This window comes from Coffea arabica, chromosome 6e (assembly GCF_036785885.1).
Source record: "Coffea arabica cultivar ET-39 chromosome 6e, Coffea Arabica ET-39 HiFi, whole genome shotgun sequence".
NCBI lineage: Eukaryota > Viridiplantae > Streptophyta > Magnoliopsida > Gentianales > Rubiaceae > Coffea > Coffea arabica.
In genome coordinates this window covers 4,263,208-4,313,680 of record NC_092321.1, presented here as the reverse complement: position 1 = coordinate 4,313,680, position 50,473 = coordinate 4,263,208, and the positions used below count along the sequence as shown (strand labels likewise).

The 50,473-nt window shown below is 36.7% G+C and overlaps 3 protein-coding genes across 7 annotated transcripts; all 3 read left to right on the top strand.

Annotated features, from left to right (window-relative positions):
* The first annotated feature begins 12,815 nt into the window (after positions 1–12,815).
* LOC113695916 (serine/threonine-protein kinase KIPK2-like) lies at positions 12,816–20,307 on the top strand. 3 transcript variants are annotated; one of them, XM_072054579.1, is made up of 4 exons: positions 12,816–13,122; positions 14,293–16,483; positions 16,813–17,693; positions 19,902–20,307. In XM_072054579.1, exons 2-3 carry the CDS (start codon positions 14,505–14,507, stop codon positions 17,657–17,659), a joined length of 2,826 nt encoding a protein of 941 aa, XP_071910680.1. In that variant the 5' UTR covers positions 12,816–13,122; positions 14,293–14,504; the 3' UTR covers positions 17,660–17,693; positions 19,902–20,307. The 3 variants fall into 3 exon arrangements, with proteins under 3 accessions (XP_071910680.1, XP_027070925.1, XP_027070924.1); XM_027215124.2 differs by lacking the exon at positions 19,902–20,307 and adding an exon at positions 17,787–17,885; XM_027215123.2 differs by lacking the exon at positions 19,902–20,307 and having other exon boundaries at positions 16,813–17,773.
* A 3,206-nt stretch (positions 20,308–23,513) lies between these two features.
* Positions 23,514–35,116, top strand: LOC113697444 (double-strand break repair protein MRE11). Of its 3 annotated transcripts, none has more exons than XM_072054578.1 (22): positions 23,514–23,862; positions 24,091–24,226; positions 24,599–24,756; positions 25,177–25,281; positions 25,664–25,783; positions 25,880–25,948; positions 26,027–26,118; positions 26,239–26,341; positions 26,425–26,532; positions 26,635–26,697; positions 26,768–26,839; positions 27,540–27,617; positions 27,705–27,767; positions 27,857–27,917; positions 29,037–29,119; positions 29,590–29,703; positions 29,825–29,902; positions 30,912–30,983; positions 31,095–31,324; positions 32,686–32,803; positions 33,702–33,899; positions 34,794–35,116. In XM_072054578.1, exons 4-22 carry the CDS (start codon positions 25,270–25,272, stop codon positions 34,824–34,826), a joined length of 1,767 nt encoding a protein of 588 aa, XP_071910679.1. In that variant the 5' UTR covers positions 23,514–23,862; positions 24,091–24,226; positions 24,599–24,756; positions 25,177–25,269; the 3' UTR covers positions 34,827–35,116. The 3 variants fall into 3 exon arrangements, with proteins under 3 accessions (XP_071910679.1, XP_027072859.1, XP_027072860.1); XM_027217058.2 differs by having other exon boundaries at positions 23,527–23,862; positions 25,177–25,267; XM_027217059.2 differs by having other exon boundaries at positions 23,713–23,862; positions 25,227–25,281.
* A 1,061-nt stretch (positions 35,117–36,177) lies between these two features.
* On the top strand, positions 36,178–49,874 carry LOC113696243 (BTB/POZ domain-containing protein FBL11). Its single transcript, XM_072054577.1, has 19 exons — positions 36,178–36,512; positions 36,648–36,698; positions 36,836–36,956; positions 38,143–38,284; positions 38,411–38,460; positions 38,574–38,662; positions 38,751–38,844; positions 42,329–42,365; positions 42,448–42,614; positions 42,864–43,398; positions 43,787–44,065; positions 44,180–44,327; positions 44,456–44,798; positions 45,446–45,689; positions 45,883–45,938; positions 47,163–47,243; positions 48,887–48,931; positions 49,040–49,108; positions 49,492–49,874. The coding sequence occupies exons 1-19, from the start codon at positions 36,334–36,336 to the stop codon at positions 49,663–49,665; spliced, it is 2,904 nt and encodes a 967-aa protein (XP_071910678.1). The 5' UTR covers positions 36,178–36,333; the 3' UTR covers positions 49,666–49,874.
* Positions 49,875–50,473: the final 599 nt, after the last annotated feature.

Genomic DNA, 50,473 nt, shown 5'->3' with positions numbered 1-50,473 from the left:
TTCATTTTTTTCATGTTAGGATGCAAAACTTGTCAAATTTCCGGCGAGCTCATGTAAATAAAAGCGAAAGAAAACCGATCAACTATGTTGACGTTTGAGATCGATAATTCGACTTCAGACTACTTTCCCTAATTTTATTTTATTTTATTTTTTGTTGACGGAATGAGTGTTCGGGTCAATTCTTACGGGGCCTGACTAATCCCACTCTAATCCGGAAGGAGAGGTCCTATCCCCCGAACACGTTAATCACAGGACTCGAATCTTTGCGGAAGGCTGGACAACGGCCTTAAGGAAGCAACCGTGATCAAACGAGCTGTCCTGTGAGGGGCTCAGACAACTTTCCCTAATTGAGTGATCGTTAATTGCACTAGGTGTAATTTTAAATGTACCGTTTCCAAAGGGAATGACAGTAGTAATACTATTTTGACCCATAAGGAATGAAATACGCTAGCTGAAGGCATTTATTTTCCAACATTTTGCTACACCCGCAATGCACGGCCTAAAGAAATAGAAGAAGAAAAATGGTCAGCATATCCCAAAGGCCCAAGCTAGACGTTGGATCCAATGATGAGCAACCGAATTAAATGTTCAGTTTCTCATTTTGCAATCACAAGCGTGAACAATGGCCATGAAGGCCCAAACATTAGATCCATTATATGGGTGTTGTTACAAGGAAATTAACACTTGCACCCATTGCTTAATTTCTTGCATTCCAATTTTTTTTTTTTTTTGTCAAAAAAAAGGACCTGGCCCTACTTCAGGCCCCAACCCTTATTCGGGTTGTTGGGTTACCCCATTTTCGTTACTGGGACTCGAACCGGTGACCTACGGGATACTACCGCATGTGGTCACCGGCTGAGCTACCCAGGAAGGGCTCTTGTATTCCAATTCATTCACTAAAAATATATAACTTCCGACAGAGTGCTGGAGGCTAATTGGAGAGTGCAAATATTACTTTCCGGTTACAAGCTTTGAAGAATAGTACTATCAGAACAGTAGTATCACTTAGCCACTTAGGCTATTATCTGTGTTCTGATTGGTATCCCATTCTCCATCATCTGCATTTTTTATATCTTCTCCGTCCATCTGCAAAATGAAGATAAAGACACAATTTCAGGATGTATTTAGCTTGATGAAACTTTTGTGGACGTAATAGTTATTTAACTTTATAGAGGTTAATTTATGTAATTGGTTGGGCCTGCTATCAATAATATGTGGATTTGATTGTGTTCAAGGGGGGAAAAAAAAAGGAAAGGAGTACAGATATAAAGGATGATAGCAAAATTCCTTAATCAGCTTATTTAATGGTAGAAACCTAGTTAATATAAATTGCGTGACAAATTCAAACAAGTTTTGACAATTGCATGCATTTTAAACAATGTCGTAATTACTAGATCCTCTTTTTTTTTTTTCAAATAACTGCTATCAACTCATCATTTTTCGTTGTGGTCATTGCAATGACTGGATTAAAGAAGCATTCTGAACAAATATTATTTTATTTTTGTAGTAAATAAATCTGGAAGCAATTAAGAAATGACAAAGAAAAATTTAACCCGAAACCCCTATCTCGTGTAGTTAGATTTGTTGATGAATTCTTTCTTTATGTTGAAAACGATTAGCAAGGTTGATTTTTCACAAACCTTTTGCCGATACATTCCTAAAGTAGATGGTTAATGCTTGTAATTGTAGGGTTGGGAAATGAACCAACTGGTGTAGACTATTAAACTATAGAGTCACGTTGCTAGCGGAAGGGGCTCGGGTTCGAAACCCATGGAAATTGAAAAAAAAACAACGTTACGAGAATCTTCTTCTGCAAGGGTCCTACACAGATCAAACAGAATTAATCGCAAACCGTAAAATGATTGCGAATACCTGTGAATTATATAAAAAAAAAAAAAAATAGAGTCACGTTGCTTCATAAGACAAGAACAACAACATTACTTCACACAGTACTAGCATCAAATTACTAATAATGGACCATTTTACACATTCATTTGATTTGTATAGGTTAAAATAAAATAAAGAATATTTTATCCTTCCTCAATTGAACGCGTGGTAATATTAATATACATAATCTATATAACAACATTAACCATCATCATTTACACATTTAGTACATAAGCATACTTGTATGATTCTAGGCACCCAGCATCCAGCCTCAAGCGCGGCAACATGAGTCGGCTTGATCATTTTGAATGATAACAAAAAAAAAAAAAAAAAAAAGCATTGAAGTTGTCCGCTACCAAGTCACGATTGCTTACCCTTGTGGACCTTGTAGTACCATCCATGTCCCCTTTACTCGTAAACTTAATCATTCAGGTCCCTCAACTCTTTAAGAATTGCTTTAACTGTAAAACCTTAATGAAAACAGTTGTTCTCACTCGCTTTCCCACCCCCCTTTGCAACAATTGACCTTATACAAAATTGGTTTGGAAGAAAAAACATTAATGCAGATTTGCACCGTCCCTTAATTTCTAAGAAAACTTGGAAGCTAATGCGATGGTACCATCTCATCTGAGGTCTCGGACCCCTGACATTTTTGGTCATTCTACCATCAATCCCAAGGTTTTCCGATTTCCGTTGTGGATTCAAGAACCCTTTAAAAAAGAAAGAAAAAAAAAAGGTGAAGGCGTGAAAGCAATTGGCTTGGGATTAGTCAAAAAACATGAAAAGATGTTAGGAAGAGGGGACCAATTTGCCTATTCACTTCCAACCTGCGCTCCAAAATCATTTTCTGTGAGCATGGAAGTTAGTAGTATTTCTATTTCTTTATATCACGCACAGAACTTCCTATGATACACGCACATTCCATTAAAGCTTTGACCGACTTCTAAAATATCTCCATCCGTCACCATCATAACTACCATGAGCCACAATTTTTTTTTTCTTTCTTCCTTTCTTTTTTATTTTCCCTTCTTTTTCTCAATAATTAACACGTTGAGTTGGTCCTCGATGATCACCTTTGGTATGAATCCTAACATATGAGGCTCTCACACAGGACTAGGCACAGGGAATTACTTTTAACTAATTATTTTATGCTAATCCAGGGTTGTTCGTGAGTTGCAAGTAATTAATTAACTCATAGGTTCTTATAAGGTTCATAAATTTCCTACTCCAATTTAGAGACGGAAAAGAGCACAAGTACCGTTAGAAGAATCTAAAACTTTGAATATACTAGTATTATTGCGATCATGTTCTTCATCGGGAACGCGCAATTCAGAAGTTAGAACATACTCCCTCTGTCCCGAAAAGTTTGTCACTTTTCGGGAATTGGAATATTTTTCAATAGTAGACAAGAAGAAGAGATAGCTGTCTGTAATTCCTAAATTATCCCTGCCAAGTTGTCCAAATTTTGCCTATAGTGGTGCGGATGAAGTTATTCAAACTAGTCAACACTTTGGGCCCACTACATTATTAAAGCTACACTAACTTTTTGCTTATTTTGCACTGCACGCGCTACTAAACATTGGCTAGCATCAGCCACGCACTTCAAAGCGTGTCTTGTTCTTTTGACAATTTATGCTGGACCCACATATTTAAAGGTAGTGTCAGAAGGGTAAAATTAGAAGAAGGAGAAAAATTCATTTGCCATTTTAGGTATGTGACAAATATTTTGGGACAGACCAAAATGGAAAGCATGACAGTTTCAATGGGACGGAGGGAGTACTTATTTTCAATCTTTTTTCTATCTGTACATTTTATGTGTAGAATTTGCTTTTTGAAAGGTCCAAATGCCCCCCAACTGAAAAAAAAAAAAAAAAAAAAAAAAAAAGAAAGGTCCAAATGCCAGAAGAGGTAGGGATCCATTTCAATCCCAAGCTTGATATAGGCAGTATTATCACCGTGCAACGAAAAAAAGAAAAAAGAAAAATTGCTATTTGTATTAAGTTACTCCCTCCGTCCCACTTTGATAGTCCTGTTTCTTTTTTCACACAGTTTAAGAAAAAGTAGTTAACTTTGTTGGAAAAGTAAATTTAGATTGCTATTTTCCTAAAATACCTTCACATTAAATAGAATACAACTTTATGGGAACTTGAATTGATGGTAAAAAAAGAATCAACTTTCATTAAATGGGATAGGTTTATAGTAACAACAACTTGCATTGAATAAGGGCATTTTAGAAAAATTAAAATACAACTATATTTTTTAATTGAAAAGTGTACTATAATTTGGGACAGACGAAAAAGAAAAATAGGACTATAAAAGTGGGTGGGACGGAGAGAGTATTTTTTATCGTGAAATCAGATACGTTGCTTCAAAATGTTGTAGACGTAAATAATAACCAGAAGTAGTTCACTATTTGCCGAAAGGGACATATGGTCGAACAAGATTTCTGAAACATGTACTGTGCCACCAAACTTTGATGATAATGAACCCGTCGAAGACCTCAAATTTTACACCGGGCCCCTTATTCCTGACATGTGGAAACAGAGTGCAGGGAGTAGGGCTGAAGGAGCAAGGAATTTGGTGGCCCTTGATAAATGCACGGCCAAAGGTCCAAGGTCTCTCTGCCTCTACACGTGCTTAAAGCATATAGAGACGCTAGCCTATTATCATAGTGGATAGTACTCCCTCCGTCCCGTTTTGTTAGTCTTGTTTTCTTTTTTTGTCTGTCCCAAATTATAGTCCACTTTCCCATTAAGTAATGTAGTAATCTTTCAAATTGTCTAAAATACCCTTATTAAATATCTTGTTATTGATACATTGTTATTAAATACTAACCCACTACATTGAATACATTGAGCTTTTCCAATACATAGATAAATGAAAAGTCTATCTTTGTTATTCTTTGAAATTTATTTATATCAGGAGGAAAACAAATAATGCCATCATTATTTACAAAATCATGAGTGAAAATTTGAAAAACCATCCATATTCTCATAATTTTTCTGATGAAACACCAACAAAAGAATATGATCTCATCTCAACGAGTCAAGAATGTGCACAAGTTATCTTTGAAATGCAGAGGATTTTTTTGCCCAAGTTGAGATCGGTAAAGCCATCAATTGACGTAAATGTTCCATCACAAGAAGATAGTTTTGCTCCTACAACTGAAGAGCATGAATCTACTTTTTCTCAAGTGCAAGAATATTTTCAGCCCAAGTTCAAATCGGCGAGACCATTATTGGATTTAAATACTCTACCAAAAGAAGATGGCTATGTATCTGCTTCTCAAGAACGTGAGCGTGTTGTTTCTCAAATGTTGAATCCACTATTGGCGGATGATTGAAAATGAAATGGAGTATTAGGCGCCTGAAATGGATTATGAAATGGAGTATTAGAAGTAACTGATATTTATTGGCACCATTAGTTGTAACTGATATTAATTGGCACTTTTCGTGATTAGCATAAGGGTATTTTAGAAAATTATTAATCTAAATTTATGTTTCCAACTAAATTAATTACACTTTCTTAATCTGTGTGAAAAAAAACCAAGACTAACAAAACGGGACGGAGGGAGTAATACATATATATCTCTCTGAAATTATTTGGATTTCCCTTTTGAAATGGAGCGTATATATTTTTCTTCAAAGCCGCCAAAGGTGGGAAACATAGAAAAAAAGGAAAAGGTTGTAAGAAATCTAGTTTGAAATCTGTTGCGACGAGAAATTTTGATTTTTATGCAAACTCAGGTTCTATTTGATAATCTAATTTAGTAATTAAATTCAATGGATTCAACATATTCAGACGTGTTTGTTTTAACAAAAAAAATTAAATATTTAAATTAATTAAATGGTATTAAATTTTTTAGACAAAACTTATTCTAAAAAATAAATGATAATTTATTTACTTATCAGTTAATATGATATGCACTCAAATGTATTATATCTATACTTAATAATTTAATAGATTTATATTTCAAACTTCAAATTTCAGTTTTCAAATTTAAGTTTTATCAAATGTATCCTTGTTCTATCTCTAAATGGGTAAATATACATAAAATGAAATTATTTTGAAAAGACACTAGGATACATTTCAAGTCGTGGAAGCATAGATCCGGAGAAATATAAATTCTTTGCTTTTTTCCTTTTGTGAATAAGACTTCGGACCAAATTTTGGAACGAGGGATGGGAGATATGCGAGGAAGGAATTCGTTTTCCTCGATCCACGTTTAGAGTTTTATGTACTAGTTTTTTCTTTTAAAATAAAAGATTTTAAATTTAAAAGAATATTTTATTTACAATTCCTCTTTCAAGTGTTGTGCTTGTTTATGGTGCTAATTATCATCACAATCACGCGCCTTTCTGCATCAGCCGATAACCAGCAGTACATGTGCATGCTCCTTTTTTTGTTTTTTTTGTGACTCGAAATATGTCCGACTTGAGTTACTTTAGACCTAAGTCGGCACACCAAATAATGAGATATGCTGCGATCCCTCACAATGTACCCAAGATTTGTAAAATCGGGATCCCATGTAGGATCGATTTTAGTTTCACAGAATCGGATCGTAAGATCGTATGGTCCTACCAAAAGCTCTTAATTGTAATTAAAGGCTGCAATTCTTTGATAAATTACAAATATACCACAAATATTTTTATTTACTTGCAAAATGGAGTTTCGTATTTCACAAATTTACAAAAAAGTGTAGGATCGTACGATCCTACACGATCCTACCGATCCTGCTACGATTCTACATGATCCTACATAGATTAATATGATTTGCGACTCTGAATACGATTCGGATCGATTTTGATTCCGGATCGCGATTTTGACAACTATGAATGTACCCAAATTGGATGGAAGGATTCAAATCTAAAAAAAAGATTCAAACTCACGATCTTGTTCAGCTCAAGAGCTCGCTTTACTGCTAAACTACCCTTGGGCATGTGCATGCTCCTTGTCCACGTCGTACGTTCCGAGCCGCCAACCATTACTTGGAACCAGCCGGCTGCATGTGCTGAACAAATCACGGTTTACGTGTTCCTTTTTCTCGCTCCTTGAGGATTTAACTGCGTACAAATAAAATTCACCCTCACAAAGCACAGGACCGCCCAAGGATTGCTTGCTTTGCTTCGCGGCCCGAAAAGTGGATCTAATCCTTCGATCCCGATATCGATTAGGATCTCTAATCATTTTGTAGCACTCTCAATTTGTGTATGGATTAAGTCTCTTTTGTCACATTAACAACTTACAAGCATGCATGATGATAAGTGCCTAATTCCACCTAGTCACTGAATACGAAGTCATCCTCCTATATATAATTTTGTCCCCATTATTAGTCATCTCATGATAAGCAATTGCACATCCCCTTTGCTTTCGTGGAACAGTAATTTATTATGCAAAATTATCAAATGTCATGCCAAAGACTTTCCAAACATTTTTCTCTCCATGAGATTGATTCTCGTTAGTTGCTAGTCGTACATTCATCAGTATTGGCGTATGGCTATAGTTATTAAACCTGATCCGAAAAGAAATCCGATAAAAAATGTGGGTCAACCAGAGAATGAATGGGTCAACCAGAGAATGAGTGGTCCAACCAGTGGGTCACAAATATACTTAAATATTATGTCTCATAATTTTTGATATCGTTGAAACTATAATAAACTCTGTCATAGTAAATACTCAATTAGTTCAATTTATTATAGAATCATTAATTCTTATAAGAATTAACAAAATCTAAATTTAATTAGTAATCCACCAAATTTTAAATATAAAATTTTATCTAATTGTAATTATCTAGTTTATTTATAAATTTTAAGTGCAAAAGGTTATTAAGAATAATATTTTACCTTTAAAATGAATTATGTAATATGTTACTTTTTAAATCCATTTCATAACTTATAGAATTTGGGAAATAATAAAATTTTATTAAAGAATTTCAAACAAATTTTGTTTTGAAGAAATAAAATAAGAATAAAAGTCTAATATATAACGTAGAAGGACTAAATAAACATCAAATGGGTTGTTGGTCTAGTGGTGAGTACACTTTTATTTCTATACTTGAGGTTTGAATCACCAACACAATAATCGGGTTCCTTACAAAACCATCTAGCCCGTTGAACTGTCAATTCGTTGACAAATCAATGGATTTTTTGGCTCATACGATCAAATTAGCAACCCAACTCGATTTTATGGCCGATTCACCGGATTGACCGGTTAAACTGTCGGCCTGGTTTCGTAACAATGCGTATAGCCTTCCTTGAAGCGATCTGCAATTCGGCGTCCACGTTTCATCACTAGGTTTATCTCTCGGTCGAATCTCTGGTTCTAGCTTGGAGGACTTACCCCACTATTTATTGTCTCCAAACCTAAATGGATTTGTCTCTTTGTTCATGTGGCAGGCAGCATCAGGTTCTCAGCTGCCTATCTGGTACAGATTGAAGATGACCTTCTCTCCTTTTGCATCTTGTACAAAGATCTTTTCTCGTAGTTCCAGTGTTGGCATGTAGCCCAGTGGTCCTCATCTGTTATTTCACAACTAACAGATTTAAGTGGTTTATGTTGGGTTGATAATATAAATCGAGATTTTGACATTGAAAGTTTAAATGCAAAAAATTGTAAGCTCACTTTGTAATTAAACAAAGTTAAATCTCATGTTCATAAGTAAAGCTCTTGAGTTTAAGAATGATGGCGCGTTATCAACAATACCTGAGAATCGCACTAACTTTCTTGCGAGGCTAAATTGCTAGCATCAAATTCAAATGGTATTGTCATTATCACTTTCTATAATTACTTCATGTCCCAAAAGCGCAAATCCATGAATCAAGATTCCTCTTTTTTTGTTCAAAAACCAAATCCCAAATTCCAGATCATATCTCATCTGATTGGATCTTGAAGTTTTAGTAGCAAACAAACAAACATGAGGAATTCTAAGGCCTGCAAAACTTTTCACAAACACAGCGGCAACGAGATCCATATTCCTTTTCCTTTGTAAGATCTTCTTGTAGAGAAAACGAGCAACCTCCTCATAGGAACATATTATACTAATTAAAGATGAAGCAGAGAAGACATAACGACACATTATTGTCACCTTGACTATTTTGAGAAGGCACGACCTATTTGGAAACTCGAAGTTAAAAAAAGCCCAGATCAGTTATTTGGACCCAAATAAATCTTTCTCCTCCTCTGTTCACCCTCACAGACCCTCAAAATCGAAACCCTCCAGAAGAAGAAGAAGAAAATCAAATTTGGTTTAACTAAGTTATGGATTATGGAGCTGGGAAACAGAGGATTGTAGCATCTGATTTGCTCTCTTTGGTGTCCCTAATCATCACATGCGGGAAGTGAGAGGTGAGCAGCCACCCGTCCGGGAAGAAGGTGGTTTTAGGCTTATGAACTGAAAAGCTTCGAGCAAAACTCTTCAGACGATTTTGCCCCGGAAAAGTACGCCTGAAAGCCATATAATGTTGTTGATTCCATCTCCGTCCACGGCAGAATTAGACAAAATTATCCAAAATTTACCATTTAATTAGTTCAATAACATTTTTGTCTACAAATTTTGTTAACCAAAAGTGATATAAATTAATAGTTCCTCTTCTTTAAATATTAAGGTTTTGATTTTCCTAAACAATCTCGACCATAGATGATACCATTCTTAGAGTGTTATACATAGCAAGACTCTTTTTTTTTAACTCGTGGCAATCATTTGTACAACATAAGGCACTATCTACCTATATGTACGTATGTAAATAAAAATCTTACATATCCAAGTTCTTACGTGGGTTTGACTTGGAAAATATTTTAGTACATGTTCTTACTTCAAATATTTAGAATTCAAATTGTAATAATCCGTTTCATAAAAAAGGTAAACATATCAAACAATTTAAAGGGAATTGGCGTTGCCAAATTTTCAGAGCAAAGTAGCTTGCAATAAAATTGTTTCTTTTTTTTTTTTCGGATTGTTTTGTGTATGTGTTGGGGGGGGGGGGGGGGTTCAAAGTCGCTTGCTATATTATGTAGGAGCTATTGTTCATTTGCAGCCGTGGCTTTGAATTATTGTACCAAAGTAGGCAGGAACACCGATTATGTGGACGGTGGATGTGCAGCAGCAGATGTCATTCTCATCGCTCAGGGGAAAATGCCAAGGGAAGGCAGATCTCGGCCAGCCAGATAGTTATAGCGTGATACTACCCTCTTTCCGCATCCGGCCATACATGCACCTCATTATGCTGCCCACGCTGACATGTGTGTTTCTTGGGTACCATTTAATCGTCCCAAAGTCCCATCAAAATTCCTTTTTCTCCCGAAATAATCCCTAGGGTTTGTTGTGCGGGTGGGGGGAGTCATTGGTACTTTCAAATAACTAGTATTATTGTTGCATGATATGTATAGTTACTTGTTCACGACTTAGGAATTGGCAATACGGAGTTTCACATACCAAAATTTCCTTTTGCCAAATTTTTTTATTCAAATGAATTAATCCACCTCCATAATTAGCAGCGAAGCGATGAGTAGTAGTGGAAGGGATTCTTGAGCTAGAATCATAGTTATATAACCCGGTTCAGTCCAGTCTAGCAATCGAACCGGTCAATTCGATGACCCGATCATAGGATCAGGTTGAGTTGCTAGTTAAAATTAATTAAGTAATAAATTCGTTGATCGGTCAATGACTTGACAGTTCAACTGATGAATTGAAAAATAATCGCCGATTGAACCACCAACTTACAAATTTTATTATTTTTAAAATTTAAAATATATTATAACATTATATAATATAACTATTATGCAATCCGCGATTGAACCGTTCAGCCCGCAATTGAACTAATGACCTGATCACACGTTCAGTTGAGTTTCGAACCGGATTTAATAATTATGACCATAGTACTAGATCGAACTTTTGCACGTAAAAAATTTATCCAGCTTGCTCTACCCCATGGGCCACGCCGTGAGCTACCAACCGATATTACGTTGACAATTACTAAATTGTTGTTTAAGAAAAGAAAATATTACCCTAATGATGATTAATGTGGTCCCAAATAAGAGTGATGGCTTTTTCTTTTCCCCAGTTTAATATTACACTGAGATTTGTGCTTGATTTGGAGAATCTTTGAGGTGACCCCCGAAGAATTTTCAGCAAATTATTTCCTCTTCTGGTTGATGCTTTTTATTTGATGGTCATATTGCATTAGGCAACAGCAATCACTACGTATATACAACTGTTATTGCCATTGACACCCGACGACATTGGAGTAGTTTGTTGTACTTCCCGTTGAGCGTAACCGATCACAGTTTGTACGTCGTTGTCCTTTTCATGTTAAACAATGCTGGCCTAATTTTTATTTCTGTTGGTGCTTATCGATTTCAGAAACAAAAACAGAGTAGTATCATCTATTCATTTTAATTAACAATTTTAACTTACATTTCCTTCAAGTCATAATCCGAAGAAAGGCAACTGAGTAAATCTGCCATTCTTCAAGCTTACTTGTCCAGCTGCAGAAGGAGGCCGTATAACTGACCGTATTGTGATGGTTTTCACTAATTAAGAATCGTGACATACATAACACAGGAAATTTTCAGGATTAGATGTTTAAAATGCGGATGAAACTTTTAGTAATGGGGTGTAAGTTACTGTTCATAAATGGTAAAAAAACTTTACTTCTGTACAAAAGTATGACAGCCTTGTTTGGATAGCCATTTTCCGTCGAAAAATTGCATCGTTTTCCATGATCACATTTTTTTATTACCTTTTTTCCTCACATACATCAAATCATTACAATAATTTTTCTATAAAAAAATTCTAGAAAATGTAATCCAAACACAACCGTTATCTCTGTGTACATACTAGCACTTGTATGTACACATTTGAGCACAAATACATCGATTTTAACGTGCACATTTAGGTGTCTATATGCATTTATTAAAGTATATATTTTTTGTCCATTGAGGCGTACATTATGATTCGATGGAGAGTACGCGATAGTAATTTAGTCATTTAATTATAAATTTATTACCTTTTTGTTAATCTATTAATAATAACCCATATCCTGTTTATAAGTCATATAAAAAATTTGCACCTACCTATTTCTAAAATTTGTTCAAAGAAAAATAATGCCAATTTATTCAATACCATTTTTATGTCACTTTTGTTTGTTGAATTTGATGGATATTTTAGGAAATGACAAGTGAAAAAAAACTATTGAAATTCTTATTTTTTTTTTCAAAATTGAATAAATCTTATATATACTTATAATGCACACAACCATTGAATGCATGATGAATATATAAAATTTACAGTTAAAATTTAAAATTTTTATAATACCATCCATCTAAAATTGATACTGTATTCACAGTCAGAGTCAGTGCAGGAAAAATAATCATTTAAAATTATCACACACCACATTGCGTCTTATTCATCAACTTTCTGCTCTCATCTAACTCTAAAATCCAGGCATGGTGGTCAAATCAAAACAAGATTCTAAACGTCTAATCAAATTAGATTAATCTACTAATGATTGTAGGAAAAATATAGCGTGAAGAAAAAAAAACCAAAAGTGAGCGGGCAATGATATGTTCTTCTACCAAATTAATAAGCGGGCAGTGGGTTTATTAGTACGTGCTGAGTCTGCTGACACTGCATCTTTAATGAGTGCATGCAGACAACTGAGAAGCGGTAACCGGTGAGTCGTCAGAATGGAGTAAATTGTTGCTAATTTCGTACCGGTAAAAGTTTAGTATGTGCGGATTCTCGTCGTCTTCTCTTCTCTGAAGTTATTAAGAAAACTAAATATGAAAAAAATAAACTACTATTGATAAAACAACCAATAATATAAAAACAGGAATACAGAATCCAAAGGCTTTTTCATGGGACCCATACCCTCATCATGTCCCTATACAATTACAAAACGGCGGTCCCACTATCTCAACAGTGTCGTATCCCCGGGAAGAAAGGAAAAAAAAAAAATGTAATTCACGAGGCTCCTCCCGAGTACTAAGGTCTAATCTAAGTGGTAAGAGAAGCGGAGGCTCTCTCCTCAGTCCCCAGTTCCCCACTCTCTCTCCCCACCGATTGCTCACCAGTTTCTTCTCCAGAATCATTACAATACTCACTAGGGTTTTCATTTCAGTGCTGTATACCAAAACTTTTTTCTTTTTCTTCTTTTCTTTCCTGCGGTCGAGTACATTTTCATGTTTTACTTGCAAAGTGCTCAGATCTTCGAATCTTTTGCAGCTCCACTTATCAAGGTAGGAGGTGGCCGCTTTTTTCTTCTTCTTTTTTTTTTCCTTTTTGTTTTTGGGCGATCTACTTTACTTTGATGTTGATCACAGTCTAACTAATCTACTCATTGCTTGCAAATGTCTTTAATTTAAATTCGTTTTAGCTGTAAAGTTTTGGTAAAATTGTACTGATTACGTCAAGATCAATACTTTTCATGTTATTTGAGCTCCGAGATTATATTATAGTGGTGGGTTTTGGTTCTTTGGGATAGTTGGAGACGTGTTGAACATATAACTTTTGAATTTTTTTCTTCTTTTGCTTGGAGTGATGTGGGCTGTGGATCTTGTTAAGGTCATTTTAATTTTTTGCTCTTTGATTAGTAAATAAAAGTACAAACGACGTTCTTTTCTTCTTCCTGATTTTGTTTTTTCGGGTGGGAATATGAGTAATGGTATGCAGCCTGGTTAATATGTTACTATTACTAATTGATAAACTGTAAAATAAAGTTAAAAGAGGAATAGTGGTAAGGATGGATTGCTTCTATGTACTTGAAAGACTTGGCCTTAGGTACCAATATTATTTATGGTATTGGGCGTATCCGTTGGCACTTGGAAGATAAGCTTCGACAAAATTTTGGTTGTTAAGATGAAGCTTAAATTGACAATGATTGATATAGGTTGCGCTTCAGATATTTGGATAGTGATGTTATTCGTCCGTTCTGGTCTATTGCACCGTTGGATATGGATGGAGGCACCTTTGCTCATATAATGATAAGTATCTTGCTCATTTTTTAGGGTTACTGTCAGAAATTATTGATAATTAGAGGATTACTGTTACAATCTTTCAAATATTCAACTGTGTGTGGAGGCAACAAAGATGATGGTGACCAAGCAGATGAAATTGGTGCAGATAGGAGTTTCTTTTTAAAGTCTAAATAGTGATGATTGAAACAGCCACTTAATTTATGAGGCACTATGCTTTATTATTTTTTAAAGATATGCCTAGAAAATCTTATTCAGTTTTTTCACTTATTACAAAAAGATAATCAAGTTCTCATTCGATTGAATTGACAACTTTTATTCCTGATGTGCTTTTTCATTATATGAATTGTAGTGTGTCCATGCACAACTATATGTTTGAGAGAATAGAATCAATTGTTTCTGGCTTAAATAATGAGAAATGTGGTGTTCTTACAGGACATGGGTGGGGCGGCTTGCAGTGGCTCAAGTTTGGGTATTTCATAGAGCATATACGGTGAAGCTCCAGTTTTTTTTTTAATGCTTTCATTGAGGTAAAACCTGATTTCTTCCAAAGGATAGGAGAAATATGGTCCGCAGTCAATCTGCTGTTCTGTCTTGTCCTTGCTGTGGAGTTAAGTCGATGTGATTGGCGAGCTTTATCAATTGTTATGGGTTCTTTCAGTCGTAGTTGTGAAATTGTTGAATCAAATGACGAGATGTGCTCAACTCGGCATCCTCAAACATGTTATCAAGCAAAAAGACATGAACGAGAGTGGCAACCTCCAGTAAAAAAAGGATCTAATAAGTCTTTAGAAGATGATATCAATAGGCTTTTTGAGGGAATCAATATTAGGACTTCAAAGAGTCTGGATCTCTCAGACCGTGCAAATGCAGGGTTCTCCAGAAAAAATGCCTCAAAGAAGCCAATGAAGGTAGGTGTTTCTTATTCACCAGGAATTGGATTTTCCGATCCAGTGTCCTTGAAGCAGGCACTGAGGGGACTTTGTATATCTCAGGCAGCTGAAATGGCTGCCCTCAAAAGATTATCAAAGCCACCAGGATCTCCAGGGGTATTGGAACCTGGAAGAATTACAAACTTGTATAGGTCTGTTGTAATTGAAGCTGGGGATTCTGGTCTTCCCTTAAGTGATGTTAGAGAAGGCAAAGTTGAAATATCTTTGAAGCCTGAAGAAAGCACTTCGAATTGCATTGAGAGGGTTCACAGATCCCTTCAAGAGCCGAAAATGCCGTCTGCAACCCAAAGTGCCTACTCCTCCCCCCGTTTTGGTGTTAAACCCACCATGAAAAGTGTAGAAAACTCTCCACTGCACCATGCAATTTCCCTTGCATCAAGAAAAGTTGAGACCCAAGCATCAGGAAAAATGCGTATTAAAGCAGAAAGCCAAGAGCCTAAGAGTGAGTCAGCTGGCCAAAGCACCCTTCCTTCTTCACAACCTGCTGTTGAGCCAATCATAGAGAAGATGGGATTAACTCAGAGAGAAAATGAGATTACATCTACATCCAGGGAAATTGAGGTTCAGCCATTGGAAATGGTGCCCTCTCAGGGGGGAAACCAGATTTTAAGTTCTTCTGTTCCTTCTCCTAGTTATGCTGATGGTAAGTCAAAGCTTGACAAGAACACTTCAGGCACTAACAATGTTGCTAGTGGTCCAAATAGGAAAGTTGGAACTTCAGTGAAAATACTGGGCAAATCTACACCTAAGATAAGACGGAAGGGCAAGTTGCAAATGGTTCCTCCATCTAATGCATCAAAAACCAGGAAAGAAAGCAAGTCAACCAGAGCCACTGCCACTGCATCGAAACCTGTTACCAGGAATAAGAATCTTGCTTTGAAGAAAACAAAGCAGGAGTCATTAATAGCGGCAGCTAAATCCGACGCAGCTTGCGGAGTATATGGTGCTTTTGGTGATAATTCCAGCCAATTAGTTTGCCAGAGATGCAAGTGTTCCTTGAAAGATGTGAAAGAGGAGCTGAGTAAGGAGTCTTCATCACTTGCACATTCAAATTCTGCCTCCATGGTTACCACAAATAGTAGGACCTGTGATACAAATAAGCCTGGTCTCATTTCAAAGGACTGTGAAAATGCTAGCACTCCTGCTGGAAAAGGCAACATGATACCAAAAATTAAAGAGAAAGGGGATTTCTCACAAAGCTCAAAGAGTAGCATGGGTGAGTACAGCAGTTGTACAAGCATGAGTGAGGAGAGCACTGTAAGCGGGTCTAGTTGTGGCAATAGACCACACATGTCAAAAGATGTAAGGTGGGAAGCCATCAATCTTGTGAAAAAGCAGCATGGCTTCCTTGGTTTGAGCCATTTTAATTTATTAAAGAAGCTTGGTTCTGGTGACATTGGTACTGTATATCTTGCTGAACTGGTTGGAACAAACTCCCTGTTTGCCATTAAGGTTATGGATAATGAATTTTTGGCAAGGAGAAAGAAGATGCCGAGGGCACAAACTGAAAGAGAGATTCTGAGAATGCTGGATCATCCTTTTCTTCCTACTATGTATGCACAGTTCACCTCAGATAACCTGTCATGTTTGGTTATGGAGTTTTGTCCAGGTGGAGATCTGCATGTTCTCCGCCAGAAGCAGCCAGGCAGATATTTTCCTGAAAATGCAGCAAGGTAGAAGAACCAAAGTGTTTCCTTGGCCTATATTTTAAACCCTTAAACCACATCAAACAAAAAGTAGGTACTAGTGGAAGAAGTCATCTATCAGCCATAAGTGGTAATTAATTTTCTCGTAGTACTTGGGTCGGAAATCTGTGCTCAATAGGTCACTATAAATTTCTTGTTTTTTATACAAGGCTTGGACTTTTGTGAACTGCCGACCTGTTGGAAATTAATAAAGTGGGTATGCCGTTATTCTAATAGCTCATTTATAAGTGATATTTTTTGAATTGTGCGAGCTTATTGTGGAACCCCTGACCATTACTGACACGTATTGCATACAGGTTTTATGTTGCTGAGGTTCTTCTTGCTCTGGAATACTTGCATATGCTTGGCATTGTGTATCGTGATTTAAAACCAGAAAACATTTTGGTGCGAGAAGATGGCCACATCATGCTTACGGATTTTGACTTGTCACTTCGATGTTCAGTAAACCCTACCCTTATAAAGTCATCTTCACTTGGGTTGGAGCCGCCAAGGATATCTGGTCCATGCGCAGGATCAAACTGCATTGATCCTTTTTGTGCTGCACCATCATGTAAAGTTTCATGCTTTAGCCCTAGAATTTTACCTGCAACTGCAAAAACAAGGAAACAGAAGGCTGAACAAGCAACCCCGTGTAGATCTTTGCCACAGCTTGTGGCCGAGCCAACAGAGGCACGATCCAACTCCTTTGTTGGTACTCACGAGTATTTGGCTCCAGAAATTATTAAGGGAGATGGCCATGGGAGTGCTGTAGATTGGTGGACGTTTGGTATATTTCTTTACGAGCTTTTGTATGGAAAGACTCCCTTCAAAGGTTCTGGAAATGAAGAGACATTAGCCAATGTGGTTTTGCAAAATCTCAAGTTTCCAGACAGCCCAATTGTTAGTTTTCAGGCAAGAGATCTGATCAGGGGGCTGTTAGTTAAAGAGCCAGAGAATAGACTGGGGACAGAAACTGGAGCTGCGGAGATCAAGCGGCATCCATTCTTTGATGACCTCAATTGGGCACTGATACGCTGTGCTATACCACCTATAATACCCGACTTTTGTGATGTTGGAGTTCCAAAAGTAGTCTCTCAGGATAAAGGAAAGAGATTTCTCGAGTACAATGCTACAGGAGAGCACTTGGAGTTTGAATTGTTCTAGAGCAACTCATTTCTAGGACATGCTGTCTGTTTAGGTAATAATTTGTTCCTCTACTTTGCTGTAACTAATGTTAAGCTCATAATGTATATCCGGAATATCACGGAAAATTTTCTCCTTCCTGATCCAGAAATGTTTAGCAACATACTGAAATCGGCTGTGATATTTATCTGGTCAATATTGCTCTTTCATGGCCAATTATGCGATGGCGAATTCTTTGCCTGTATAAGCATGTCTCGCAGAGTGGCTACCTTGTTCAAAATTGCGGTAATCTGAAAATACATTTTCTTTTCCTTTCTGATAAGTGTTATGATTTGCATCTTTTAGTGAATATTAAATTCACTCTTTCTAAAGATAATGCAACATTGATTAATGCTTCTGTTGCATTCATTTCTTGAAGGTCTGATGTCGATTTTACTTATCAGCCTTTGAAAGCAGGTTAAATTAGACCAGTTATTCATCAGAAATTGTCTCTGCATTCTTGGTGCAACCAAGCTTAGTTGACAATTAAGCAAAAAAATTGTTGGAACATATTGCGCGCTTCAGGAACCTGGTTAGTCTTCAGCATCTTATAAGTTTTAAGTAGTTCTTAAATGATTTTGTGTTTCACATTATAATTAGTTTAGTTGAGGGTGCTTATTGAAGTTGGTAATTTGTAGCAGTATTGTTGATTAAGCTAGTCAAGGTTTGGGCTTGAAAATATGTTGCATATTTTAGTTCTCCAACTTCTGTCGGTACTTGGTATCTAAGAGTTAAAGTGCCCTTACAGAAAAGTAAATATTCCAAAGTTTCTTTAATACATTTATTGAGGTCTGTGCATTACCAACTTTTTAAGTGGATTTTTTTCGGGGGTGGGGTGTGCAAGGAGTATTTATTGTATAACGTATTGACAAATTATTCAACGGTCCTCTCTGCCTAATTAACCACGAATTAGCTGCTGAATGTGCAGCTTTTCCATTGAATGCTACACTTGGTTTGGGAGATAGAAGTGTGCTACTCTTGGTTATATCCTGTTTTAGGGAAGAGTAAAGATGAGAAAAGGGTTCCTCCAGCTGCTGTACCTTCTTTTATTTGACAAATTTAGATCGAAAGACTCTTCTCTGTACCAAAGCTTCAAAAATGGTAGAAGCATAAACTTGAGATTTTACAATTTCTCCGTGAAGCTCCAGAAAAGTTGTTGTCTTTCTTCTTCTATTTCATCATGGTCAAACTTCCGTCGTTTCTGGGATCTAAGTCATCTAACCAGACTTGCAAACTGTGAAAGAAATGCCGCATTGAGCAGAACAAATCCTCCTGTTTCTCACTGTCCTCGACATAATACAGCCTCTGCATCATTATGCTGTCTATTAATTTGCTTGTGTGTCATCTTTAATTCGAGCATTTAGCAAGGCTGCCACTACATCAAGGCTCACCTTTGTCAATTTCAATCTGGGACGATATCTGAAATGCTGCTAATTAGGGAGATTTAGATCAGCTGTCTGGATTGATTTCTTTCATCTGCAAGTCCTGTGTGTTGTGTGTGTTGAACCGTACATATTCCGTCCTAGATGCCATTAGTGGCCCGTGTATGATTGACTTGACAAAACTTCCCATGATGCGTAACAGAAGATTGTGCTGGTCCTGCATCGGTCATCTCCCGAGTTGTATACTCGTTTGCCGGGGTTTTTCAATGGGGTAAAACGTTAGACCATTTTTCATCAGCAAGTCTAGAACAGACCGCCTCATCCTTTTGCCGGAAAGGAAGAAGAGTTAGGGCTCGTTTGTTTCGGGTGAAAATCTTTTCGGGAAAAACATTTTCCTAGATTCCGGTGTTTGGTTGCAGAAAAGCTACTGAAGATACTTTTACCATGTAAAAGATTTTCGCTCGTTCTGTGTAAAACAGCGCGGGTCCAAAGTTACTTAAAAGTTGTTTCGTCCCACCGGCACCGACTAAATATTATAGGCATCCGTCAACTTTCAAAGCAATGTTTCAGATTGTGGTGAGTGTAAAATCAACAAAGGCCTGACCCTGCTCATCACTTTCCCTCTAATCTCTGTGACATCGATCAATTCGCCTTTAACGCCGACACTACAAATTTGCCAATAAGTTGGAGCATTGTCAATTGCGGCTGTCTCTCTTCAATCATTTTAGTTTTCTTTGTAGAGTTTTGTTAAATCAAAATTACATATCTTTGCCTCAGATTTGCCTTGATTTTGGTGCGCGGAGGTTGTTGTTTGATTTTTTTTTTTTTTTTTGTCGACACAGGAATGTCCGGATCAATTCTTACGGGGTCCGACTAATCCCCTGCGGCCCGGGCCTTGGCGCCCCAACCCGACCCAAGCACGGTAAGTGCGCGAAGGAATCCAGCAGCGCAGAGACTCAAACCTGGGATCTAGAGATTCACCAAGGGGAGGTGCCGCCGCTGGACCATTCACGCAGGGGCTGGAGGTTGTTGTTTGATTGTTGGTATACGGGTTTTAAACCAGATTTTATTTATGCACGACTCCATAAGAGCACCTAATCATTGGAGAAGAGCTGCGCCTATTTCTTGAACTCGGGAAGATATTCATGCCTTCTCTTCCGCGCTTTCATTGCTTGACATTTTAATCACCAGCCGTTTCATGGTATTGATATGTCTAGCCTGGTGACGTCAATGGACTGTCTTTATCTGTTTCGAGTGATTATGCTATTTTAAGTGGTGGGAACAAGGAATATGGCTTTTCGGTGGTGGGGAAAGCACCTGAAAATCGATGATCCTAAGGTACTTAAAACTAAGAATTTCAACAGAACACAGAAATTATTGAAAAAAGTGAATATTTTCCATGAAAAAAAATAGTTCCTTGCATGGAAAATACTCTCTCAAGGAATTAAGGAAAAATATTTTACGTCTTACCAAACAGAGCCTTAACGTGGCTGGTTTTGATCATCTGAGCATTTCATTGCCTATAAAGAAGACCATTGATTAACCGAAAGAAGCAACTGAGCCAACTGAAAATGACTGGAGTTTTGCCGGTACAAGGCTGAGACACAAAGAGAAGCTTCTATTTCTTCTTTAATAATACTACATAAGACCCAAATGAGCTTTATGTGTCATCAATATTCTACACAAATACGATGTGATACTTGACAAACTTTTGTGTACTAAAATAGAGAAACTAATTTCTCCTTTGAATAACTTTTGATATACAAACAAATAGTAGTATAGGTTAGTAGGATCTTTTAGTATGAAAAACGTTCCGTTTTCAGCGCTTTTCATATGGAGAAAAGCTTTTTTGTTCTTTTTGCTTTTTGACTATTCTGAGGTCCCTGTGAGGTTAATCCGAACTACTTAACCCAAAGTTAATTTTTTTCCCCTGCGTTTAAGACGGCGAGAGAACTATGACCTTAACGTAACAACAAAAAATTTTACAGCTCTAAGCTATATTACACAAGTTTCCTTTGCCGTTTTCGTCTTAAAGTGACAAGATGATTCAAATCAACAAGAGAGTAGATTCAATTTTTGAACCCAAAAAAAAAAAAAAAAAAGGAATAAAACTAAACTCTATTGTATTGTGAGAGCTTTCAGGAACTTTGCTGGAAATACATCTCTTTATCATTATCTCGAGTTCTCAACATATTTTTTTTTTATATAACCAACCGAGCTAGTTCAGTTGGCCACCAGAGGAGGGACTAAATCCCCTTCCCCCTCTCCCGTAGCATAGGTCAAGGGATCGAACTTTCTTAATTATCTTTTCTCTCCAGAATTTCCTGAAATATGGAATTAAATAGGTTTATCTCTATTCCCTCTCTCCCTACACGACCAATTGTAAGAATATTATATATAGTACTAAATTTTTTTTTTCCTATACAAGTATCATACTACTAATAGAAATTAATAAATGAAGGATAGGCAGCATTATTATACCTTCAACTAACAGCGTAACAGGAAACATACCTTTTCATTCGGCGGCCTTTTATATGAATTATACTTATTAGCTACCAAACTGGAGGCGAGGTATGACTTCACTTTTTCACTCTCGTCCATTGCACATCTCCTCTATAAATTGTCATATTGAAGTGCTAACGCATGTGGAGCTTGACATCGACGCCCGCCCAGAAAATTTAATAGGATTAGGACAACAATCAATATCCACCGGAGCTAGCTACCGCGCGCGTCTCTGTTCTGGCCTGGTGGATAATGCATATATGCTACCATTTCAGGCAGCCTCGAACAAGAAGCAGCTTTGTCCAAGTAGTCCAAGAAGGAAAACAATAATAATTAATATTACTAGGACGTGCTGCTCCAGGAAGGCGAAAACTACAAGTGTAATGATATTGTATAGAGATTGCCGGAAGAACCATGCAGTGAGTACGGGTAGATATGCAGTAGATGGTTGTTGTGAATTCATGCCGGCCGGAGATGCGGGGAGCCCCGGTGCTCTTCTTTGCGCTGCATGTGATTGCCACAGGAATTTCCATAGGAAAGACGTCCTCCTCCGGGGTCATGACGATACCTTTCCCTGCGACTGTTCGTCCATGTCCACCACTCCAAAGTAGGGCTCCTGGTGCTTAAAACCTGAGCAATCATTTCCAATTCAGTAACCATATGATGCATCATATTTACTATAATATTTTGTCTCTTAATCTATTTAAAATCTTTAAAAGAAAATCTTTTGCAGTAGTTTATGGAGTAGCGCCAAATTAAAGCGGCGAGAAACAAAATGCCTACTTGGAGTTTAATTTCTTTGTTGTAGTCTTTGGTTAACTTTAACTCATCAGGCATTGGAGTTTGTTGAGTCTTTCTTTCTTTCTTTGTTTTTGCTCCCTTCCCGACTGAATTCGTAATACTTTGTGATATCCACGTAAATATCCGCTTAATCTACAGAAGCCTTGAGATTGCCTATACAAGATTGTGATGCAAAAAAGGGTAATTGGTTTTAAATCAGAGGCAGCTGACAGAAAATCACAAACCCAAAAAGAGAAGAGTATCTAAAGGCACAAATTTAGGACACTAATTAGAACCCTTGTTCTATCGACCAAAAAAAAAAAAGGAAAAAATTAGAACCCTTGTTCTTGACTTTTTATCTGTTATAATTCATAAAAAGGTACAGATGTTATTTGATGCAAGGTATATAGCAGGCAATCACTATGGAATAGAGTATGTTTTTAACACAGTCAACATATATCCTACAGGCTACAAGTAGCAAATTTTAGCGTTGAAAAATGATGCTTACTAATTTAACAAGTTACATCGACACAGAAGGGAAGGGATGAGTTGATTAATATGAGGGAAGATCCACTTACACTTAAAAAATAAAAATGAAGTTACATTGGCTCGAGAGATACATATGAAAATAGCATTTACAATTCAACTAAATTACATTGACAAATTGCAGGGCACTTTTGTCTAGATTTCATGAAGTTAAGATGAAGCATATTTATTATAGAGAAACAAATAAGGCAGCTGATTTTCTTGGCAAATATAGCTGATTTCTTGACAAATTTGTTGGATGATGTAAGGGGAGTCTGCTTCCCCTTGAATATTGTACTGAACAATTTTCTTAAGTAGTTATTTAATTGAATATTTGTCCTTTTTCTACTAAAAAAGACATTTTTTTGGGTCAAAATTCAACTTAACTTTTAATTAAATTGAGACGGTTTACTCGAAAAACAAAAGCGGAAGTTGATTTATTCCTACATCCGTCTAGTGAAGACAAAGGTCAGCGGTGATAAGCACGATCGGGCCTTTTCTCTCTGTCGTAGACCTAGACCATTGGGCCCAATTTTGGGTTAGGAATTTGTCAAGACCCATGAATGAAAAGTGCTCGGCCTCCGCGCCGCGACCGAGGATCTTTCTCTTGTCCTGAAACTTTTTCAGTACACTTCTGACTTCCCTTCACTTTTCAGTGTCACATTTTCTTCAACTCTCTGGAGTCTAGACATCGCTCGTTTAAATTCCCCGCCACTCTTCCGACCAGTCTGTCCTCACCGGCTTCCACCGCCGCCGGACACTAGTTTTTTTTTTCGCCATGCACTTCTTTGCCACTTAATTTTGACTCGCTTTTCTTCTTTAGGTACTGAGTAACTCCGTCACTACCATTACCGGCGTTGAGCAAACTGATTTTATATGAGAGTTTAGGCGCCATAGGCCTAGGGTTCAGTTGGTCAGCTGCGGTTGTTTTTTGATTTCTTGGTTAATTTTGCTGGTTTGATCTTGAAAATTGTTGGAAATGAGCGGCTCTTCAAGGTAAAACAACAATTTCCATTCTGTCCATGGTTTCCTTACTGAGTGTCACTTTTGGCAGGTATTCATATGGTGTGCTATTATAGCTTTTTCGAGATTACTGCTTACTAACCTTTTTTTTTTTTCTCTTTGCTTATTTGACTTGTTTGAAAAGAATAGGAGGATTTTGTTATTGTGGTTATGCATGCTAATAAGGAAAGGATTTTTTTCCCCTTTAAATTCTTATTTCAGTGAAGACGCGAGCAATACGCTGCGTATACTGGTTGCTACTGATTGTCACCTTGGCTATATGGAAAAGGATGAAATACGCAGGCACGATTCGTTTCGGGCATTTGAAGAAATATGCTCCATTGCGGAGCAAAAACAGGTATTACCATGATTTGCTTCTGCGACGTGGTGTCTATGTATTGAACCTCAAGTAATATTTTTCTTTTAATGGAACTGTGGTTAATGGCTGGTCTCATGTTTACGTTGGGCAAGTTGATTGTCTCTCATAACAGCTTTGCTCGGTTTAATAATAAGTTGGAGGTTCTAAACCGATCTTCAATATCCTAAAGAATGATTTACTTATCAAAGCTGTAATTGAAACTCTTCTAATGGGAAAGGAGGAACTAAGAAGGCATTTAGCGTCTGTTCCATCTTATGTAACCTTATCAAAGCTACCAGTTTAACTTTCTGTTTTTTTTTTTTTTGTGTATTAAGTGTTACGGCTACTGTTCACATCTTCTATCTGCCTCAGGTCGATTTCTTACTCCTTGGTGGTGATCTGTTTCATGAGAACAAACCCTCCAGGTCAACCTTAGTAAAAGCTATGGAGATTCTCCGTCGTTATTGCCTTAATGATCAGCCTGTGCAGTTCCAAGTAGTCAGTGATCAGACAGTGAATTTTGCCAACTCGTAATGATCTATCTTTGCACTAGGATTTGCATTTGTTTGAATTCAGTTTTTCCTCTTTCTTTGCTCGATCAACACCTTTAAGAAAAGAAGTTGAAAAGTTTGAGCCACTGATCTTTTGCACTTGATTCACTGTGTATCTGCCTTCATACTGTGGCAGTAGTGAGAAATTATTTCTTAAATGTTCTGTGTTTCAAATATCTACTTTCTGCAGCTAGTTTTAGAATGTCGGACTTCCAGGAGTGCTTTGTTTTCAGATATTTCACATCTTTTAGTAGTTTGCACATTTTGTACTTCTTCCTGGTAGAGTATAATACTTTCAATTTGGTCATTATATATTGAGTGCATGTTTTCGCATGAATTGTACAGTATAAGTTCTATTTACATTTTCCATCTTCCTTTTGTACTTGTTGATCTCTCCAGATTTGGTCATGTAAATTATGAAGACCCCCATTTTAATGTTGGTTTGCCAGTTTTCAGCATTCATGGAAATCACGACGATCCTGCTGGAGTGGTATGGAATTTATGGTAAAATGCTACATATTACCTATATTTGCCATTGCATAGAAATGTGGAGTTGATCTATTTGTAGGGAAAAAGTGTGTTATTAAGGAGCTTCCTTGCAATTTGTTTCAAGCAAAATCTGTTGTCTGAGTCTAAGAGCTGATGCATAGCTGTAACTCAGATGCTTTTGCCAAATTTCTATAATTCCTATTCCTTTTGCAACAAAATGATGATCTTATCTGGATATCCCGTTCATATTTGATAGTTTATTCTAGATTTGAATGCTGCCTTTTCTCTTTTGAAAAATTTTAGGTGCAATCCAAAGCCTTATCTTAATATGCCACTTACATATATATCTTCTTAAACACTATTTTCTGTGGGCTATTATTGTTGTCCACTATGGCAGGACAACCTTTCTGCTATTGACATACTTTCGGCGTGCAATCTTGTGAACTACTTCGGAAAAACGGTCCTTGGTGGTTCTGGAGTCGGACAGATCACCCTCTACCCCATTCTTATTAGGAAGGTCTGTCAGTGTGTCTATTTAATGGATGATACAGATTTGATGCATGTATTTTTTGGAGATTTTGATAAAATGGTCCTCTAACTACATGAATTGTAGGGTTCGACTTCTGTTGCCCTTTATGGCCTTGGGAATATTAGAGATGAACGCTTGAATAGAATGTTCCAGGTACACTTTTTGGGTGCTTTTATTTTTAAATATTCCACTGCGACTAGCTATCCGCTCTGACTTCTCTTGATACTGTAGACACCACATGCAGTACAATGGATGCGACCTGAAGCTCAAGAAGGTTGTCAAGTATCAGACTGGTTCAATATCCTTGTACTTCATCAAAACAGGTTTTTCTGAGGGCACGTGGTATATAATAGTGACGAGAGAAAATATGCTTAATCTTGTTGGTTCATTTTTTCCAGTATCAATTTTTTCTATAGTGATGGAGGTTGATTTCTTGCATTCAGAGTGAAGACAAATCCTAAAAATGCCATAAATGAGCATTTTCTACCACGGTTTATGGATTTCATTGTCTGGGGCCATGAACATGAATGTTTAGTTGACCCTCAGGTAACCCTGGTGTGGAGGTTTTGTATTTGGTTTGCCCAAAATATGTTCTGTATCATGTATGGTTGATCTGCATCAATGTGCAGGAAGTTCCGGGTATGGGATTCCACATTACTCAACCAGGTTCTTCTGTTGCTACATCACTAATTGAGGGTGAATCAAAACAAAAGCATGTACTTCTTTTGGAGATTAAGGTTAAATTTTGGGCCAATTCCTAGAGTTCTCCTGCTGCATATATTCTTATCATTTCTACATTTCCAAAAGATGTTGTAATTATGTGTCCATCTGATGTATAGGGAAATCAATACCGCCCAACAAAGATTCCACTGGCCTCGGTCAGGCCATTTGAATATACCGAGGTAGTTTCTTTTCATGCTGTGTTCATGATTGAATGGGACTTTTACTAACTGCCTAGATTTCCTGGTGCAGGTTGTATTGAAGGATGAACCTGATATTGATCCTAATGATCAAAATTCAATTCTTGAGCATTTGGACAAAGTGGTAAACATCTTATTCTACTGTTTTTTTCTGTTTCCAGACATCCTGATTTGTTAAGAGTTTATTTTATATTTTATTAGGTTTGACCTGAACTCACTTTCTGATGCTCTAATGATGATGACTTCTCACTTACTAGTAACTTATCGATGTAGGCTTCAAGCCTCTCATAGTGCCACATGGTAATTTGATAATTTTACTTTTTCACTGTTAGTTTCATTTTCTAACTTACTAAGAGTTGAATCTTGATCTAAGACAAACAAATTGGGCATAAATATCACTTCAAACAAGTTAACATTTATCAACTTTTAGGCCAACTCCAACCTGCACTTTTTTGTTTTTTTGGTCAATCCAGCTTATCAAGGCAATTTGAGTTGCTTATGGTTTGGGGTTATGCAATGTGTTTGTACATCTTATGGAGATATTGATATCCATAATGTGTAATGTGTAATATGTATGGTTGGTGGTCAACGATATATTTTGCCTATCGCAGTCTTCAGCATGGCACAATTTTAAGATTCATAAATGTTATTCTTGTAATTTTGGTAACTCTTTTGGTCTTCACATATATCAAGCTGTATTGGAGGTTCAAAGAAAAAGTCTGTTGAAAATTTCTTTTAGTTTTCTTTCTTTAGATAGTATTTGTCTTCTTCTTTAACTTTCCCACTAATCTTGCACAAACTTAAATGAAATTTTGATGGAGCAGGTGAGCAATCTGATAAAGAGGTCTGGCCAAAAGGCTGTTAACAAGTCAGAACTCAAGCTTCCTTTAGTTCGAGTAAAGGTGACTCCCATCTTGTATGTGGTTCTCGTTTCGCATTTGTCATTCTTTATGTACTTCTTATCCATCCTGCTCATTTGAGTGTGACAGGTAGACTACTCTGGTTTTATGACGATAAATCCTCAGAGGTTTGGACAGAAGTATGTGGGGAAGGTACCTTCTTCCATTTATTATATTGAGAGAGGAAATAGTATTCTTTTCTTCCTGAACTCTACAGATGCATAATTGTTTTGTGATTATAGGTTGCAAATCCCCAGGATATTCTCATATTCTCTAAAATTTCAAGAAAAGACCAGAAGGAAGGTATTTATAGTCTTATTTGATGTCAGATTATTGGTATTCCGTGGATACTGCATGCCGTCTTAAAAGTGTAACTTCAAGGATGTTAATCTTTATTCTTTTGTTTTAGTTGTAAAAGGTTCATCTATTTATGTCAACTTGCAGGATACTATTATATTATTTCTTGAAAAAGATAATGAGAAGATACTAGATGTGTAATCTGTTCTTACACTATATTTGAAAGTGTAATTGTTACATGAAAAATGCTTAATGGCTTGCTACAAGCTTATGTAGACTATTTACAAAGTAGTTGTATTGTGTTATACTTTTAATCAAAAAGACTTTTTTGAAATTAACTTTCACCATCAAATAGTTGTATTTAGATGTTTTGCCAAATTGACTTGTATACTCATACAATAGAGGTGATGGTTTTGTTCCATATAGTAGGTGAGAGTAAACAATGTTTACCATGAGAGGAACCTTCTCGGTGGCTAATTTTATTATCAACTGAATTTTCTTTCTTCAATACACAATGGTCTGTTTTGTAAACTAAAGTTGTAACGTTTAATATAGCCATAGATACTAAATATAGCTATTGATTCTGGAAGTTTGGTTCACATCAGAATTAGATGTCTATGAATGATAAATATCTACTGCAGATGCTAAATGGCCCATTTCTATGAACCTTCATGTCCTAAATATGTCACCTTAGCATTTTGCTGACTTTTTGAGCGACATACTTAGCTGGTTGCTTGTGTTGTGGAGGGTTAAACATTCAATTTAACTTATTGTTGATAATAAGTTTGTGGCACATGTCAAGGCTCAATGGCAGAACAGGAAGAGAGATAAAATTTGGTTGTGAAAACTTTTCTAGACATTGGAAAAAAACCAAAGTTGGAGTTGAATGCCTTGGTAAATGAAAGTACAAGAGTATGTTCAATTGGTGGGCTGCTCAAAATTCAACCATAAATTTAAGAAATTTTAGATATGCCTTGGGTGCTATAAAAAATGTGGTGTAAGTTATTCAAATAGAATCCACTTTCTTCCTCTCGTGTCCTATCACCTACGTATCTTATATCTGTGATCCAAGGTTACTCCATTTTTTTTGGTGTTTGATTAATTAAGTTTCTCATGTATTACCAGCTAAAATTGATGATTCTGAGCGTCTTCGACCAGAAGAACTAAATCAGCAAAACATTGAAGCTTTGGTTGCCGAGCATAATCTGGTATTAGTTCAATTCTGAATCTTATGATACCTGTTTTACTTCTTAGGTTCAATATAGATTAATCCAACAACTGAGCCTTTTAGTACCTTTCTACTTCTAATTGCAATCCATTCTCATTGCTGAAAGTGGGCTTGTTTCACCTCACAAAGCGTGAAGTATCCCCTCGTCTCTGCTTTATCTTCACTTGCTGCAAAGAGTTGAAGAAATATTCTAACAGAGCAGAGTTTGAACAATGTGATGAAGTTTTCAATTATATTTTACATTCTTTACTCTCATATATCAGCTTCTTTTCATTGATACAGAAGACTTTTATTTTCTTTCCCTCTTATGATTTTTCTTTTTGTTCGAATGTATTACAGAGTAAATTCAGGGTTAACGGTGTTGTGAATTCTTACACTACCTGTTTCCCTCTTTTTGTTAGGTTTTTCCTTTCATCATTTTGTGGTATTTGATGATAACTGTTTACACAGAAAATGGAGATTCTTCCTGTTAATGACTTGGATATTGCATTACACAACTTTGTTAGCAAAGATGACAAAATGGCTTTTTATTCTTGTGTCCGGTACAATCTTGAAGAAACTCGTGTAAGTATTCAATCTGTTTCATTGGACATTGAATTGTTTTTGTTCTGCAAGGTTGCACTGTAGGAAATTTCTTCTCAATGTTCTTTGTACTCTAATACAATGATTTGGTATTATTCAACAGAACAAAATTGCACGGGATTCAGATTCGCTGAAGTTTGATGAGAAAGATATAATTGTCAAAGTTGGAGAAAGTTTACAGGCAAGAAACCTTTATCCAACTTAAATTAAATTGCTGTCATGACCTTTTCATTTGACAAAAGCATTTGCATGAGGTCATTTGCTTTGGTCATAAATTTATCTTACGTTAGTAAATACATTGGTGAGCATGTTTTCCTTTCCATTTTTCTTTGGGAAAAGTGGAAGAAGGGGACTATCATGTGCGCGACTCGTAAATGTTAATAGAACTACAGTTAGATTCTTGAAATTTTTATAGGCAAGATGGTTCATTTTTATATTTATTTTTTCTTTTTTGGGCAAGATGGTTCGCTCAACTATTAGTCACAGTATATTTTGAGTTTGCTGACGAGAGTGTTTCACCTTGTTCTCTGTGGATCAAAACATAAGCTGTCTAAATAAGTCATGATATTCATGACTTGTTGCAGAAACATTTAATTAAGAATGTCAGCGAGTTTGCATGTTAAGCATGCTAGATTAACTTATAGTGGTTTGTCAAAGTTTCATTCTGTGCCACAAATATACATGTATTTTGCTGTTTGTGTCTGCTAATGTTGTAACAGATGGAAAGCTCCTCAATTAGGGATTGTATTCTTTTGCCCATATGAGCTATCTTTGCTACTTTTCGAATTTTTTGCCATGCTCACACTCTTTCTCGGAGGGAGAGCTGGGGGAGGTAATTAGGAGGGTACTTATTGTGCAATGCCAAGCTTGCACTTGGTGATCTAGAGGCCTATGTCTTTCCCTCTTCCTACCCTGCCACAGGTGCCTTGTGCACTGGATGTTTTCATTATGTACTTCCCTTTGCGTCAGTCTGCATATGCATGTAACTCATGAGACAGTTTGGATATTAGATGCTGTAAGTCAACACTACCTACTATTGGTGAGGGCAAGCTCTCATTAAAAGAGAATTTTGCCAGCAGGCAACTGCTCTGTTTGCAGCATGAAATTGGTTTGTGTGGTTAGAGAGTAGCACATTGGTCATAAGTTGTAAAACTACATCTTATCTGCGGGAGTTTGCAAAACATTTGCAGGAACGAGTCAAAGAAAGAGCCTCTCAGACAAAAGATACGCTGCAGTTTACATCTTCTGGACAACTGTTGGAAGTAAGGATCTCAATGCCAATGATGAATTTTTCTATCTATGGATTTTCTGCAGTATATATGGGGTTTATATTACATGGATCTTTGTACGAAGTGTTATTCTGATATTTGTAGGACATGGGAAATACTGGAGTTGGAAGTGCAGTTTCCTTTAGTGATGATGAGGACACCAGTGTGTTGTCTAGTTCAAAGGCCAGGACAAGAGGGTGCAAAGATGCTTCTGATGTTGGTAAGACTACCTCCAGAGGCAGAGGACGAGGGAGAGGGAGAGGCAGAGGCAGGTCTTCTACCAACTTAAAGCAAACAACCCTTGATGTGGCTATGGGGTTGCGCCAGTCGCAGAGGTATGGCCCTGTTCTTTTGTGATTACCATGCTGTTCTTTTGGTTCCTTTTTCCAAGCTGATGACTGTAGACATGCATAGAAGAACTTCTGGTTAGCTTGCTTCGTTATATTTGTCAGAAGAGGCGGGTACCTTTTTGTTACAAGGCTAAATGTATGGTTGGGATATTTGTATGTGACTTGAGGAATTCACTAATTACATATGATGTGGTAGTTCTTGAACTGATATCAGAACTAGAGCCTCCTCACTGCAATCATTTGTGCTTGATGAAGCCTTCCTTGAGTTCTACTCTGATTGACATTAGCTGAAGATCTTGGAGTTGTTACTTCATTCAACAATTTCGATTCAAGAAAGTTATGATGCAACACTTTAATACTAAGATTTTAGAAAGATCTTGCATTTATTGGTTTTCCGTAATTTTATTACATTGTGTCCAAGTTCCTACCTTCTGGTAAAATTTGGTTCTTGCTCTAGTGGTTTCCACTATTGAATTTCTTTTCAACATTCATTGTGTACGTGTGATCTGCTTAGAAATAAAAAGGAAAGGTACTAGACTTGCGAAATGCAGAGAGTTACTTAAAGTCTGCTGCATTATGTAGTTACGATCGGTTTTTCTTTCTCTTTGCTGATTTTTTCATTCTTATAAGTAGACTTGGCAGGAAGCTGAAATACAAGAAGTGTAGTGGATAAAGCTTCCTTCATCCTGATGTTTAGGTTTATTTCATAGCTTTCAGTTACATACAAGACGTAGACTAAGACTTCCTTCAATCTGATTTTCACACTTGTTGGTTGAATTGAGCTGCTGAGCAATGCATTTGTTGGACCTGAATTGAAAATGTTGTGCTTTGCTTGTGAGTTTTGCCATATATTTGAAATAAGATCAGGGATTAAGCTGGTTTTTTTTGGCTGGCTTAGTGGAACAGTTTCTTTGTTAATCATGATACTGATAAAATGACATCATCAGAGTTCAGAAGTTTAGGCACTGGAGTTGGACTTGTTGGTCTTGGCCTGGCTGTCTAGCAATGACTGCTGTCTATGTTTTTTCTTTGTTGCTCCTTTTTGTTCACATTCTCTCTAAATGAACTTTTGTCTGGTTCCGGTAATATTTAGATGTATTTCCTCACTGACTTTGTCTCAACACATCTGATTGATATTGCAGAACTCAAAGCATTATTGCAATACTTTTATAGAATTGGAATTGTAGCTTGTGAATTAGCTATTGGTTTATAGTGCCATGTCCATGCAGTTGAAAGCTATGAAGCAAGAAGTTATTTAGTTTCATGTTCTGTAGTGTGAAGATATAGTCTTCTCCATGAACATCTGGTTGACAGTATGGAGAAATTCTTTTGATGACCTTTTGCAGATCCGCATCAACTGCAGCAATGGCATCCGTGCGGACCATCGCTGAAGATGAGGAGAATGTGGTTTCTTCAAGTGATGATGGAGCAGAACATTGCATAAATGACATCGAAAATAGTTCGGTATGATTTTTTTTTTTCATTATATGGATAAGAAAAACATCCTCTGTGAGCATATGTGCGTTTTATTTTACACTTCAAGGTAGAGACTCTGTCTCTGGTTAACTTGAACTATTGGTGCATAGCATGAGTAGTTCCAACCGATTTACTTGTGCCAGGACTCCTTGAAGTTTCAAGCCAAGTTGCTCTTTTTCATATTGCTATGCTTTTCTATAATAGACTCGCCTGATATCCTTCTTGAATTGGATGCTACTCTGCTTAACGATGGGTTAGATATGCTTCATAATGGCTGGTCCTTTTTTGACTTGTACATGATTTGGCTCTAGATTTGTATGTAGGTTCTGAATTTTAATACACCAACCAGTATTAACATATTTCTGGAATTTGAAAATGTGTTCTATTTAATTAGGATCCAGAGGTAATTAGCAATTGAATATTCTGGATGAGATCATATTATATGCATAACGTGTAATGTGAATTTGACATGGAAACAAAATGCATGTGTAATGTTTACATGATGAGTTAAAAATGATATAAGATAGCACAATATCTCCTCTAACTTAGTCTTGTACCATATAAATGCTTGAGTACAAGAAAAAAGTATATAAAGATGAGTTACAAACTAGTAGAGTACCCAGATCATATCTGCCTGGGTCTAATGTTTTTGCATGTCAAACCGATGTATCCTGTAATTGGGTCATTTATGATTTTCGCACTTAGATTTATAGGTATTTGTTTAGGAAGTGGATACAATTTAAATTGTTTTCCATGTGCACCTCCATGCTTTTGACTAACATGTAGATAAGTATACGCAAGTTTTAAACTCTGTCTCTAAACTATCTTAATAGTATACCAATGCTTACACACCCTTAGCAAATAATTTTGTTTTGGCTTGTTATAGGAAGAAAAATCTGTCCGAGGCAAAGGACAGAAAAGAGCTGCTCCAAGGGGAAGGGGTAGAGGTTCTACAACAGCCTCTAAAAGGGGAAGGAAATCAGATAACGCGTCTTCTTCATTTCACAAGATGCTCATGAACAGAGATGACGATGACGACGACGACGATGACGATATGGCAAAGAAAAATAGATCTCAAACTCGGGTAAGTGACATTCAAAACAAACTCATGTTTTAGGGTTTCCTGCTGCTATTGATGTCACCAAATTCTAGAATATGTTGCTGTAAGAACCAAGATCCCTCTCCTTTCAAAATTATTGCAGTTGAATCTACTGTTGATGCTTTCCTTGTCATGTTAATTGTGATTACTTGCTAGTTCCTTTTGTTGCTTTTGCTTGATGAAAGCAATTGATTCTTTCCACATATGCTTACATATTAAAATCCCTGACCTGCAATTTATTCTAGCATTTTTTCGCACTTTTTAATATGTAATTGAAAGTTGAAACCGTAGTTTGAATGATATGTACAGTTTTACGTGGTCAAAGCATGTAGTGCCTGAATATCCACGTTACCATATTCTAGGAATTCTCTTCGGTGGATGAATTTGATATAAGGAGTATGATCCGTAGTTATTTGTTCTTTTATGTACTTTATGTTCCCAGGCATTGAGCTGCATCATTTTATCTTTAAGGAAAGATGAGAAACTTTAGAACTACAAAAATGTTACAAAAATTGTCATTTTTGTAGAGTAACCATTGTAATTGTTCTTTTTATGCTTTGACTAATTAAAACTTTCATGCATGTAAGCCTCTCCACCATTGGTGTCACCTTTTCTTCCGCATGGTTCGGCACCTAACTTCTTGCATAAAGTATTTATTGCTGATTCATATAACTTTTATTTAGTTTTTTTTTTTAATTTTAATTTGCCACTGATTTGATCAAATATTCTAAAGTTAGAATTTAATGCTTGTAATATACTGGAATAAAAGTATTCCAATATTCTTTGAGTGGAGAGTTTGTCGGTTGAATATGTACAGGTCAGCCGTCAACCTTTCTCAAGATTTTAGGTATTCGACCTAACGAGCAATTCTGATTGTAGGCCACAAGGAACTATGGTGCTTTGAGAAGGTAATTGTCATTGAGGCGCCTCCTGGACATGGATGCAGGCTTCCCCCATCTTTATTTAATTTTCATGTATTTGTACTTAAAACACCAGAACAGTGTGAGTGAGAATTTTGTTGTGGAAACCGGAGCTGTACATATGTCTTCGGTCCAACTTTTCCGCTAGATATCATTGTACTGATAGTAATGGAAAATCCGCTTGTGAGGCCTTCTATTCTCAGAACTCTGGGAGGTTGTTTAGATTAAACAACGCTAGAGATCACCTATTGCAGTACATAATTTCTATTGCTTTAAAATGCAGTTACATCTATAACATCTGACATTTCGGTCACAAGAAAAATCCGGTTGATGCATACCAGAGATGAGAGTGTTTAACAAAGATGGATCATGTGCTTCTTAGGTAATCATCATGGGTTCTGCCTTCGCTTCAAACAAGGGATCCCCTTACATTGCCGGTCCGTGCTTGTCCGCTGCCTTAACTTGTTCATTGAGTTATGATGAGGACTAAGTAAGGACTCTCCTGCTTGCCATCTTCAACAAGTGAAATAGCCATCTTCGAAACAGATTCTACCGACCACTTTTCTGAATCGGATTTCCCAAACTGACGTCAACCCATGCACAGCCCATCCTTCTGCTGCTACGTTGCTAAGCTAAGCTTGTTCCTTCTAGATCTAGATTTTTTAACCACATTTTTTATCTTACATACATAAAATGTCTACAGTAAATTTCCTATGAAACCTCCAGAAAAAAGCGATTTCTAATATAAAAGTTGTAGTTTGCGCTCATGTTTAAAATTTGCCGAATTTTACTGAACCTTCACCGAGGAAAAGTCACCATCGCATTGAGGAACTCACTTTTGGGCTTTAGAGAAAGAAAATGAGGATGGCAAGCCCAGCCCTTCTCATAATTTTGATGGTGACCCATTGTGCAGTTTCGTTTTGCATCTCGAATCAATGATGTGCCCATGGATTTGTGAGATGGGTCCGATTTTTTATGACAACCCAAGAGGTGAAAGCAAGGTCCACTACGTCTTTCTGGGTTTATTCTTTTTCGCGGTACAGCAAACTGCAAAAGGAAGGGAAATTGGACAGCTATGAAGGAAACAGGAATGGTCTCTTTAACTGTTGAAGCAAGTGAACTGTTGGTCTGAAAAAATTTCAATGGATCCGAGTCTAAAAGAGATATTTACCAAAGAATGGGGGTGGGGAAAGTGAATAAAAGCCTCACAAGTTAATTTTGTTTGGACAGGATGTTATTTAAATATTTATTTGAATTAATTATTATTATATTTTTTATGATGTGATGTATGTAAAATAAAAAATAATTAAAAATTATATTTATGATATAAATAAAAAAATTTTGAAACTTTTTTATGCAAGTCTTCCCATCCAAACAAACTCTTGGACCGGCGTCTAGTCTAGGGTTTATATAGCTCTTAAGCCAGTGACTCGGGTCCTTCCCGATCCCGGTTCTTTCTTTTTCACGAGAGTGGAGAGAAATTTGGTAGCAGTGTATTCATGGCGACGAACACCGGCATGGACGAAGACGAGGAATTCGTAACTCTAAGGTGTATGGAAGACGACGTTGAAGATGACGCGGAAGATGTGATTTCCATTTCAACCGCTGAGATTTACAAATGGGACTTGACTTCCATTCTCACTCACAGAATCGTCCAAATCAAAGCCAATCGAAACAGGCAAACTAATACTGACTGCCTCATCTTCCTTCCTTAACATGCTTATAATTCTGTACTGCTATTCTCATCCAGTTCAATTGCAGTTCCACTAGACTCTTCTTTTGGAATGAGTATTTCTTGACAACTTTTCTACAGGATCATTCAAATGTCTTCCTATTTTAGCGGTCTCTTATCTGGAAGCTTTAGGTATTACTGTTCATCACTTTATCAGTAGATTGATCAGAATTTTTTTTTTTTTACCGGATATAAAGTATTGTGATATTTTAGCTCTTTGGTACCTATTTGGTAGCTATTAAAACATTTTTTTTTGTTGATTTCTGCAGTGAATCTTGCCTGGATTTGGTATCAATTCATTGGAACGCACAATCATTTTTGAGTGTTTTGAGGTTCATGTTTGGATATTATGTGGAGATCACCTCTGATAATTTTATTCTTCTCTATGAGGTAAGACCATAAGAGGTTATAACATGTTATTGATTTTGACAACATTTGACAGTTTGGCTTAGAAGCTTCATTTGAACTTGGAATCCTGCTTTTTGTCAAAAATTTATGTGCTTCAAGCTGTCATACGCCGCAAACATCACGAAAGCTTATACATATATATATATATATGTATATATTCCTTCTGTTTGAATGGAGAGTTGATGGTACAAAGTGGAAAGAATGCTCCTAACTTCTTTGTTCAAGATGGATGAAGGGTTTAACTTGATAATAACTGGAAGACATACACTAAAATTGATGCTTAGGTGGACAATAACAGAAACAACGGTTCCCACAAGTGCAGAAGTACATAAGAATATCACGAACACCAACATGTTTCTTCTTGAAGTTGTAGATTTGATCTAACTAAAGTATTTATGTTTCCGTTCGTGGCCCCTTGGCAATTTGGCTCCTCATGAATCTTATTTGTTCAACCAAACTCTCATTTTATTTCTTTGGACAATTTTTAATTCCCTTGAGGTTGTCATCATGATACTCGAACTGAACGTAATTGGTATAGAACTTAAGCAGATTCAGCACCTGCATTTATATTCATCTAGACCTAATCTCATCTAGTAATGCATGATAACTGTGGGAGCCAAACATTCATCATATTGGCCTTCAACAGTTCGAAAGAACATCAAACTTCATAAAGTTAGTGTGTCCATAGATAATATTTTCGGTTAAATTGAAGACAGTGTGGCATTAAGTTGAAGGATTTTACAACAGAATTTTTTCAGTAATCATTGTGCATGTTTTTTTTCATTATTCTGCTTCATGAAAGCATGTTGTTTTTGGAAATTCATCCATATTCATATTTACACCAATGAAAGAATGGTTTCAAGTTTGTTGCTGAAACATGTCAAACCCATTGTGTAATGCAGTTTCTCCTGGAAATAACTTGTTCTTTCTTTATTTGACATCTTTAAGAGCTCTGTATAAAGTCATTTTGAATGGAAGAGTTATATTTTGGATGATAATGACTTGGTGTAATTTTGGGATGACAAAACCTTCATGTATTATGTAGTTTTTTCTGCTGCCACTGTACTACTCTAATATGTTTTATATTTTAAAGTCTAGATGGACAAGAAATATGACTTGTTTCTGAGATGATTCATTTGATTCTTCAAACTTGCTATTTATATATCAGGCTGCTCTATTTTTTGGAGTGGAATCGCTGCTCTTGCAATGTCAGCTTTGGTTGAGGGAAGTAACATCTTCCAAGGACCCATTGACTCCAAAACTACAAGTAGATGCTTTGATCCGTGTTTGGAAGTATGGTGTAGAGCATGGTAAGGAAGATTTTTACTGCTTGGAAACTATGAAAATGGCATTTATAAGATCTTGTTTGTTAGGTTGTGTTTTGACATGTATGTTATATCATTCCATCTTATAGATGAAAATGGAATATGTTGCAGCAAATGATTTGATTCTACATCTTTGCACGAGTTATCTAGCAAGGAACCTCGTAAGTGCTTAGGATTGTGGATTTGTTATCCCTGCCAAATCATCTACTTCCATTACCAATTGTGCTGGTCCCTTCTTTTCTTCAATCTAACTGGGTATATTATACTTCTCCAGAAGTGGGCAATGTTGTGTGACTCTTTTTTGGATGTTCCTTACCAGTTACTGAATACATGCATTCAACATCCCGAATTGACCATAGATAGGTTGGATTTTTTGCTTTTTTAACTTCCCATTGTAGTAGATTAATAGTGTCAATTATAATGCTGATATTAGTTAACCTATCCCTAACAGCGAGAAATTTCTGTGTGATGCCATTCTTCTCTGGCTTGCTGCTAACATCCGAAAAAACGCTATTGAAGATGGTTGCACTGGCATGTTGCGACAGGTATCCTTTAGAGCCATTCTGTTTATGTCTTGGATCGGTAGGTAGATGCTTGTTCACTATCATAAGAATCAGTTAAGAGTTTCTTTTTTTAGTGGTTATTAGATCTTGAGCGAATTGCGCGAAATGTCACTAAACTATTTCAAAGTGCCGGTTCTGGTCACTAAACTTTTTTATTAGCGCGAAATGTCACTGAACTAGTAAATCTGTACCGTTTTGGTCACTCCGTGTATTTGTGCCGTTAGGAGAGACGGAAATCAACTTTTTGAGGGGCAAATTCGTCTGCACAGCCTTTTCCTTGAAGCTTTTACATAATCAATGGTTCCGTATCCGGCAAAGACATAAAGGAGATGGCCGATCTGAATGGCGGCACCGTCAAACTTCAACCAAAAAATGCAGGCACTATTTTTCAATTGGAAATTGGTCTCTGACTCTCTGCCTCTTTCAGTTACCCACTGCCCAGTTTTGATTTCTGTATTCTTTCACCATTTGTAACAAAACCACAGAGCACCAGCTCCAAACGGTAAAAATTGGAAATTGGGATCTGGGATGTGGGGACTGGCTTCTTTTAGATTTTAGATACTCTTGATTCCTTTTCCTTTTTTTTTCCCCTTTTTAACGTTTGGGAAGGGGATTGCCTTCCTCGTGTCTTTATTTTCCCTTTTGTCATACATCAGAACTTATTCAACCTAATTACTTCTTGGGAAATAATTTTTATCCCATTATGCAGAAAAGAAGAAAACCCTTTTTCTTATTTAAGGGTTTAACATGGTGGGTTTGAAGTTTAACTTCGGAATCTGCTTCTATGCGGAAGTACAAAAGCTCCCTAGATGCATTTGCTCAGATCTTGAAGAATGAGGGTGCAAGGTCTCTCTTCAAGGAAGCTGGTGCAAACCTCTTACTGATTTTGAAGAATGAGGGTTCAGGAGTTGGTTTTTTACCTCAAGATTTCAAAGATTAGGCAATGAGAAAATCTCCCATCTCAGAGAAGTTTCAACCTATCCAACAAATCAGAGATTCCAAAATAGTTGGTAAACCCATCTCAGATTTGGGCACAAAATCACAAGAGTCTGATGGAAAGTTCAACTTTGAACATGAAATATGCATCTGTTAGAATATTGAGTACCTTCTACAGCAGTTGTGTCAAGCCTGAATCTGTTAGGTGAAATGCTAACTGGACTTATTTATTGCATTGGTCAACACGAGAAAGACGAGAAGGAGACCTTTGTTAGTGGAAGCACAGTTTACTCGTATGGAAATGCCCAGGCAGTCATTTTCCAGATTATGCCAAGGTCCCCACCATGAAGACTGGCTTTCCATCTCATGCTTTATTTACGGTTGGGAAAGGTAAGTAATGATAAAGGGTGTTCTTTGTTACAAATGGTGGAAGAGGGAGGAGGAGGAAGAAGAAAGAAAAAGGGAGTGGAAGGAGAGTTGAGGTGGAGGTGATGGCGGTGGGTGGCAATGTAGGTGATGGGTGGTTGTGGGTGAAGAAAAATGAGGGCATAAATTTTTTAACAGTTGTGTAGACAAAATTACCCCTTAAAAAGTGATTTTCCGTCTCTTCTAACCACACAAATACACGGAGTGACCAAAACGGTACATATTTACTAGTTCAGTGACATTTCGCGCTAATAAAAAAGTTTAGTGACCAGAACCGGCACTTTGAAATAGTTTAGTGACATTTCGCGCAATTCGCTCTTAGATCTTCCAAGGACTGTAACCAAAATGCATTGTGAGGCCATTTTTTACTGATTGGAATAATAGATATTCTGATTTATAGATCTTCGAAATAAGATGAAGTTTCAACATGCTCATATTCTTTTGTTATCATTATTATTTAAATTTGGTGCAGTGTTGTTCTTCTGCCAAAGTTTGAATGCAAAATCTCCTATGGCAAATCATGGTCTGTAAATAGATTGATTGTCTTTCTAAAGGTTGTTTTTGGGAATTGGGTTTGCTGGTGATGTTAACCATGCAAAATCTATCTATACAATCTTACAAACTTCTAAGAAATGTATCACTTATTCACTGAATTGTATTTTCTCGCATTTAAGTTGTGCATTGCTGCTTGGTTTGAATGACTGAAGACTGCAAAGAGAATATAATAGTAGGCTTTGGATGTCATTGTGATATTGGCAGAATAAGAAGAGTAAACAAGTTTTTTAGCCATAAGATGTCTTTTGATACCCAATTTTCCTTGTTTTACATAAAGAAACTATTCCACTTTGTGAAAGCATCCTATCAAATGAATGGTCAAGCAAGCATATTAGTTTGATTATCTATCCTATTAATTTCAAAATGGAGAAAGAGTGTGGCTCATGCAAAGCTTGGTTACTGGAAGTTAGTGACAGTAACGTGCTCTTTCAAATTGCTAGGTTGGGTAACTGCTCCAAGATATTGTTCTTGTTATGAGTCATGTAGTGAACCACAAGCTATATGCGCATCTGTAGTTTACCAATTGAAATGTATAAATAGTGAGTTCATGTCCGCTAAAATGTTACCGGCAAATTGCAATTTGACCTTAGAATTTAAATTTATTCTCCTGGAAAGTATTATTAAAGGAAAATGGTGCTGGAACAATTTACCTTGCAGGTACAGGAGGGAATAAACTTTGCATCTAATTCATCTACCTCAAGAATGAACGAGTTGAATTGTCTTTCTGAGTTGCTGTTTCTTGACCTAGCAAAGTCGTATTCTTGAAATTACCAGGACTAATTAAGCATATCAATTTCTCCTCAAATTTTTCTTCTAGTGCTGCATTGGCAAAATTGTGGTGTCGTATTCCTTGATATATGTTAACTGATAATATTCATGGGAGCACCCATGATATTTTCCTAGGATAGTGGGTTTGTTTGGATACCGCATTTTTTCAAATAATATTTTGCTTGCATCGTGAATACATTTTTCAACCCACCTTTTATATTTCCAATCATCTTCTTATCTCACATACATCACATCACAAAAAGTGCTACAGTAATTATTCCAAATAATATTTCAAATAACCTCTATCCAAACAAACCAGTTTTTAAAATTGTGGTGTTGTATTCTTTGATATATGTTAATTGATAATCATAACATTGATAATATTCATGGGAGCACGCATGGTATTTTCCTGGGATACTAGTGGGTTCGTTTGGATACCCCATTTTTTCAAATAATATTTTGCTTGCATCATAAACACATTTTTCAACCCACCTTTTTATATTCCCAATCATCTTTTTATCTCACATACATCACATTACAAAAAGTGCTATAGTAATTATTCCAAACAATATTTCAAATAACCTCTATCCAAACAAACCAGTTTAGGCTTGTAGACAATGTAGCATTTCAACATAGATCTCTCCCTATACTGCTCTTAAGTTTCTACTGTTTGGATTGAGTATCTGAAACTAGTGTCATGTTCTACATGGAAATTGCTGATAATGGCTATTAATATGTTTCATCAATATGTTAACTTTCTCTCTCACTATTGTTTTTGCAGATACGGTGTAATTGTTTGCCTCTGTGGTTTCTTGCTGGTAACTGTCTCTAGCGAGGATTTCTTTTAAATATAACTATCTTAATTCATTTTTTTAATCTTAAAAACTAACTTTATCTAAGTTGCTTTTTTCTTAGGTAAAAGAAGGTGCTGCTTCTTTGCAGAGTTTGCTGATGAAAACATTGATGCTATCCTTCAGCTAGCTGGACATCCTTCTATCGATGTGGGAAACATATGTGCAGATTGTGATTTGAGTTGTATGCAAATTCGATTAACAGAATTTACTAAGGTTTTACTCATCTGCATTTTTTACCCCTTGTAAATTATGTGGGCCGAAACACACATACAGATATGAGCATGCTTATATGTGTGAATAAAACATATTACAGTATGCAGACACACAGATATCCTGATCTTTAAAATGGGTGAATTGTTTGAGGCTTGCCTTGATATTCTCTTTTATGTCTGTAATGCTTTTGTACATCTGGTGGTTTCTCATAGTAATTGGTAACTTACTGATCCCTAGTTCACCATGCAGAAGGTGGATCTTTCAGGTTGCCCGCAAATTAGGCCTATTCTGCTCTTGTCATTACTTCCTCCTCTATACAGCAGGGATATAATGGAAAGAAAAAAATTTAAGCGACCTTTGCTCAACCTTCAATATCTCAATGTGGATCACTTGCCAACTTTGACTTTTGAAGCTGTAGAAGAGGTGGATATTTCAAATTGTCCAATGCTGGATCTTGAGGATGCTCTCAAGTGCTTCTCCAAGTCCTTTCCATCCTTGAGGAAGCTAAGGGCGGTAAATTATGTAGACTTTGGAACTGAGAAGTTGATTCGCTTGTTGGCAAGATTTCCCCTTCTGTGCAACATTGACCTAACAGTGGATGTTAGCCCTCTTATACCTGCAAAAGTATCCGTTGTATCTTCACAACCTGCTCTATCTCCCCTAGGATCAAGAGAGTTCCCAAATGATGATCACTGCCCTTGGGATGCCTCGTTGAGTAACATGTCCAGACGACAACTTTCAAATATCACAAGGCTCACATTGCAGGGCAGAAGTGATATTGCTGGTGAGATAATCAAACTCACCTATTCCTCACGTGCTTGTTTATTATCTGGAATTGGAGCTGTCGAGCTCAGTTGAAAACAACTTTGGAAATTGATCTCCTCTGTCATGCACCTGTTGCATACAGTTAGAATGTGCTGTTTTATTAAGCCTTTGTACAATTTGTTTGTTTGCCAGTTCTAGATTGTTGAGTTCCAGAGTGTGTTTCATTCACTTTTTTTTTTTTGGGGGGGGGGGGGGGGGGGGGGGGGGGGGGGGGGGGGGGGGTTTGTTGGTACTGTGCTGTCTGAGTTTTGGCTGTGACTCTTTTTCTGATTGTGTTTGAAACAGTGCTATGCTTCGATAATTATTGAACTGTGCTACATAACTGTCATTTTTTATGTTTTCCCCAGATTCTGACCTGCGTAAGATCACCAAATCATGTGCATCCCTCTGTTACCTTAACCTTAATGGTTGTATGTCAGTAACAGATTCTGGCATATCTTTTGTAATACTAAACTGCATTTTGCTTCGCTCAATCTTGGCTTGTGATACTTATTTTGGGCAAGAATCAATCTCGGCGCTTTGTTCTGGTGTTCACAACCTTGAGGACCATGTAGAGCCACAAGCTAAAAAACCCTTGCACTCGTTTGCTTCTAAGTTCCATACTCTACATATAGGTGGCTGCATGGGTAAGTGATATAATTTTTTTCCTCTTCTGTTGGCTGAAGTTTTATTCCTTCCCATTTAAGAATGTAGACATGTTGCTCTCAAGAATATTATGTTGACATTGTTATTAATTGCAGGGGTCAGTGAAGCATCTCTTTCAGAACTTCTATCTCAAACTCTTATGATAAAGAGTGTATCTTTAAGGGAAACCCACCTTGTGGATGATGCTCTCAATCGCTTTCCAGGATGTTCCTTGGAGATGCTAGATATTTCTGAAACCAAGGTGTGATAACTGATAAACCATATAGGATTCTCTTTGCTGTTTCATGTATGTGGTTTTCAACACTTGGTTTCCAAAGCTTTTCATGGCAATGTCTTTGTTTGATGAGAAAATTTTTCACTTGGGTTTCTAGCCTTGCTCTGGCTCACTTAATCCATCGAAATCCTGGTCTGAAATGCCTGAAAGCAAGAGGCTGTAAGCATTTGTCACTGAATTTTATGGATGCTGAAGGCAGAGAGCCTTCTAACTTGGCATATAGTTCGACAGAGTTGCATTCTGAACTTGGCAAGTCGTGCCAGTTGGAGGAAATTGCAGTTGGATGGGGATTTTCATTCTTTTCTTTGGAGAGCTTGAAACCTGCAATTAGATCACTACGGACATTGGTAGTTGGTTTAGGTGGGTCCTTGGGGCATGATGGGCTCAGACTCTTACCTGCTTTCTCTCCTTTGTTAGAAACGCTGATGATTTATTTCCAGGTAACTGTGGCCCTTTCTTATATGTGTTCAAACCAAATCATATCTGTCATCAGGTGCTGAATCTTCTGTGGCATTAGCTAGTACATAAACTACAAACAGATTGTGAGAGATTGTAGATCAATTTCTTTTTTAATTGTTTGTTCTATATCTGTTACTCTTGGTTCTTTTCTCCTTCATTTGCGTATAATTTCTATTCAGACAAATGTCCAAACAGATATTAATGATGATTGAGAAATTTGTTTACTCATCTTGTGCCTTGACAATGATAGAGAAATGTCTAAGCCAACTGAAGCAGATATTAATTTTGCACAAACCCTGCCCCACTCTCCCCCCACTCACAGCCCAAAAGAAGAAAACAAACACAACCGATTTATATTCTTGCTCAGGACATTGAAATAATTTGCATTTTCTGCTGCAATCTTTCATTTATCTGCAGCATACGCATCTAGTTCACCATCTTTTTCAATATCTGCAGACTTTATATGTACAACTTTTTCCTTTTTGATTTACCTTGACTAGTAACATAATAAGAAGTGATTTTATTTGCTTGCTTTGAAACCATTTGGTTAGAGTAGTTTGATCTCTTGTCCTTTTTATATGTGAAGAACTATGTGAAATTTGTGGGTAATATGTTCTGCTTATAACAGGTGATATCTGACTCTCTTGTCATCAACATTATGAAAACCCTTAGAAAACTGCAAGTACTGGCTCTCTGCTATTGCTTTGGTCAGATTTCCTCACTAAGCTTTCAGATCAGCATGCCAAATTTGAGGAATTTGAAACTTGAAAGGGTTGCAGCTTGGATGACGAATACTGACTTAATTATTCTGACTCAAAATTGTCCAAATTTGGTTGATCTTTCATTGCTTGGATGCAGACTTCTTAATCCAGGTTTGTAATAATGATTGAAATGCATTTTCTTAGAACCTGCATCCTCTCTCATGTTCTTGAAGCTGCTGCAGGTGGCAGATTCTATTCATTGTGTTCTATTTGATTTTGCACCCTATTGTTAATTCAAGTAGAACTTTTGAATTGTGAGGCAATAAATGACTCAAATTTAATTTTTGATTGCTGTTGTTTGTAGAATCCCAAGATATCATTTCATGTGGCTGGCCAGGTTTGATCTCTCTGCATCTTGAGGTTAGTCATCTTTTGTCTAGTTCTTGAGATTTGTATAGGAAGACTGTTCTCAAAACTCAAAAAGTATTTGTAGGATAGTAGCTGGTATGCACTTCCATTTACTTTGGGAGTTGTGTCCTGTGTGCATTTTCTTAGGGGTTGTACATTTCAAATTCCACTTTGTCACATTGCTCTAAAACTTATATCATCCTTATTTTGTCCTTCAGCAATGAGCGTATTGCTAATACATAAATCATTGCACATGTATTTCTCCTTAAACTGTTAGCAGTATTACTACGGAGGAGGAACACTCCCTCGTGTTGCAAAAACAGTGCTTGCTAACAGAATCAGGTCTTGCCTCGTTTTTCTTTTTCATTATTGGATGTGCCTTGGACATTGGCATTATTGTTAAATTCCATATTTACAGTTTTGGTGGTTTGTAGATCCGTATTTCGTAAATTTTCTCCTGACTGCCTTGTTAAGTGGTTGTGAAAGTTTCAAGGTTCTTGTAGCTTCAAAAGTGAGTGCCCACATTCACCTTTCTAAAATATATGTTGCCATAGCTCTGTAACGATTTAGTCCCTTCTGGAAATGATTCCTCTCACCTCTCCCCGCACCCCCTTCCCCCAGCCCAAACAAAAAGAAAGAAAGAAAGGGTTTTATGTCCCAAGGCTCCATTATCCTTATCATAGATGGGCTACAAGCCTTTTAGAATGACTGTCGACTTGGGAATATGTTGGTACAAGAGGGAAACGAGATCTAAGCAATCACTTGTTAAGCTTTTTCCTTTGCCGGCTTTAGGTTTTATTTAGTTCAGTCATTCAGATCATGCACTTGTTACAGCCTCTGTGACTGCAATTCTTGAGCACAAATTGCACATTACTAGTAGTGGAACATTTTGGGGGATGTGATCTTTCTATAGCAGCTATATTTCTGGTCAAAAAATTTTCCACCCAAAGCATTTTACAGAAGAATCAATAGCAAGAAGAGACATTAGGTTACCTATTTTTGATGACCTGGGGTCCTTTAATGCTCAAATATCATTCAAAAGTCTGCAGAGTTTTCCAAAATTCATTATTGACCTCTCAAGGTGTTCTCTCCTCTTTTTGCTTTTTCTATGGTGACAGGAATTTTTTTACTGGTTCTGTCATAATAAATAAACTATTCATCAATTTCTAAACTTATCTGGCTCTCAGTAACTGCCCCTACTGCCTCTCATGTTCAGCAATTCTTAATTTTTATTAGGACTGTGGGGAAGTAACAGCCCATGGTGTTTCATCTCTTATGAACTGTCGAGCCCTTGAAGATCTCTTGCTACGTCATACTGTGAGTTGTCAATTGCCTCTTTCCTTGCTTATCTGTTTATAAAATAAAGGTTCATAGTCAGGAAGAATACTTTATTGCTGTTGAACAATTACTTTTGATTCAGCACAAAATGCTTGAGTTTGTTGCGCATCTTTTTAAGAAATTCGAGCTCGAAAGACTATTGAACCCTTTATTGCTTTCAGGGTTCTAGAAAGTTTGTAGCCTGATTCCCCTTTGGACCTCTAAAGCTAACAAATGAAAATAAGGTGAAATATTGCCAGACTCCCCTTTGTACCTCAGGTCGTGTAAGCAAATATTGCTTTTTTTAAAATTTAAAAATTTTGTTAATGTTTAATGGACTTCCAAAAATGTGGAAGTTGAGCTCTTGAGACTACAGTCAACTTCTTGGAAATCGACTTTTAAGTTGACTTCTTGGAGATTGGCTTTAAAGTTGACCTTAGTTGACCTCGTCTCTTGACTTTACAAAAAACTAAATATACTTCATCGCTGGGTTTATCTACAAAGAGTAATTCTCCTTCCACAACCACAAACTGGTTTAAAAATGTGAGGCAAAACTCACACTGTGGTGAAGTGGTCACTGCCTTGGAAGCTTGCAGAGCTGCCAAAGTTACTACATATGCCCATCTCCAAAATCTTCAAAATTTGTGGAAACTACAGAGAAGGCAGTATGGGTGCCAATCTAGTTATGCCTATCCAATTCAGTTGGAGCAGGCAGCTAAGAATCAGATGCCGCAAGACCATGATCAAGGATTGGAACAAGGTCGTCAAGGCTAAGACTGAGACAGCTATCAGGACATCAACTATGCTGGAGATTATCAGAAGTCCCAAAATTATGACTGGGGTCTTGTCTTGCAAGTTTTCTTCAAGATATTGTAGGATAATTATTTGTCAAAATGAAAATGGACTCACCAAGTTTAATTACACCAGGGGAATTAAGCCTCAAACTTAAGCGGGTGCATTTTCAATTTGAGGAGAAACCACAGACATAAAAGGTTGAAGAGGCACTATAAACAACCAAAATTTTCTCACCAAGACATAAAGTTGATCAAAAAGACTGTATGATCTAGGAAAACAATAACATGGATGCAATTGATATTAGAAAAAAGAAGAGAGAGAGAGAGAGGTCGATTCAGAAGAGAATCCTGGTGGTCAGAATATATATATATATATATATATATTTATTTAAGTTGATCTCTACTTGAATAGGTGCTATTTGTTCTTATGGTGTTGCCACAGTTTGATTGAGAAAGGGCAAATATGTGAACTAAAACCTGACGAGGAAAGAAGCAAGAGCAGGATAATGGAACAGAGAGGGAGAAGAAATAATAATATGCTTTGGCTCTCAAATAACTGAAGTTGGCTTCATAGAATTCAACTTAAATGTGTTTGGGAACCTAATACAAACAAAATTATGTTTTAAATATTCGACGAGGAATGTAATAATTGGGTAAATATCCCTGGTTCCCTTTGTCCCTGCGATATTTGGCATATATGGAACAGTTTCGGGACAATTTTGAAGTTAATAAAATTTTTCAAAAGCTTCAGAATTCTCTAGATCACCTGTAGTGTGAGATAATTTATCTCTTACCTCTTTTTGTAACAATTCAGTGGGCCTGATCTGAACTTTAAATTTCAAGATGTAGGGCACTGGAATTCCCAAAAACTTTATTGTTCTTATGGCTTCAGAGGTGAGCTTACTGGTTCCATGTTCTTTAAATCCTTTTTAAGTTCCATTTCGTAGTGAAACTGAATTTATGAACTTGCATATTTGATCTGCTTCTGGTTGTTGGCTGCAGATGCCAATGCTTCGGAAAATGTCACTTGATATTTGTGATGCGAGGTACGGTGACTTTGACATTCCAGATGTAAGTTGAGGCATTCTTTTTACAGGTTTTGAAGGTTCTCACCATATTTTTTTTCTGCAATAATAATAATAATGCTGCACATGGAAAATACTAGTGCTTTAAGCATAGATTCTTTTTCTTTGAAATTCCCAATTCAATGATGATTTAAGGGGACAAGAAAATGTTTCAGTAAAATGCAGATAGCCCGACACAGCTGCTAGTGTGCATAGTTTGTGTTGAAGTAGTTGTCTATCAGTGGAAGTTTTAGCTGTCTAGGCTGTTTTGTGGTAACATTCATAGACAATATCATGCATTGCACTAAGGCAGCTCTTTTGGCACGAGACTTCTTCGCTCTTTTACTTCCAGCGTGCACATTTCGTCTAATCTTCAAGTGTCTGCTTCAGTTTTCTGACAGGTGCTTCTTGAGCTATGTGAAGATAGCAAGGTGTAAACTTCAAAGGTGCAGTTTAGACCTCCACAAGTTGGATATTCATAAGACACCTGTACATAAAGAAACATTATTACTGGTCTGGGATAGCAAGAAACTTACTAGAGCGGTAATCAAAGAAAGGCTCTAGTTATTGAAGGAAGGAAAAAAGATGAGTGATAGAAGGTGGAAGAAAAAATAGATTTTTGGGATTTTTTTTACACCCCCATGGCTCATCCCGCCAAAATCAGAATTTTTTTGTCCTAGATCATTCATTCCATTCCACTGAATTTGGCCAGCCTTTAACTCAGTATGTTTTATAGTCACTTTGACAATTGATATCCTAAATCTTATTTCTTATACGCTTGTCCTAACCAAAGCAACTGATGTAGCTGTTCTTTTCCTTTGCTGGAGTAGACTCTTGAAAAGGAAGGGGATTCTTGAACCAGTATTACTAATTTACATGTTGAAAATGCGCTATCAAGTATACCATATGACGGTATAGATTTACATGTATGGATTGAAAATCTAGAATATAACCTATTCTTTTAAGTCGGTGAAGCCCATCTTACTTACGTTTTTTTTGTAGTGGTACCATCTACATATTAGTATGTAGCGCACCTAAAATTCTACACAACTTGTCATGTGTATACATACACACTAACAATTAATACATGTCCTTGTATTTGTATATTTCCCAAATAGATTTTACCTTATAAAAAAATCTAGCATTTGAAGTATATCCTAACCTTTTTTGGGACAGATATCGAGTTTGTTAGTAAAACTAGTTTACACCAAGCTAATCATATAGCTGCACACTTTTACATTTATTACACCCTTTATATTTATACGTTTACTAAATTAATAATGCTCTTACTAAAAAATTAATACCAATCATATCATATGGTGTGTAGTTGTACAGATTCATATTTATTACACCCTTTACATTTAGACGTTTC

Bases quoted from the DNA above. Each gene is read 5' to 3' on its own strand.
- LOC113695916 (XM_072054579.1), top strand. From the start codon at position 14,505: ATGGGTTCTTTCAGTCGTAGTTGTGAAATTGTTGAATCAAATGACGAG. The intron at 16,484-16,812 runs GTAGAAGAACCA...TATTGCATACAG, and splicing joins TTTCCTGAAAATGCAGCAAG to GTTTTATGTTGCTGAGGTTC.
- LOC113696243 (XM_072054577.1), top strand. From the start codon at position 36,334: ATGGCGACGAACACCGGCATGGACGAAGACGAGGAATTCGTAACTCTA. The intron at 44,066-44,179 runs GTAAGTGATATA...TATTAATTGCAG, and splicing joins ACATATAGGTGGCTGCATGG to GGGTCAGTGAAGCATCTCTT. The intron at 47,244-48,886 runs GTGAGTTGTCAA...TTCAAGATGTAG, and splicing joins ATCTCTTGCTACGTCATACT to GGCACTGGAATTCCCAAAAA.
- LOC113697444 (XM_027217058.2), top strand. The intron at 24,227-24,598 runs GTATTACCATGA...TATCTGCCTCAG, and splicing joins CCATTGCGGAGCAAAAACAG to GTCGATTTCTTACTCCTTGG. The intron at 32,804-33,701 runs GTATGATTTTTT...GGCTTGTTATAG, and splicing joins ATGACATCGAAAATAGTTCG to GAAGAAAAATCTGTCCGAGG.